Below are 69,051 nucleotides of genomic sequence, written 5' to 3' on the forward strand. Positions count from 1 at the left end.
GGCCTCGGCGGCGGCGGCGGCCTTGGCTTGCCGGTCGAAGTAACCGGGCGGCGGCGGCGGCGGCGGCTTAGGCGGCGGCGCCATAGGTCGGGATCGATTAGTCCGATACCATGTAAGATTGTATTATGTCTCACAATTGATACAAAACTGTTTGGGGTACAAGGGATATAAATAGTAGAGCCAACCGACTAAGCCTAAAACCCTAGCTTGCGTTACAAGTCTAACTTAACCGAAACATATAATCTAACATCGGCCTCCGCGAGTGGCTGGGTACCCCACGCGCGGACGGCACCGCGCCGGTCACCTGCTGCTTCCGCCGCCGTAGAGCGCGCGCGGTATTCTGCGGAGGTCAACCCTCAAATAATGGCGACGCGAGCCAAATCGGCTTCGCCCTTCCTCTCCAATGCAATTTGACGCCATCGAGTGTCTGTGTCTGCCCCATGAACGGAATCGGGGCTCATCTCCCATCTCTCATATCCCAGCAACATATGCATATCCCAAATCGAGTCAACTGCAGCCGACCAAAAGAAAAACAGTGGCCGGGAGCGGCGCTCTCCGCTAATTCCTCGATACGTTCGACCTCTCACCTGACCGCCCAATGAATCGCAACCGCCCAAGATCTTGAGGCGCTCGCCCAAGCGTCCACCACCGCGCATCTTCCGCCAGCTGGAGGGCACAAGATCTCGTCCGCCGACGAGACCTGGTTCGCGAGCGTTCTCATGTTCGTTCGTGCCATGCTGCTGTAGAGGAATCGGGGTGTCCGCTCCGATTCGTTTGATTGGGATGTGCAGGATGGACCATCCCGGCCAAATCGAGACGGGAGCTCATAATCAAATTGAGATTGGAATCCCACTGAATCTCGAATCTCCAGTATTTCTTCTTCCGAATCCTCGTGTCCCTCCCAAAATTCCTCAATTGGGAGGAGAACCACATCACGTTGCGCTGGCGCACGGCACCACGGCGAGGCGGTCGTGCCATCCACCTACTCAGCGTCAGGATTTAGACGTCCGCCGCCGGTGCGCGCATGGCGTGATGCTGTCCCCGTGGCCGTTCCTCCCAGAAAAAGCTGCTAAACGCGGGCCTCCGCTGCCTCCTCTGATGCTGCTCTCGGTTGGCGATGCCCAGCGTCCCCACTCCGCCGGCGCGGACACGAGCCTAGCCACGGCGTCGTCGATCCTGACGATGGCCTCGGCGCCTCCCCGCTTCGCGAGCGACGGCAGCGTGAGCTTCCCCACGTTCTCCCGCTCGGCAGACAGGCACAGCAGCGCGGCCAGTGAGTCCTTCTTTGTGCTCGACGGGCCGGTGCGCTCCGGCCGGCGGACGACGTGCAGCGGTGGACGGCGTCAAATCGATGGAGGCATGCCAGAAGCTTGGACACGGTCGAGTAGTCCAGGTCGTGTCATGCATTAAGACAAAATCAGGTTGAAAAAGGATGTTTCACGCCGTTTGGGCTCCGTTTGTGAGGCCAGCATCTTTAAGCGAATCCAACGGTGATGACCGCGTGCTCACGTATACACCCGGTCACCAAATCCACTCTCATATTAGTAACATGGGTAGAAGGGAGTAGCATTTTTCAAGTTAAGGCATCCTTTTCCATGCATCTACCTAGAAGTGAAAATACACCGAAACTGCTCCAAACTGCATTACTTGAACATTGTGTGATATAGTTTGCAAAGTTTGTAGAATCCAGTTATGGAATGTTATGAACTAGGGGCATATATATGGACAATGCCAAGCAGAGAATAAGAAGCAACGTAAATAACTTGAATTATATGCATGTAGCAAACACAGAAATAACAGGACATTTTTTTGAATTTCATGCAGTTTTTTCTCAAACAGATACCAATATACAGCCATGTCAAGACAGACTTGTCATTTACAACATTATACGCTCAAATTTGCCTTCCATCTAACTTTTAAACAACCAAATTAGAATTTAGAAGGTGCAAGGATAGTAGAACGTCAAAAGCATTCAGCGGTATAACCAAGGTACTTTCAGCATGAGCGATGCCAAAGTAAGGTTTATTAACACCATGTACTGTGGTAGTCCCTATCAAAAAATAACAAAGTTGCCTGGATGACAACAGCAGCGAGAGGGGTTGCAGGGTGGAGATCACCTTCAGCTTCTCACGGAAGTCCGCCTCTCTTACCACCACCAACGGCGTAAATTTTGGTCCTCGTCCGCATTCGCGGCATCCTCATCCTCTCCATCCAGCCCTCAGGTGCATGTTATTTAGTTGGAGTTTTGTCACAAACATTTTTTCCTTCACTTTATTATAGTAAAATAACATGAAGATCACTGTTAACAAATAAAAATGCATAGCAGTTACCTAAGATGGGAGGAAATAACAATTTCTAAACAAACACATGAGATGTAGGAATTTTTAACTCAACCGGAATAGCATAGAAAATATGTACATTCTAACTTGAAGACCACATTCTAGAGCGTCCATCTTGTCCCCCTCCCCCTGGCAACTTGATCATGCACAACATACGTTTTCGCTTATTATACCAACAACACTACGTACAAGTGAGATAAACAGTTTGCATCTGGCTTTGTCTTCAGCTTCACTACCCTCCCATCCACTCAAGGTGTCGACTACCATATCCGATTAAAAAGTAGTTCAACAAACATTTAATAATTTTAAGAATACTCTGGAAATGATTATTGTTAATCACCGATCTAATACTTCTGCAACCTTCTCTAACTCGAGAAACCTGTTGTGCCGCCCCAGCAAGCTCCCGTCTTTTTTTCCTTTCAGGAGAAAAAGGTCACACGAAGAATGAACAATTGTTCATTCTAATAACAATAGACACCGTTAATAGCAAACATCAGTCAGTTAGCGCTCAGTTGTTTTAAGTCCAAACATCTACACATGCAATGGTAAGGATGTTCATGATACATAAGTATTAGAGCATTTGGACTAAAAACCTGGGCAAGTCGAGAACTATAGCTACAAGCAAGAGTACAATGCAATCAAGACTGGACGAAACAATGGTTTTATCAATTAAATGAGGCATGAAAGAAAAGTGGACACTTTCCTCCTCATTGAAAGGAGCCCCGTGACAGTAAAATGGAAGGATTCAAAAGTCTTGTGATATTGATATGACAACTGGATAATAAATTATCTCATGTCCCTATTTTTTAAACAGTAGGCTCAAAGAGCCCGACTTTGAATTAACAAAGCCATCAACCGGCCAGGAAAACAACACAACTCCAACAACACACACCGACATCGCTGGGGTTACCAGCTTACAATACAAGCACAATTCCGAGCGAAAACGACACCCAAAAACAACAGCAAACGACTACCACCAACTAAGATAAACTTGAAAACTTGAGGTCTTCGTCTCGAGCAAATTAAGAATGAAGGGTGTCGCCGGCAGACCGTCACCGGAATCCCTACCAGCTGACTACACACGAGCAACCGCCGGGCGCAAGAGACCATGGAACGAGAAGCAAGAGAACGCCGAGGTCTCGAAAGCAACGCCTCCAAGAAGGGGAGCGACACCAAGGTGACGCCATTGCTCGACCCAACAAGGGCCAAGGTTTTCACCTAGAGACATCCGACCATGAAGGGGCAGCGTCGAGGCTCAACGAAGACGCCTCCAAGGAGGAGAATGGCGCCCAAGAGCGTCACCGTCATCGGCTCCGGACAAACCGGCCATGGCTTTCGCCCGAGCCGTCGACAACCACCCAACAACAACCACTCCACGAGTGGGGACTGCATCGACATTCGGGAGCACTCGCCGTGATACAACCACGACACCGGAGAAGCCCTGAGAGATCAGCAAGCAGGGACCTTTTCCTCGCAGGACCGGAGCGGTCGGGCAGGGCCAGGAAGAGGTTGGGGCAGCGATATCGCTCGGGTGGCGTCGGTGAGAATACTCATGGGAGAAAGAAGGGCGAGACCGTGGGAGCCCCTGCTCCCGTCCCGGCGGCGACGGGTCACCCTAGACAGCGCCGGCACAAACCCTTCTTCCCAATCCACCCAAACCGACACACATCGAAGACAACCGCGCTGCCAAACCTCGCTGGAATCCACCAGAACACCACCGCCGGTCCTCACCAGCCGGACCAACCTCCCATCAGCGCCAGGACGAACCTGCAGGCCTTGGTGGCCTCTCCAGCCACGGCCAAGCCACCCCGTCCAGATCCGAGGACAAAGGACCGCCTCCAGATCCGTCGACGAGGAGGCTCGAGCCACCGCCGGCGCCCACGGCCAGTCCGGCAAGCCGCCGCCCCCCTGGGCACACACATGTAGCACTGGCAAGGAGGCCCCTTTCCGCCTCGACCTCCCGGGTCGCCGGAGCCACGAGCACCTCCTCACCGCCGCCTCAACTTGCGACCGGCCGCCCCTGGCGCAGCTCGCCGGCCACCGCCACGCCAGGCCCCGCCGGCCGTCGCCGATCTGCACTGCCGCCAAAGGAGGACACCGTCCCGCGCCGGTCCTCCTCGCGCCAGGTAGTGGAAGGCCCGCCGCCGCCGGCGGCGGCGGCCGGGGGTGGGGAGAGGGAGAGGAGGTGGAGGCTGGGATCTAGGGTTTCCGCCCCCAGGTCGCGCGGGGCGACCAAGGAGCGGCTCTGTTTCGCTGGGGAAAAATTAGGAACCTTTCCCTCATGTCCCTATTGAAATTCATGTATCTGCAAATCAAACACCACTACAATCTGCATGACCAATTAGTGGTCATATCGAAGTAGAAAGTGTGCTCAAAAGAGTAGCAAATTTTTGCCTACTCAATGATTCAGATTTCACTAAATTTAGAATTTCCTTATCCAATTATCATACTTATACTGAATTATTATCGAGTGGCATTTCCTTCTCATGGAACATCACACTGTATGTTCACTAAATAAATTAAAATAGAGGACATTAAAAAAAATACTGTAAGTACATTCATGATCATGGAAGTCAACTTAATACGCAGAAGGAATCAACTATTTTGTAACTATTCTCATGCCCTCATGGTGAAAGTGATCCAATATTTAGCTTCTTCATGCATACAATTTATGAGATAGAGATAGAAACTTACTTCTTGAAGCAGGCAAGCAGCTAACAAAATCTGAATATTGAACTCTGCAACTTCCTCATTTGGTCTGATTAGATTGGATACTTCATCCCGCATCATGAGGAGCCCAAAATAGACAATATGTACTCTTCTTTTCTACATTTCTCCTTTCTGCTGCTCACGGTGCTCCGTCCTCTGTTCTTTCCCCTCAATTCACTTGGAGCATCACCACAGCAGGATGACCTGACCAAAGACCACATCACAAATTAATTCCCGGAATTGATGGACCCTATATCCAGTGCAGAATTCTGAAAAAAAGATGGATTACTGAGTGACTATATATGTTCGTCTGTTGCACGTGTGACAATAAAACTTACATACCAGCAGGTTGTAATCGTCAATTGAAATGGGCGGATGTAATTAGCAGCCAGTGCGTGCATCCAGTGTCGCGGAGCATGCAGAGGAACGTGAGGGCCTTGTCGTTGATGTCGGATGATGTAGCCGCCAGCAACGGAAGTGCAGGGCGGCACAGGCGACTCAACATCGGAGACCAGGGGCGCAGATGGCGGTGAGGCAAGTCGACGGAGGCTCGCGGCGGCACGGCTGATTTGTGGTCGGGAAGGCGCGGACGGTGTTGGGCGAATCAACTGAGTTTTCAGAGGAAAGTTGACCTCGTGGACAGACCTGGAATTTGAAGAATTCCTCCTTGGCGTATGCATGGCAGCCCTCACGTCCTCCAGGCCTGCGGAGGAGATTCGCGAGCATCCACAGCAAGGTGGGATCGCGCCCGCGCCCGAGAATTGTATGACGGCCTCGGGATTGCCCGTGCAAAAAATCGTAGGGAGTTGGGGGAGGGCGCGTGGGATGTTGGCCAGCCAGCCCTACGGCATCGACGGCGGCGTGGATTGGGACGAGGAGGAGGGTGCAGGGTATCGATTGAGTTTCACCGTCGCTTTTTTCACCGGGTGCAATATTTACCCACCAGGGATGCCACAGCTCAAACATAAAGCGGGGCCAAAACGTCAGTGAGTCCAGAGATATAACAGCGGTATGAGTAACTCGTTTCTATCTACCAAAATGGACGTTCCAGATAGATCATCGTCATGATCCTATGGCCCAAACCGCACGCGCGGAAGAGGCCCTCAGCAGGCTGGGTATGCAACAGGATTAACTCTTTAGAATAATACCTAGCTGGGGAAAAACATGTCTTCTCAACTTAGAACTTTATATACAGGATTTGCAAAGAACAAAGAAACGATACACATCTGATTAAATTAGCAAGTCCAAGATTTTTTTGTATGGTGTGGATATCGTGAATTAAAACGAAGGCAACTGATGAGGTATATATGACATCTATGGTGCAGTCAAAGAGAAAGTCTCCGAATTAGGTGCACAAAAGCGTCATGGCCACGAAGTTGGACACCATTTATCGAAAGGAGCATACCATCCTACTCAAGTTCACTGGGAAGCTAAGTTCTCAAGCACATACTGCAACCATAGACCTACGGTTTCAGTCGACATCCACTAGTGACATCGACTGCCGGACCTGAACAAAGGATATATATAGTTTTGTATGGGGTAATGACAAACAAATCGATGTAAGGTGTTGCACCGATATTAGTTTGTTCACATATAAAAATGAATTTCAAATCTCAATTAGACTAAGTGTTCATTAAGAGGTAGCACAATGTTAGATTTAGATGAGTTTTAAATATTGTGACGGATTCTACAAACGAAGGCAGAGTATATCGTTGTTTTGACAATGACCTAGGGTGTTTTAAGTCGAGAGTTCTTGGAGAACTTGGTGTAGTTTCAGTAGTGTCAGAACTTCGAAGCTATATTGTTTGTGATATTAGTGACGTATTTCAGACCACGGAATTAAGGTTCCACCAGAAGACTAAGCATATATGATTAATGCCGACTCATTTGGAAAATGAGTGATGCGTGGAGATGCAAATGAATTGCGAAATACATACGTTTCTTAGCGTGTCATATTCGTTGACTGAAACCTCTCCCGTGAGCAAAACATGATAAGCACCAGAAGGCCAAGGTATTATATCTTTATAAATGTAAACTAGATTATTGACTCTAGTGCAAGTGGGAGACTATTGGAGATATGCCCGAGAGGCAATAATAAAGTAGTTATTGTTATATCTTAGTGTTCATGATAAATGTTTACACACCATGCTCTAATTGTATTAACCGGAAATATTAATACATGTGAGTTGTGTAAACAACCAGAGTCCCTAGTAAGCCTCTCGTTTAACTAGTTTGTTGATTAATAGATGATCATAGTTTCCTGATCATGAACTTGGATGTTATTAATAACAAGATCATTTCATTAGGTGAATGATGTGATGGACACACCGATAGTAAGCATAGCATAAGATCAAGTCATTAAGTTAAACTTGCTATAAGCTTTCGATACATAGTAACCTAGTCCTTCGACCATGAGATCATGTAAATCACTTACACCGGATGGGCACTTTGATTACATCAAATGCCACTGCGTAAATGGGTGGTTATAAAGATGGGATTAAGTATTCGGAAAGTATGAGTTGAGGCATATGGATCAAGAGTGGGATTTGTCCATCCTGATGACGTATAGATATGCTCTGGGTCCTCTCGGTGGAATGTCATCTAATTAACTTGCAAGCATGTGACAAGCTCGTAAGATATGACATACCATGGTACGAGTAAAGATTACTTGTCGGTAACGAGGTTGAACTAGGTATAGAGATACCGATGATCAAACCTCTGACAAGTAAAGTATCGCGTAACAAAGGGAATCGGTATCGTATGTTAATGGTTCAACCGATCACTAAGTTATCGCTGAATATGTGGGAGCCATTATGGATCTCCAGATCCTGCTATCAGTTATTGATCGGAGAGGAGTCTCGATCATGTCTGCATAGTTCACGAACCGTAGGGTGACACACTTAAGGTTCGATGTCATACAGTAGATATGGAATATGATATGAAGACCGAATGTTGTTCGGAGCCTCGGATGGGATCCAAGACATCACGATGAGGTCTGGAATAGTCCGGAGAATAAGATTCATATATGGGAAGTCATTTTCAAGGTTACCGGAAAAGTTCAGGATTTTTTGGTATTGTACCGGAGGTTCTAGAAGGTTCCGGAGGGTACCATAGTGGGGCCCACCTATCCCGTACTACCAACATGGACTGGAGGGGGTTACATAGGCCCACGTGCACTACAAGAAAAGTTCTGATAGACAACGTCTCAAAATCGTCCGCTAAGGGGTATTTTTCGTCGCCTATGGGCCTAACCCGACGATATGGGTTCTGTTGTGGAAACTGCGTCAGGCAAAGTCCTACGACGATTTTTTCGGTCCGTCGCGCTTGGGCGCCCTTCCGCCACGGAAAATCGGACCGTTGCCCAAGTGTTTCCGGGAGCCCGTTGACTCGCCGACGTCATGCAAGCCGACACGTGGCGGACGCCGTTAACCGGCGAGCTAACGGCGTTAACCGGCCGAAACCCCGTGGTAGATGGTAGGCCCACACGAGGCTCCGCCACGTCTTAAGCGGGCCGGCCCATTAAGTTTGCGGGCCGGGCCAGCTGACTTAGTTTGACCGGTCAACTATATAGCCGGGCTGGTCCATTAGTTACGTGGGCCGGGCCTAACCTCTAAGGTTGACTCGGTCAAAACTTTAATGGGCCGGCCCACTAAGCATGTGGGCCGGGCCGAATGCACTCGTTTGACCGGTCAACGAGCAAAAGGGCCGGCCCACAAGACATGTGGGTCCCACTTTCTCGTTATCGGGCCGGCCCATTTACAAAGTGGGGTCCACATTAAAGCAACTGGGCCGGCCCAAGAAGTTAGTGGGCCGACCCAATTAGCATGTGGGTCCCACTTTCCTGTTAAAAGGCCAGCCCATTTAAAATGTGGGGTCCACCATATAGCAAGTGGGCCGGCCCAACAAGATAGTGGGCCGGGCCAAAAACACAGGTGGGTCCCACTTTCATGTTAAAAGGCCAGCCCATTTAGCATGTGGGGTCCACCATAGAGCGAGTGGGCCGGCCCAACAAGATAGTGGGCCGGGCCAAAAAACTCTGGTGGGTCCCACTTCCTGCTAAAGGGCCGGCCCATTTAGTATGTGGGGTCCACCATATAGCAAGTGGGCCGGCCCAACAAGATAGTGGGCCGGGCCAAAACGCTGGTGGGTCCCACTTTCCGGTTAAAGGGCCGGCCCATTTAGTATGTGGGGTCCACCGTACAGCAAGTGGGCCGGCCCAACACGCTAGTGGGCCGGCCAAAAACACGGTGGGTCCCACTTTCCTGTAAAAGGGCCGGCCCATTTAGTATGTGGGGTCCACCATAGAGCAAGTGGGCCGGCCCAACACGCTAGCGGGCCGGGCCAAAAACACAGGTGGGTCCCACATTCGTCTTAAAGGGCCGGCCCGTTTAGAACGTGGGGGCCACCACAAAAGCAATTGGGCTAGCCCAACTAGTTGGTGGGCCGGCCCAGTAGTGGGTGGGGTCCACCTTAAAGCAAGTGGGCCAGCCCAATAAAAGTGTGGGGTCCACAGTTAATCAAGTGGGCTGGCCCAATCAGTAAGTGGGCCAGCCCGTTTAGTTGCTGTTTATATGCCAGAAATTAGAGGTCAAAATAACTCCAAGAAAGGAAATGTTTATTGTTCATAGAGGCTGACATGTGGGACCCATGAGCCAGCAGAATCCTCAACGTTTCACAGGCGGCAGGGGATCAAAAGAAAAAGGAAGTAGCCAAAAATTAGGGGTAAAAAATAATTCCAAGAAAGGAAACTTTTATTGTTCGTAGATGATGACATGCGGGACCCATGAGCCAACAGCTTACTCAACGTTTCAAAGGCGGCATGAGATCGAAAGCAAAAGGCAAGTGACAAAATATCAGGAGCCAAAGATAATCCAAGAAAAGAAACTTTATTGTGCATAGAGGATGACATGCGGGTCCCATTTAGCAGCAGCGGTGTCAACGTTTCAAATGCGGCTTGAGATCAAAAGAAAAAAAAAAGTTGATTGTACATAGAGGATGACATGCGGGTCCCATGAGTCAGCAGCTTACTCAACGTTTCCAAGGCGGCAGGGGATCAAAAGAAAAAAGAAATAGCCAAAAATCGGAGGGTGAAAAAAATCCAAGAAAAGAAATTTTATAGTACATAGAGGATGACATGCGGGACCCATTTTGCAGCAGCTGTCCCAACGTTTCAAATGCGGCTTGAGATCAAAAGAAAAAGAAAGTAGCCAGAAATTAGGGGGTAAAAAAAACTCCAAGAAAGGAAAGCTTTATCGTTCATATGAGGCAGCAGAGTCCTCAACTTTCAAAGGCGGCAGGGGATCAAAAGAAATAGGAAATAGCCAAAAATCAGAGGGTGAAAAAAACCCAAGAAAATGAACTTTTTTAGTGCATAGAGGATGACATGCGGGTCCCATGAGCCAGCAGGTTCCTCAACGTTTCAAACGTGGCATGAGATCAAAAGAAATAGGCAAGTGACCAAATATCGGGATCCAAAAATAATTCAAGAAAAGAAATTTGATTGTACATAGAGAATGACATGCGGGTCCCATTTAAGGAGCAGCGGTATCACGGTTTGAGAGGCGGCAGGGGATCGAAAGAAAAAGGCAAGTGACCAAATATGAGGTGCCAAAAAAATCCAAGAAAAGAAAGTTTTATTGTACATAGAGGATGACATGCGGGTCTCATGAGCTCGCAGGTTCCTCAACGTTTCAAACGTGGCATGAGATCGCAAGAAAAAGGCAAGTGACCAAATATCAGAAGCCATGTGAGAATCTTTTAATGTTCATAGAGGATGACATGTGGGACCGACCTGCCAACAGCGTCCTCATCGTTTCAATGGGGGCGAGGAGATCAAAAGAAAAAGGGAAATAGCCGGAAATTAGGGGTCAAAAATAACTCCAAAAAAGAAAAACTTTTATTGTTCGTAGAGGATGACATGCGGGTCCCATGAGTCAGCAGCTTACCCAACGTTTCCAAGGCAGCGTGGGATCAAAAGAAAAAGGAAATAGCCAAAAATCAGAGGGTGAAAAAAAATAAGAAAAATAAACTTTAATAGCACATAGAGGATGACATGCGGGTCCCATGAGCCGAGCAGGTTCCTCAACGTTTCAAACGTGGCATGAGATCGAAACAAAAAGGCAAGTGACCAAATATCGGGATCCAAAAATAATTCAAGAAAAGAAACTTGATTGTACATAGAGGATGACATGCGGGTCCCATGAGTCGCAGCCTTACTCAACGTTTCCAAGGCGGCAGGGATCAAAAGAAAAGGAAATAGCCAAAAATCGAGAGGGTGAAAAAAAATCCAAGAAAATAAACTTTTATAGCACATAGAGGATGACATGCGGGTCCCATGAGCCAAGCAGGTTCCTCAACGTTTCAAACGTGGCATGAGATCGAAAGAAAAAGGCAAGTGACCAAATATCGGGAGCCAAAAATAATTCAAGAAAAGAAACTTGATTGTACATAGAGGATGACATGCGGGACCCATTTAGCAGCCGCGGTCTCACCGTTTGAGAGGCTGCACGGGATCGAAAGAAAAAGGCAAGTGACCAAATATCGGGAGCCAAAAATAATCCAAGAAAAGAAAGTTTTATAGTACATAGAGGATGACATGCGGGTCCCATTTTGCAGCAGCGGTCTCAACGTTTCCAAGGCGGCACAGGACCAAAAGAAAAATGAAGTAGCCAGAATCAGGGGGTGAAAAAAAATCCAAGAAGAAAGATTTCAATTGGGCTGCATCTGGACATCTGGGCCTTCGAACTATCCTGCTTGGCCTTTTGACTCGTACAATTTCAGCCCACTCCAAAACAGGAAAGTTCCGAATTTTCTAAAAAAACAGGAAAGTCCTATGCTTCGCAAAGACAAAAAAACAAGGAGATTCAACATACAAGTTTTTTTATGTAAAAATAAAGATTTAATTATCCGTTTGATATAGCTCAGAGCGCAATACACTGTTTATTGTCCGCAAAATAATCAAGATATCATATGTTTGTTGTACGGGGAGGCCGACATCGGGGACCCATGAGCCGACGAGCGTCGTCAACGTTTTAAAGGCGGCAGGGGATGGAAAGAAAAAATAAACCAAAAATATGTTGGTACAAAATCCAAGAAAAGAAACATTTTCGTTCGAAGAGGATGACATGCGGGACCCATGAGGCAGCGAGCATCCTCGGTGTTTATTGTTCATAGAGGCCGACATGTGGGACCCGTGAGCCGGCAGCGTCCTCAACGTTTTAAAGGCGGCAGGAGATCGAAAGAAAAAAATTAGCCAAAAATCATTTGGTAAACAAAATCCAAGAAAAGAAACATTTACCGTTACGAGAGGATGACATGCGGGACCCATGAGGCGAGCGAGCATCCTCAACGATTCCAATGCGGTAGGGGATCAAAGGAAAAAAAAAGGAAATATCCCGAAATTAAATAGGGGTTCAAAATAAATCCATCAAAGGAAACTTTTATTGTTCACGAGAGGATGACATGTGGGACCGACCCGCCAGCTGCGTCGTCATCGTTTCAAAGGGGGCAGGAGATCAAAAGAAAAAGGCAAATAGCCAGAAATTAGGGGTCAAAAATAACTCCAAGAAAGGAAACTTTTATTGTTCGTAGAGGATGACATGCGGGACCCATGAGCCAGCAGCTTACTCAACGTTTCAGAGGCGGCATGAGATCGAAAGAAAAAGGCAAGTGGCAAAATATCAGGAGCCAAAGGTTATCCAAGAAAAGAAACTTTATTGTACATAGAGGATGACATGCGGGTCCCAATTAGCAGCAGCAGTCTCAACGTTTCAAATGCGGCTTGAGATCAAAAGAAAAAGAAAGTTGATTGTACATAGAGGATGACATGCGGGTCCCATGAGTCAGCAGCTTACTCAACGTTTCCAAGGCGGCAGGGGATCAAAAGAAAAAGGAAATAGCCAAAAATCATAGGGTGAAATAAAACCCAAGAAAATAAACTTTTATAGCACATAGAGGATGACATGCGGGTCCCATGAGCCAGCAGGTCTCTCAACGTTTCAAACGTGGCATGAGATCGAAAGAAAAAGGCAAGTGAAAAAATATCAGGAGCCAAAAATAATTCAAGAAAAGAAAGTTTTATAGTACATAGAGGATGACATGCGGGTCCCATTTAGCAGACAGCGGTATCACCGTTTGAGAGGCGGCAGGGGATCGAAAGAAAAAGGCAAGTGAAAAAATATGAGCAGCCAAAAATAATTCAAGAAAAGAAAGTTTTATAGTACATAGAGGATGACATGCGGGTCCCATTTAGCAGCGAGCGGTATCACCGTTTGAGAGGCGGCAGGGGATCGAAAGAAAAAGGTAAGTGACCAAATATGAGGTGCCAAAAATAATTCAAGAAAAGAAAGTTTTATAGTACATAGAGGATGACATGCGGGTCCCGAGTTAGCAGCAGCGGTATCACCGTTTGAGAGGCGGCAGGGGATCGAAAGAAAAAGGCAAGTGACCAAATTTGAGGTGCCAAAAAAACTCCAAGAAAAGAAAGTTTTATAGTACATAGAGGATGACATGCGGGTCCCATTTAGCAGCAGCGGTATCACCGTTTGAGAGGCGGCAGGGGATCGAAAGAAAAAGGCAAGTGACCAAATATGAGGTGCCAAAAATAATTCAAGAAAAGAAATTTTTATAGTGCATAGAGGATGACATGCGGGTCCCAGTTAGCAGCAGCGGTATCACCGTTTGAGAGGCGGCAGGGGATCGAAAGAAAAAGGCAAGTGACCAAATTTGAGGTGCCAAAAAAAACTCCAAGAAAAGAAAGTTTTATAGTACATAGAGGATGACATGCGGGTCCCATTTAGCAGCAGCGGTATCACCGTTTGAGAGGCGGCAGGGGATCGAAAGAAAAAGGCAAGTGACCAAATTTGAGGTGCCAAAAAAAACTCCAAGAAAAGAAAGTTTTATAGTACATAGAGGATGACATGCGGGTCCCATTTAGCAGCAGCGGTATCACCGTTTGAGAGGCGGCAGGGGATCGAAAGAAAAAGGCAAGTGACCAAATATGAGGTGCCAAAAATAATTCAAGAAAAGAAAGTTTTATAGTGCATAGAGGATGACATGCGGGTCCCGAGTTAGCAGCAGCGGTATCACCGTTTGAGAGGCGGCAGGGGATCGAAAGAAAAAGGCAAGTGACCAAATTTGAGGTGCCAAAAAAAACTCCAAGAAAAGAAAGTTGATTGCACATAGAGGATGACATGCGGGTCCCATTTAGCAGCAGCGGTCTCAACGTTTCCAAGGCGGCAAGGGATCAAAAGAAAAAGGAAGTAGCCAGAAATCAGGTAGAAAGAATTTTGGTTCATAGAGGATGACATGCGGGACCCATGATCCTGCATCGTAAACGGCTCGATCGGAGAACGTTGAACGAGATGGCGCGATCGAGAAAAAAAAATGCCAGAGAGGCTGCCATCTGGGCCCTACATCCCTCGGCGGTGCGGATTTGCGTTGACTCGGCCGGCGAACCCGAGAATTCGCGATGCACCACGTCCCGGGCCACCATACGCGACGTTTTGGCCGCTTTCGTCGGGCTAGGTGGCCTCAAAAACGAGAAAAAAAAAGTTTTGACATGCACCACGGAGGGACCAAAATCGTCGGCCATGGTACACCAGCAACCACGGCGCGACTTCAACTTCGTCGGCCATGGCAACTTTTCTTGTAGTGGTGGTCCAAGCACACCACCCCCCCCCCCCCAAGGCCCATGCGGCTGGATCAAGTGGATAAGATCAAATCCCTTGAAAATAGGGACTTAACTTTGGGGAAAAGTTGCCCCCCTTTTTTGGCCGACCCTAGGGCTTCGAGGAGGGGCCAAGGCAGCCCCCTACGCCTATATAAGAGGGAGGAGAGGGTTGGGGCGCAGCAAATCATCCCGCCAAACCCTAGCCACCACCTCTCTCCCTCCTACTTCTTCCTGCGCAAGCTTGGCGAAGCCCTGCAGGAATTTCTCCTCCTCCACCACCACCACCACGCCGTCGTGCTACTAGGATTCCGAGGGGATCTACTACCTCGTTGCCTGCTGGAACGGGGAGAGGAAGGACGTCATCGACACCGTACATGTGACCGAGTACGGAAGTGCTGCCGGATTGCAGCACTGGAAGGATCGTCTACATCAACCACGAGATCTGATCTCGTTAAGGAATTGGATCTTCGAGGGTTAGTCTCTCTTCTCTCTCGTTGCTCCGATCTCATAGATTAGATCTTGGCTTTTCCATAGATTGGATCTTGGATTTATTCATTTTGCGGTAGAAATTTTTTGTTTTCCATGCAAAGAACCCATCATCTTCTTGACCTTGTGTGCCTGAAACCTGGCGAATCTGCTATTACCGGGGAGTATTGCCCGACCCTTGTTCGTCAGTTCCACTGCACAATTTTCTTCCATGATGATCGTGCTCGCACTATGACATGGATGTCCAGGATAGAGCAATATTCCTGCAACTACAATGACTTCTGTGAAGCAATGGGATTTGGTGCTGGCCGTGCTCGAGGCTTTAAGGTTCACACGGAGGATCCATTCGATCATGGTGATATTGCATTCTGTTATCCTCCAGAGCCTGCACATGCTCCTCCACTGATCTCAGGGATGTTCTATTCTTACAGTTCTAGCCAAGATGTTCCGTGAGAGTCTGATCAGCAAGTCTGGAGATGCTACTGACTGTCGTGTTTATCATCGCAACCTCATTTTCTACCGCCACCCTCAAAACATTAAGAGAATTGATGGTTGTGACTTCCTCTATAATGAACTGAGGCGTTCTGTTTGCAATCGCATGACTCCGAACTTTGCTCAGTACATTCAACAACTTATTGATATTGTTGTGCCTGCTCCTTTCAATACGAAAGACAAAGTGACAAAGATAGAGACTTTCAAGTTTCCACTCCGTAGACACAAACCTGAGATTCCTGAGTTGATGCCTTTGGAGCGCAAGACCAATGAAAGGCATGATCCGGCTGCTAGTTCTAGTTCCTCTATGCGCCCCAAGCGGGGTGCAGCTCGCTTCTTTGCAAATATTTGGTAGATGTGCAAGAATACCAATGATGTGGCTCATCAAAGTCTGGCTATGAATCAAGAGACTAGGAGGCGCTAGAATGCATACATGGCTGAAAGAAACCACCTTGTTCCTCCAGATGGTCCTGAATTGGAGGCAGTGACTGCACCACACTGTGAAATGCCTCCCATTGAAGATGCAATGTTCCAGAACTTTGACCTCTCCCTGTTTGCTCCCAGTGGTTCTTCCCATGCTACTCCTCCCAGGACTCGCTTTAGGACTGCTCCTGCTCGTGATGCTTCTGGGTCTGGTTCTGATGGGTCTGGTGCTGATGAAGTTGAAGATGACGAAGTGGATGATGACGAGGGCTCCCAGGTACTGGGGATGAGTTCTATTGATAAGGAACGCTAACATCCATGCTCTATCCTGCCTTTTTGGTGTTCCGATGCCAAAGGGGGGGGGAAGAGAGTAGAGTCTACGATTACGGGCTTCGGGTGAGTGTTGATGTTTTGCACAAGCCATTGCTACTTTATTTGCTTCTTATTTTGGCTTGTGTTATTTGCTTGCTTTCATTTCTAGAACCATTTGCTATTTTAATAACTCGTGTGTGGACAAGTTATTGTATGCTTAATCTCTATGTTGGATGATTATGCTTGATGTTTATGTATTGTTATACACTTGTCTATACCATGCTTTCTTCCTAAAGATATTGGGGGAGCTTCTCATATTTTACAAATGGTGCACTTCGCATTCAAACACAAATTATCCAAATGCATACATTATGGTGGAGCTGTCTTAATATCTTAGATAGAATCAAGGTTTTTAAGCTTATCATAATATCTATGTGTGACTCTAGCTCGGTTTGTCATCGTATACCAAAAAGGGGGAGATTGTAAGGGTATTTTACCCTTATCCATTATTTTGGTAACAATGACACCGTAGCTAGAGTATTGGACTAAGGCCCAGTTCTTTTTAGCTTCAGCTTGTGCCGAAGCTGCTCCACCATGAGCTGCCCAAATAAACGGCCGTGAAAAGAAGCTGTTGAGAAAACTTCATCCAGTTCTTTTCGGCTGGTGACGTCTCAGCTTATTCTATGAGTGGTGTGATGAAAAATCCAAAATACCCCTGGATGTAGAATGGATCTTGTAGCCAGCCGATTGATAGAAGCGTGCGCGGCAATCAGCTAGCCCATAATCACCATGTACGGAGGAGGGTCGCAGCAGATCGAGCCGCGGCCGGCCGTCGGCGAGCTCAAGCTCGCCTCGATCTGGGCCCTTGTTCCCTGCAAGTCCCAGGATTGAACCAGGAGGACGAGCTAGGGGCAGGCTGCGGGCTACCCCTCCGCCATGGATTAGAAACGGAGGCGGGCGGCGGCCGGAGCGTCAGGGGCGGCGTCGGGGGATGGGAGGCGGGCAGGCGGCTGGCGGCGGCCGGACCATCGGGGGCGGCGTCGGTGAATGGGAGGCGGGTGGCTGGCGGCGGTCGGAGCGTCGAGGGTGGCGTCCAGGGATGGGAGGCGGGCGGGCGGCTGGCGGCGGCCGGAGCGTCGTGGTCGGCTGCAGTGGAGGAACTCTAACGCCTTCTTTTTCTATCGCGAGAGGAACAAAACGATTGGATTTCTACAGGTCACAAGGGGAAAACGTTTCTAGCTTCGCGGTGGCATTTGAACATAAATAAGACAAATTATAGGGGCAAAACAACATACCGTTTCGCTTGGGTGCGGGAAGCTGCGGGAAGCTGGGGGTACCCAGCTTTTCCCCACTACACACAAATGGTCAAAGCCGGCTGCCCCCCACTATGGCTTAAAATCCAGTTCTTTTGGGCTTAGGCTGCCCCTCACCTCTAAGTTGTCTAGAAGCTCCAAAAGAACTGGGCCTAATGCTTGCCTACAAGTTTATTCCCAGGTTTTAGTCAAGCATATTGGTGTATCAATCTAATTGGAAGGTGAAGGGAGACCCCCCCCCCCACTTCGATGAAAAGAGGGGAGACATTATTTTCAGTTCACCTGACACATAGCCCGGAGGCACCGGCTCTGGCACCGGACGGCCCAGCGCGGGCCGGCTCCCACACCGGTGCATATCGGGCACATTCCAGTAAGCCCCCGAAGCTTGCTTGGTGCCTAGCCCAGTGTGGCTGCCGGCTGGCCCGGTCTGCGGCCCGGCAGGACCGGATGTCCCACCGGACGGTCTGGCACACGCCGGTCCCCATGCCGATGCACACCGGACAGATTCTAGGGAGCAGAGTGCTCCCGCCCGGTGCTGGCCCGACAGCTGCCGACCGGCCCGACCTGTGACCTGGCGGCCCCGGGTGTACCACCGACTTGTCCGGCGCCTTGTCAGGCAGACCGGCCACCTCGACCAAATGCTGAGTTGGACCTTCTCCAACGGCTAGATTTCGACTTGAACTATAAGTACCCCTTCACCTACCTCAGAACAGTTAGTCACCACACTATACTCTGTTCTTCAGCTCTCTCTTTCATACTCCATTGTTGCAAGCACCAAAAGCTTTAGATCTCCCTCTCCTCCACCCAAACTCAAATCCCTCCGGGGAAAAGTTAGAGGAAGTCTCGATCTATAGTCTCACCGAGCCAAATCTTGTTCCCCTTGTATTCTTCAAGATACCTGCTCTCTAGGGTTTCTTTGAAACCCGAGGTGGTTAGAATCGTCTGGAAGCATCCGGGCTGTGGATTTGCTCCGACAAGGATTGTGAAGGTTTGGAGGTTGCCTCAAAGTCTACCACAAGTGAAAGGGCTATTCCTTCGTGGGATAAGCTCGGAGAAGAAGGTGAGCCTTTGTGGCGCTTGGGAAATCCTTCGTGGGATCCCACACCTCTCCAAACGTGACGTACCTTCTTGCAAAGGAAGGGAACACGGGAATACATCTTCGTCTCCGCGTGCCTTTGGTTATCTCTAACCGAACTCTTTACTTGTGTTATATATCCTGTGAGATCCTTCATGCTTGAGTTACTTGCATTATCCTAGGTTGCCTCACCTAGTTTGTATTAGGCTCACATTTATATGCCCCTGCACCCCAAGACATATTCAAGAGGTACAAGCGTCAAAGCTTGGGGATGCCCAAGGCATCCCCTCTTCATCAACAAAGCAACAAGTCATCTCTCTATACGCTATATTTTTATTGCTTCATACGCTATGTGTTGTTCTTGGAGCGTCTTTGTCTTTATTTTTAGTTTTGTTTTATTTTGTTTGTTGTAGCATATGTTGGATCCCGGCACATTTGTTTTGGAGAAATACCCGCTCCTTTTTAATTGCATAGAACGCTCTAGTTTCCGCTGTTATTATTCTGCGAGTGTTCTAGTTTTCTGGTACTGCGTTTAGCTCTTGTTCTAGTTTTCTGGTACTGCGTTTAGCTCTTGTTATTTCAATTGAATTTTGTTCAGAGCATGTTAGTATTCTTTATTTATATGATTAGCTCTCTGGTCCATATTGTATTTCATCTCTGAGAGTTATTTCAAATAAGTTGATTGGTGTTGGATACGAGTAAAATATGTCATGACTGTAGTGATGCAAATGGAAGCTTGTCTAGAGTGTGGCATAGACTTTGGCATGTCATGTTGGATATTATTCTTGTCATATGCTTAGTATTTATTGTTTTAGCATGACTTGTTTCAAATGGCTGAGAGTGCATAATATGTCATTAAAATAAGCATGCGTTGTTTATATCATAAAAGCATAGTATTGTGGAATTCTCCTTTGGTGCTTTATTGGATTGACTTGGCGCATGCTTACACCATGTCGTGACTATAACCAGTCAACTAAAGCCTCTATGATCATTTAGTTTTTGATTTGTAATATCACTTTATGCTTTTATTGATACTGTTTTGTCGCTATGCATGATTATGGTCATTATTGCTCTCTTAGTTGGTCGCTTCCAGTCTTTTTACTATCCTTCACCTGTACTGAGTATGAGCTCTAGTCGTGCATCCAACCACCAAAAACCAAAGTCTCCAATTGTGTCCACCATATCTACCTATATGTGGTATTTTACCGCCACTCCAAAGTAAATTGCTTGTGTGCTACCATTAAAACCTTCAAAAATAATCACATGTTTTGTGTAAATTATAGCTCATGAAAAAGTAGTCTAATATTGTGGCAAGTACTATGTTTTATGCATTTTTAGTTCTTATAAGTTTCTTGTTGTGTGATAACCATGATGTCATGGGGAACACCATCAATATGCTTTTATTGAATATCATGTGAATTACTATGCATGCTCATCTTGTTTGACGTACGGGAGATTTACCATGAGTTCCAAACATTTGAGTATGCATATTGTTAGAGAGGAACATTGGGCCGCCAACTAAAGCCATGTTCACATGGTGGAAGTTTCAGCTGGGCAAAAGTCCAAATATCTGTCGTCCTTGCTTTCCCGATATGGATGTCCAAAAAAGTTGAAATTCATCAAAATTGAGAAATCAAATGTGATCCATCTCCTAAGGACCTTTGTACAGGAGGCAAGGAGGTACCCCTTTGTGACACTTGGTTAAAACATATGTATGCGATGAAAATCCATGGAAGTCCAAGCTAATTAGGACCAGGTGTGAGCACTATTGGTATATTATGCATGAGGCAAGCAAACTTATAGGAAGTAATTAGGCATAAGCCATACTATTTATCACTACCGTTGACATAAGTAGCACCTCTCAAAATAAATATTTTCAACACTCTTATTGCTTTCAAAATAAAAAAGTTCTAGCAAATGGGTAATCCCTGCTTCCCTCTGCGAATGCCCTTTCTTTTACTTTCATGTTGAGTCTTCATCTTCTACTTTATGCACCGATTAAAAGAGCATAGTTGTCATTCTTAGTGCAATGTGCATAGTCCCAAAATTATTATTGATTGATTTATGATTGTGCTATTACTTGCTCTCAAATTATTTGTATCTAGTCACCCTCTGAACTTTGAAGGTGTCCTTGCATTTATGTTTTGCTATTCCATAAGGATATGTTGAGTACTACTTTATTATGTTTATTCTATGATCATAAACACAGTTGCTTTCAATGCACTATTATTCATCATCCTTTGTTTGAGTTACTCTTCATGTTATAACATAGTTGCTAAGCTCAATTGAATCATATATGTCTTGCCTATGTTAGAGTACTTAGATCCTAACTCACAATGCTTTACATGCTTGATCAAGATTGTGTTGGCTTCATGTCACCTCAAAAATTATTTTGTTATCACTTACCTACTCGAGGACGAGCAGGAGTTAAGCTTGAGGATGCTGATACGTCTCAAACGTATCTATAATTTTTGATGCTCCATGCTTGTTTTACACCAATTCATATGTGTTTTGTTTACACTTCGTTGCACTTTTACATGATTTCCGACACTAACCTATTAACAAGATGACACAGTGCCAGTCCCCTATTTTCTGTTGTTTTTGTATTTCAGAAAAGTTGTACATGAAATATTCTCGAAATTGGATGAATCAAAAGTCGAAGTCAATATTTTACCGAAACGAAGACGAAGTCTGGAGGGGGGACAAAGAGGCGCCACAGGGCAGCCACACCGTAAAGTAATCCTCTATGTTTGGTTTGCTGGGATCCGATGAATATTGTGTACTATGTTAAGATTGATTATATAGTCATGTCATATGTTATTTGTGATCTTGCATTATCTCCGTTGCTCGTAGAAACTCTGGCCAAGTGGATACCTGTGACTCCAAGAGGTTGTATTTATGCTCGATAGTAGGTTCATGCCTCTAGTAATTCGGGAGAGTGACTTTCTAACTTCTAAGGTTGTAGATGTGCTGTTGCTACTAGGGATAACCCAACAATGTTTTATCCGAGGGTAACTCTATTGTTTACTTTACACACATTGCTTAATGCGATAGTCGGTTGCTTGCAACTTTATACTGGAAGGGGTGCTAACCAGAAGCTAGGTGGATTATTACTTATGGACGTAGTTGGATTACGGTCTATGTATTATGTTGTAATACCCAATACCAAATTATCATAGTAATCATCTTGTCATGAATCGATCGATATTCTGTCAATTGCCCAGCTGTAATTTATTCACCCAACATGCTATTTCTTTATGGAGAGACACATCTAGTGACCTGTGGACCCCGGTCCTATTTCCTTTACTGATAAATTCTACTGCAATTCTGTTATGTTTACTTTCTGGAAACATCTCCTTCCATTCGATACGTCTAATCCTTTGTGTTCAACAAACCGGTGAGATTGACAACCTCACTATAAGTTGGGGCAAAGTATTTGGGTTGTGTTGTGTGCAGGTTCCACATTGTTGCTGATGCCGGTAGTGCGCCCTGCCACTAGTCAGCTAGCAACACCTTCAGCAGTCACGCCTTTCTCCTACTGGTCGATTAAACCGTGGTTTCTTACTGAGGGAAAACTTGCTACTATGTTCATCATACCTTCCTCTTGGGATTTCCCAACAGTGTGAAGTCGGTGTTTGTAAGGGTATTTTACCCTTATCCATTATTTTGGTAACAATGACACCGTGCTAGTGTATTTGGACTAATACATGACTACTAGATGATTCCCAGGTATTAGCCAAAGAGGTATAAAGGTGTATCAATGGAACAAGAAGGCTAAAGGTGACCCCCATTTCAACAACAATCAAAAAGGGGTTACGGGAGAAATCCGGTCACCTGCCCGGTCCAACCGGGCCAGCAACCGCCGGTCCGGCGTACAGAGCCGGTCGACCGGTCGGAAACCGGGCTCCACAGGAGGACCAGCAGGTCCGGTCTGTGGCCCGGTCGACCGGGCTCCCGACCGGCGGGTCCGGCGCTCCGTCCGGTCGACCGCTCGGAAACCGGGCAGCAACCGGGCACCAACCGGACAAGCTCCGGGACGACGCAAAGGTGCTCCGGTCACCGGTCCGGTCCGACCGGCCTCACGACCGGGCTGTCCGGTCGTGGTCCGGTCCGACCGGGTTTGTCGGGAAGAATGCTTGAGGTGGCAAGTGACAACGGCCAGATTTTGAAGAACACTATATATACCCCTTCTTCTACCTTGGAAGGGTCAGGCAACATACTATAAACTGTTCTTGAGCTCTCTCTCTTACTCCATTGCTAGAAACACCAAAAGCCTCAGATCTCCCTCCTCCTCCACCCAAACTCAAATCCCTCCGGGGAATCACTAGAGGAGGACCCGATCTACCGTTCTACCAAGCCAAATCTCATTCCCCCTTGTATTCATTGAGAAGCTTGCTTCCTAGGGTTCCTTGGAAACCCTAGGTGGGCAAGAGGAGTCCGGAAGCATCCGGGCCGTGGATTTGCTCCGGGCAAGATTGTGAAGGTTTGGAGGCTACCTCAAAGTCTACCACAAGTGAGTGAGCTATTCCTTCGTGGGATAGGCTCCGGAGAATAGGGTGAGCCTTCGTGGCGCGGGGAATCCTTCGTGGGACCTCCACTCCTCCAAACGTGACGTACCTTGTTGCAAAGCAAGGGAACACGGGAATACATCCTCGTCTCCGCGTGCTATCGGTTATCTCTAACCGAACTCCTTACTTGTGATTTAACTGCCTGTGAGAGCCTTCGTGCTTGAGTTAGTTGTATCCTCATATAGGTTGCTTCACCTAGTTTGCATTAGGCTCATCTTTATATTCCGCAAAGCCTAATATTGCAAAGAAAGAATTAAAATTTGTAGAAACCTATTCACCCCCCCTCTAGGTTTACCATCTCTATACTTTCAATTGGTATCAGAGCCTGGACTCTTATTAAGGGCTTCACCGCCTTAAGAGTGAGATGGATAAACTCTTCGAGGGTCTAGATGACGACTCTAACCTTTCGGTTAAAGAGATGAAATCTAGATTCTTGGCATATGATGCCGAGAAGAAGAAAAAGGAGGATGAGCTACAAAACCAAATGACAGAAATGACTGCCATGCTTAAGAACCTAACTGAAGGTGGAACTCTTAGTGGGGCTTCGGCTTCTAAAGAATCCTTCCATGAGGTTGACCATAGCTATCCCAGAAACACTTCACCCATGCCTCATATAAACCATAGTGGGACCGTTCCCCATTATGATGGAACTCACTTTCCTCATTGGAAATCTGCTATGGAATCTCATATTCGCAGCTGCAGGTGTGGAGCTATGGGAACTCATTGTTCATGGACATCGGGAGCCACAAGATCCTACTCGGTTGACCTCCACCGAGTTCTACAACCGTCAACTCAATGCATCCGCACGTGACAAGATTAGAAGTGGCATCAACCGCAAGCTTCTAGATCAAGTTGATGGCATTGTCTCCGCTAAAGAGTTGTGGGATCGGATCGTAGTACTCCAAGAGGGAACCGATTTGATCCAATCATCTCTCTATGAGACTCGCAAAGCAAGAGGCCTACCGAGTTCATGATTCGAGATGGAGAATCCGTATTCGATGCCTATGCTAGGCTTGGTGCTTTGAAAGTAAGGGTCAAGGGTCTTGGTGCTGAGAAGTACAATGACGGATTCGAGATGAACGAAGCCTTCATAAAATCCAAGGTCATTGCTATGATTGCCGTCAAACAAGAAGACACCAACCTTGGACTCAACTTGCAAATCATGACCAAGAGTGCCGATCTCAACTCCGATGATCTAGTCTCCTATGTGGCCGCCAATGAAAACATGGCCAAAGACGGAAAGAGGCTCAAGGCAATGAACCGTGTTGATGAAGCCTCACACAACCATGAAGCGTCACACAACCTTGCTCTCAAGGCTAGATCTGACCATGGAGGAGAAGAAGAATATGAAATTGAAGAAGATGAGGAGATGACTTCAACTAGTGACATCGTCACTGACTTTGCCTTCTTTGCCAAGAAGTACAAGGGAAAGTTGCCTACGCTCCTCAATGACAAGAAGAAGAAGAGAACCTGCTACAATTGTGATGAAGATAGCCACTTTGCAAACGAGTGCCCTTATGAGAAAAGGGTAGACAAGCCAAGATTCATCAAAGGGGTCAAGCCAAGATTGAAGCCAAACCCAATCAACGATCGATTCAAGAAGAACAAGGGAAGAGCTTTTGTTGGAGCCGAGTACTTGTCCGATGATGAAGAAGAAGATGAGGAGAAGATGGCCGGGGTGGCCGGTTTGGCTTACTCCGAGCCCGGGTCACTCTTCACATATGACTACTCCAAGGACTACTCCACGGAGAATGATGTTGGTTCCTCCTTCATGGCAAAAATCACTCAAGAGGATGACTCCGATGACTCTTCCCCCTCTTCAATCGTTGGCTCTTGTCTTATGGCAAGGGAAACCAAGGTAATGGAACCCCCACCTTCCCTATCTAGTGTTCTTGATGATGAAAATGAAAATCAAGATGAACTAAGTGTGCTTAAGGAACTTTACAATGTTAGATGCACCCTTCGTGGTAAAGCTCTTGTCAAGTTTGATTTCTTGATGGACTCTCTCAAAGAAAAGGATGAGTCCATTGAGGAATTAGAATATCAATTGGATGAAAAGGAACGGAGATTCAATCTCCTAAGACAAGAGCTAAAAACCGAAAGGTGCATATCTCAAGGCCTTAAGCAACAAATTGAAACCTATGAACTTGATAAAGTTAAGGATCTAGAAACTATTGATAGGGCTCAATCTTTGACTCAAGTGCTCCATACCTCAAAGGAGGAACTTGAAGTTGCTCATGCTTTTCTCACTAGGGATCTTGACCACCTTGAAAGAGCTAACAAGCTTGTAAAGGATGAGCTCAAGAAACTTGGAGAGAACCATGACCTACTCCAAGAAACATACATGAAAGCACTTGAATCAATGAAGGATCCCATTGTTGTTGAAAAGCATGCTAGTTCCCCTACATCTTTTACTAATGAGCATGCTAAGCTTGTTGAGGAACATGTTCGTTTACAAGAGGAACTCTCTTTGCATGTTGAGACCAATGCATATCTTGAATCCTTGGTGACTAAATATGGTCTCGACTACCATCCTAATGAATCCTCTTGTGAGCATGCATCTATTCTTGAGGAAAATGTTAGGTTAACAAAGGAACTTGCAAAGTTCACCACCGCCAAGAACAAGATGGGATTGGATGACCTCTTGAGTAAGCAAAGGTCAAACAATCAAAAGTATGGACTTGGATATGTTCCCAAGTCTCACAAGAAGAACAACTACAAGAAGGAGAAACCCGCTCAAGATAAGAACAAGAAGGTCACTAATAATGGCAAAGCCTCAAGGGGCAAAGCCACTAGTGGTGACCGCACGGGGCCAAACGATCACTATGCATTATTTGTTGATTATTATGGTGATGTTTATGCTAACTATGTTGGCCCTCCTAATGGCTATGCTTATAGAGGGTACTCAATTTGGGTACCAAAAGATATTGTTGCCATTGCAAAGGAACCCATTAATCGATGGGTTCCTAAATCCTCTACTTGATTTTGTAGGGGTATTCCTCCGGTGGTCCAAAATGGGTGTTTGATAGTGGATGCACCAATCATATGACCGGAGGAAAAGGTGTGCTTGATCAATTTATTGAAGATATCAACAAGAAGTCAAGCATTACCTTTGGTGACAACTCAAAGGGAAAGGTACTTGGGTATGGCAAGGTAGCAATCTCTAAGGACTTGTGCCTTGAGACGGTTATGCTTGTTGAACACCTTGGCTATAACTTACTTTCTATATATCATCTTGCCGATGCCGGTTACAATTCATATTTCACTAAATATTATGTGCAAGTCTTTAGGAGTGACAATCTCAAATTGGTCCTTGTTGGATATGTGGAGAACAACCTTTACGTGGTTGACCTCTCGAAAGAGAGCCCCTCCTTCTCCACATGTCTAATGGCGGCCAAGCATGACGAAGGTTGGTTGTGGCATCGCCGCCTTGGTCATGTTAACATGAGAAATCTTAAACAACTCCTAAAGGGTGAGCATATTGTGGGACTAACCGGCGTTTCTTTTGAGAAAGATCGTGTTTGTAGTGCATGTGTAGCCGGAAAGCAACTCAAGAAGAAGCATCCCATCAAGAGTATTGTTTCCACATCTAGGCCTTTGGAGCTCCTTCATTTGGATCTCTTTGGGCCATCACATTATGATACTCTTGGTGGGAGCAAGTATGGACTTGTCATTGTTGATGATTACTCAAGATACTCTTGGGTCTTTCTCCTCAAGACTAAGGACGAGACCCATAGAGAGTTCATCACCTTCGCCAAGAAAGCTCAACGTATGTATGAATCTGAGATCAAGGCAATTAGGACCGACAATGGCACCGAGTTCAAGAACTACACTATGCAAGAGTTTGTTGATGATGAGGGCATCAAGCATGAGTTTTCGGCGCCATACACCCCTCAACAAAACGGTGTTGTTGAAAGGAAGAACCGGACTATCATTGAGATGGCAAGAACCATGTTGAGTGAATTCAACTCACCCCACAACTTTTGGGGAGAAGCCATCTCTACGGCCGTCCACTACTCCAACCGGCTCTTCCTCCGTCCCCTCCACAACAAAACCCCATACGAGCTCCTTACCGGTAACAAGCCTAATGTCACATATATTCGTGTCTTTGGATGCACATGCCTTGTTAAGAACAACAAAGGGAAGCTCGGTAAATTTGAAACTAGAACTATAGAGGGTATATTTGTTGGATATGCGGAGAACTCTCACGCCTATAGATACTACAACCGATCCTCCGGGACCATTGAAGTATCTTGTGATGTGGTGTTCTTGGAGGATAATGGCTCCCAAGTGGAGCAAGTTGTTCCATGTGTTGCGGGTAATGATGATGATCCATCTAGTGCCATCAAGCATATGGGCATTGGACACATCCGGCCCATGGAGGTTCATAATGATGATCAAGATGATGGAGTAGATGTTTCAAGCACGCCACAAGTGGAGCCTAGCTCAACTCAAGCCGAACCATCATGTGCAACTCAAGAACCATCCTCTACTCAAGATGAGTCACAATCCGAAGAACAAGAAGAAGATCCTCATTCCATGGAGCAAGATCATGATGACGATCAAGAAACATCCTCAACTCATGATCAAGCTCAAATGGTCCCTCATGATCAAGTACTAGCAAGAGATGAATTCATTGATCATGAAGGAACCGTTCGGAAGATCAAGGCCGCTACAAGGGCAAGCGACATGAAAGTGGATCAAGTCCTTGGTAGCATCTCAAGAGGAGTGGTAACTCGTAGACACCATGCATTACTTATCACTTATTGTCAACATCATGCTTTTGTGTCTAGTTTTGAACCACTCAAGGTACATGAAGCCTTGGTTGATCCGGATTGGGTAATTGCCATGCAAGAAGAATTGGAGTGTTTCACTCGTAATGAAGTATGGTCTCTAGTTGAGAGACCCAAGGATCATCGCATCAATGTCATTGGGACCAAATGGGTATTCAAGAACAAGCAAGATGAGAATGGCATTGTTATACGAAACAAAGCAAGGTTAGTGGCGCAAGGGTTTGCCCAAATAGAAGGTATGGACTTTGAGGATACCTTTGCGCCGGTAGCCCGTCTTGAAGCTATTCGTCTTTTGCTTGCATTTGCATCTTTCCACAATTTCAAATTATATCAAATGGATGTGAAAAGTGCATTTTTGAATGGTCCCCTAAAAGAAACCGCATATGTGGCACAACCCCGGGTTTCGAAGACCCATGCCGACCCAACCACGTGTATTTACTCCATAAGGCACTCTACGGTCTCAAGCAAGCTCCACGTGCTTGGTATGAGTTCCTTAGGGATTTCTTACTACATGATGGGTTTTGCATGGGTACGTGTCGATTCCACCCTTTTCACCAAGCGGGTTAAAGGGGGTGGCCTCTTTATATGTCAAATATATGTTGATGATATTATCTTTGGTGGAACTAACCCCAATCATAACAAAGCTTTTGAGCTATTGATGACTAGGAAATTTGAGATGTCCATGATGGGAGAGTTGAAGTTCTTTCTAGGCTTCCAAGTGAGGCAACTTGCAAAAGGCACCTTCATCTCTCAAGAAAAATATGTGAAGGACATGCTCAAGAAATTCAACATGACCAATGCGAGTCCAATGAAGACACCCATGCCCGTAAAGGGGCAACTTGGTTCATGTGACGGTGAGAAGGATGTGGACATAAAGGTAGTTGGAGTGGTGAGCCACCACGTGGCAGTGTTCCCAAGAGAGGAAGGATTGATCCTCCTCGCCGCTCTAGTAGCCGCGTTCCTCCTCAAGCTCAGCAGGATACTGACATTGGCAGCTCAGCTCGGGGTCGAACCAAGTCTGTTGCTACCAAGCACAAGGATAAGCAAGTTGTCCACGAGGATGATGAGGTAGTGCCAACCATGAATGTTGGGCTTGCAAACCGTCTTGAGTGGCGAGGAATGGAGGACAGTGAATCCGTATCGCTTCAAGGAGCCAACTTACACTCGTTCGGACAAGGCCTTCTGGACCAACACACAAGCAGCCCTCTGGGAGGGTTTCTATGATTCTCATGAGTTCATGAAGCATGGTAATATTGTATCACCCAAGGCCATCAATCCTGACGAGCTTAGACTGCATGAAGCCACAAAGTACCGTTTTGTGGTTCAAACTTTGAAGGGTCTGGGATTGTTTGACCTCGTGTGCCTCAAGCCGGATGATACTCAAGATGATCCCATCTTTTGTCCTCTCCTTGTCCGCCGCTTCACTGCACTGTCTTCTTTCATGATGATGAGGACCGCACTCTCACCTGGATGACCGGCAAGACGAAGTACTCATGCTCCTACTCTCAGTTCCGTGCAGCCATGGGTTGTGGTGATGACAGTAATCCCGGATACAGCATTCATTCACGGTCCAGGCTTACAAAGGGTGACATCTCTTTCTGCTATCCTGCGAACCCTACACCTGGACCTCCCACTATCTCTGGGATGTACTACTCCTATCTGGTCCTTGCCAAGCTGTTCCGTGAGAACCTCATCAGCAAGTCTGGCGACCACAGTGAAGTCCGGAACTATCACCTCAACTTGATGTACTATTGTCATCCGGACAGGGTGAGGAAGATTGATGGCTGTGATCTAATCTACTGTGAACTGAAGAGAGCCATTATGGACCGCATGACTCCTAACTACGCCCAGTATGTTCAGCAGCTCATCAACTACGTTGTTCCCGCTCCTCGGAACGTTCGTGGTGAAAGAGTCATCATGGACCTCTTCAGGTTTCCCATTCAGGAGGCCACTCGTCCAGACGTTCCCTCCATGATGCCCACCTCTGAGCGCCGCTCCAAGGCACACCATGATCATGAGGCTAGCTCCAGTCAGTCTCGGCGCTCCCAGCATGGGGATGCTCGTTTCTTCACATGCATGTTCCAAATGTGCAAGAACAGTAATGATGTTGCACATCAGACTCTTTCTATGACTCAGGAGACACGGAGGCGCCGGAATGAATTCATGGCCTCAAGGAACCACCCTGTTCCTCCTCCCGGACCCGAGATGGAGCCCGTGGTAGCTCCTCGGTGGGAGATGCCTCTTCTTACGGATGAGATGCTTCGGAACTTCGACTACTCCGTGTACGCTCATGGTGCTCTTCCTACTAGGATGGCTCGTGCTCCCTCTCCCGCTGCCGAGGATGCTGATGATAATGCGGGTGATGATGATGATGCGGCTGATGATGATGCACGCGAGAGCTCCTCCTCGCTTGGCTTTGGACACTACCGATGGGTGCGATAGCATCTCTCCTCTTTTCTTCGCCTTTTTGGTGTTCCGATGCCAAAGGGGGAGAAGAGAGTAGAGTCTAGGACCACGGGGTTCTTTGTGTGCCACAAGCCATGGGAGTTGCCTTATTTGGATTTTATATGGCTTGTGCTTGCTTACTTTGAGTTTTTCAAGAACTATTTGCTATTTCCAATAACTCATGTATGGATGTGTATGGACGACTATTATGTGTGCTACTCTATGTTAGGATGTTTATGTGTGCTATGCTCATATATCTTGATATGCACATCTCCATACCATGCTTGTTTCCTAAAGATATTGGGGGAGCTTCTCATGTTTCACAAGTGGTGCACTTTGCATTCAAACGCAAATTCTCCAAGTGCACACACTATGGGGGAGCTTTCGTAATATCTTATATGGAATCAAGGTTTAGAGCTTATCATAATATCTATTTGTGACTCTAGCTCGGTTTGTCATCGTATACCAAAAAGGGGAGATTGTAAGGGTATTTTACCCTTATCCATTATTTTGGTAACAATGACACCGTGCTAGTGTATTTGGACTAATACATGACTACTAGATGATTCCTGGTATTAGCCAAAGAGGTATAAAGGTGTATCAATGGAACAAGAAGGCTAAAGGTGACCCCCATTTCAACAACAATCAAAAAGGGGTTACAGGAGAAATCCGGTCACCTGCCCGGTCCAACCGGGCCAGCAACCGGCCAGTCCGGCGTACAGGCCGGTCGACCGGTCGGAAACCGGGCTCCACAGGAGGACCAGCAGGTCCGGTCTGTGGCCCGGTCGACCGGGCTCCCGACCGGCGGGTCCGGCGCTCCGTCCGGTCGACCGCTCGGAAACCGGGCAGCAACCGGGCACCAACCGGACAAGCTCCAGGACGACGCAAAGGTGCTCCGGTCACCAGTCCGGTCTGACCGGCCTCACGACCGGGCTGTCCGGTCTGTGGTCCGGTCTGACCGGGTTTGTCGGGAAGAATGCTGAGGTGGCAAGTGACAACGGCCATATTTTGAAGAACACTATATATACCCCTTCTTCTACCTTGGAAGGGTCAGGCAACATACTATAAACTGTTCTTGAGCTCTCTCTCTCTTACTCCATTGCTAGAAACACCAAAAGCCTCAGATCTCCCTCCTCCTCCACCCAAACTCAAATCCCTCCGGGGAATCACTAGAGGAGGACCCGATCTACCGTTCTACCAAGCCAAATCTCATTCCCCCTTGTATTCATTGAGAAGCTTGCTTCCTAGGGTTCCTTGGAAACCCTAGGTGGGCAAGAGGAGTCCGGAAGCATCCGGGCTGTGGATTTGCTCCGGGCAAGATTGTGAAGGTTTGGAGGCTACCTCAAAGTCTACCACAAGTGAGTGAGCTATTCCTTCGTGGGATAGGCTCCGGAGAATAGGGTGAGCCTTCGTGGCGCGGGGAATCCTTCGTGGGACCTCCACTCCTCCAAACGTGACGTACCTTGTTGCAAAGCAAGGGAACACGGGAATACATCCTCGTCTCCGCGTGCTATCGGTTATCTCTAACCGAACTCCTTACTTGTGATTTAACCGCTCGTGAGAGCCTTCGTGCTTGAGTTAGTTGTATCCTCATATAGGTTGCTTCACCTAGTTTGCATTAGGCTCATCTTTATATTCCGCAAAGCCTAATATTGCAAAGAAAGAATTAAAATTTGTAGAAACCTATTCACCCCCCCTCTAGGTTTACCATCTCTATACTTTCAGTGTTACGATAAGCACCATCAATTCTCTACGCCCCCTTCACCGGTGTTATACAGCCTTGTCGGCGGCAGCCTCTAGGGGCGACGAGAGCGGGAGGTTGGTGGGAGAAGGTGGTAACGGAATCTAAGGTTTTCTCCCCCGGTCGCCTGGAGGGGCCAAGCGAGTGAGCACGGGAGTAGGAAAGAAACTCTGAACACCTCGCTTTTGTAGTAGCTTGTTGATACGTGCATTTTGCATCATCATTATTGCTACTTATATGATTAGTTTTCATTGTTATTTGCCATCATACATCATTATCTATGCATTTTTAGTTGATTTCCAATACTTTCCTACAAAGTCCCCTTCATTGGTATTTAATTCGTGGGAGGCAGAAAACCTCCTTTCGCTTTCATTTATTTCAGGACTTTCTAGATTGCTAAAAATCGAGGAAAAAAATACCTGATCAGTTTTTCACCCAGAGAAGGACCGTGAGCGAAAAAACCACGCGAGGGGAGCCACGAGGGCCAAACGGACCTAGGTGGCGCACCCTACATGTTTGGGCACGCCACCCAAGGCCGTTTGCGCCTCGGGCATCGTCTCGCCCCCCCTTTATACCAAAAGCTCTATTCACCTAAAAACCTAAGCCATATTTTTCCCGAGATTTATTGAGGCGGTGGCGGAGGCGAAAGTCCTCTCCTACTCCGGCAGAGGGCAGATCCTGCTGCACCGTGCCTCCAGTGAAGGGGAAATCGACGCCAACGGCATCCCCACTCCTCCTTGGCTTGGGAGGAGGCATCTCCATCAACATCTCCATCAGCACTATCATCATCACCATCTCCATCTACGAGATCGACGTCACCCCCTCATAGTTTGTGTTGAATTGAACCCCGGGTATTGTTTTTAGTGCTATTGCATGTTTGTGATTGGTACTTTGTCATTATTTGGTGGGGAGATTATATATTCAGATTGTGTTGTAATCATTATGCCTCTGGTCCATATCATGTTTGACACTTGTGAGTTGTCCCCCATGTTTCTGAGGGCATATGATGATCTGGCTATGATTCTATATGATGTGCAATGAGTATTTGGTCAAGTTTTCTATCGTTTATGTTGTTCTATGATGGTTTTATGCGAACATCGACTGCATATTACTTCACCTATATGGGATCATAGTTCTGCACTTTAATGTAATGCATTAGTGTTAGAAGGGACGGATTGACAGAAACTATTTTCCAATACGATGGGTTGCATTAGATGGGGTCATGTCGGGGAGCAATGAATCTTATTGCAATGGTGGGACATTTATCTCTTAATGATTCCTATACTTTCTCATGAAAATGGCTCTAGGACCCATCATAAGGGGTGTGTTGGCACATAGCTATGGCTGCATCTAACTTAGGCTCCGCCCCTAATTGAATTAAGCTTGACAAAATATTCACCATGTTGTTTAGAACTCAGATGCTAGTAAATCGATGCCGCCATCGGGAACTTTAGTCTCATATAAGCACATACACTTGAGCTTGTCCTCTTGCTGCATAGAGGATTGGGCTTTTCTCTCATCGAGAGTATTTACTTATTTGCTATTTACTTTCTGCACTTTATGTTTATTGCAAATTATACACCCAAAAACACCAAAACTGCTACTTTATTATTACTGCTTTCTTGTCGATTCTGCTAACCAATACCTTCAGCTCCTCGTGGGTTCGACAACCTTTCTTATTTAAAAGTACTACAATTGATCTCCTGCACTTGGGATCCATCAAGACACTTTTCTAGCGCCGTTGCCGGGGAGCGTAGCGCTATTGATAAGTGAATGGTAAGGAAGCTTTTACCGTTTTTTATTATTTGCTATTTGTCTCGTCATGGTTATGTCTAGCCATGATGAGATTGGTTTGATCTTATACAATTATGCTTATGTTAAATCTCTAAAGAAAATGAAGAGAAAACACCGAAGGTTAAGGTGGTGTTTCAAATTCCTATTGATATTGCCAAACGAGCTATGGAACTAACCTTCACATGTGCTAAAAGTAAGACTGCTATGGGACATATACATGATATTGAAGATCTATGATCTTTATTTAAATTGGTTGATGTTCCTCATGATCATGTGAAGAGGAACCTTTTATACCTATCTCTTTCTAGTAATTCTCGCATATAGTTTAGATCTCTGGATATTAAATGTCGTTTTGACTGGGAATTATTGAGGAAGGCCTTCTATACCAAGTTTTATACTCCTAAAGAAGCTTATGATGATCACTGCCATATTTATAATTTTTGGCCTCATCTTGGAGAAAGTATTGTCCAATCTTGTGGGAGCATTAATGAACTCATCCGTAAGAATCCTTGTCATGGTATTCCTTATAGTCTTATATTAATAAACTTCTATGTGAGGCTGCCCCAACATCATAGGGATTTTCTGGACAATTCATCTGAAGGGAGTTTTACTAATAGAACTCAACAAGAAGCAAGAAATTTATTTGATACTATTGCTAATAATTCAGCTGCATGGGATCTTGATAAAGGTAATGAGCCTCGTTTTGATTTTGAATATGCATGTGTAGATAATTTCTCTACTACTATATTGTTTGAAGAACTAAAGAATAAGTTCGGTCTTGATCCTCATATTTTAGTAGAAGTTTCTAAATATTTTGCTAACCATTTAAATGTTTCTAAGAAAGGATTTAAGGTCTTTAGTGAACCTCTTAAAATTCACCATATATTGCTAAAGTTGACAAACAGGTTCAGTGATAACTGCAAGAACACATATCAATTGTAGCTAGTTTCAAAATAAGAGTATCAAACCACGAGGAGCTACTTAGTTAGCTAGGGTCTTAATGCCCCTTGCTACCTTCTACTAAAGATTAATTATAAATTGTTTTCTAATCTCAAATTGTTTAAAGGGGGTGTTGTAAAAGGTTAAATATAAAGTAAATAACGTAGTATAAGCGTTATATATAGGAAAAGGGTTAAAACTTAATAAGACAAAGTGTTCTCAGGGATTATTGGGTCCACCTCTAGCATTAGGATTCATGTGAATAAAGATAAAGTATGCTTTTAAGCATATTGTGTGTGGGAGAGCTCCGTAATAAGATGCGCCCAGAAAGCCATCGATCATCGCATCTCTAAATAACCACAGCAGCTAGTCTTCTGCAAACCACATATTGACTATTGCTATTAAGGGTTTTACCCGTGGTTATCGATATGAGCTTAGTGAATCCCTCTTATCCCGCTCATTCATGTGTTAAAGTGCCAATACGGTAATGTCACTTCTCGCCGTTCACCTTACCACACTTCAAAGGGTAGTTCCCTCTCGAGACCATAAGGCAAATATTACATGGTGCACAACACATAATATCAAGAGAGGGAACTAACACACACTAATACTTAAAACCATAAATCATCTTATATTCATCTCATATTTATGATAGGATTTCTCCATCTCCCCAAGAACTAATAGGACTACCACACATGGAAACAACAAGAACATCATCATAATCTTATGGAGGGGATTAAAGGAATGGAATGAATTCGAATACAAATCCACGATAGCAGTCAAGATTACAACTATGGTTGGAGGTAGATGATGATGATGATGGTGCAGCGGTTGATGATGATGAAGGGGATGATGTTTTGTCCTCCGAGGATCCACGTAGCAGCCCGGATGTTGTATTCTCCAAAGTTCCTTCTTGAGATCTTATCTGGGACGGTGTTGCTCTATTTTTGCGGAGTTGTGTGTCTCGGATCTCTGCGCCGTCTGCGCCTGGTAATAGTATGTGACGAGGTGATGCTTCTGGCGAATGGTACGGGCAAGCCTTGCCCGTACCGATGCCTGTTACAGTTGCTGGAAGTTGTCCTCGCATTGTCCTTTCACCCAGGTGCATAATTAAGTGCTAAAATGATTTCTATCACGTCAAAATGCCAGAAAATGACAGTTTTCATTGATATCATCATTGACTTATTATTTCAAGATCCTGTGTAGACAAGCGTAAAAGGGCGCGGTAGCGCGATGGAATAAAAAATCCTACTACTACTCAAGGATAAATTAATGAAATAACGATGTAAAAAACATGATAAAAATGCACTCATCATTCAGCAAGCTTCATCGGTTATTATAGAAGAATATGTGGAATCTCCTCCATATCCGAACAGGGTGAAGGAAAATTTGCTCAACATTGTTGCAAAGACGAGTGCTAGAAGATGTCATGAACCTTATGAACAAATTTCTATGAAACCTCAAATTTCTACCATTAAAGAATTAAATGAAGAGACTCTTTGTGATGTCTATTTATGTGAAGATTCCACTAAGGTAATTCAAGGTAAGACTACTAGAGCTGATAAACCTATTATATCTTGTGCTATTGGAACTTGATGTTATCGTGGTCTTTGTGATATTGGAGCAAACATAAGTGTGATACCATATTCTCTATATCTCGTAATCAAGCCCGATATTGATCCCATATACATGGAGGAAACAAGTATAACTATTCAACTTGCTAACAAAGAAGTTCTTAGTCCTCTTGGTATGGTAAGAGATGTTGAAGTATTAGTAGGAAAGATTAAAAATCCCGCTGATTTCATTGTGCTTGGTTGCTCCCAAGATGCATTTTGTCCTATTATATTTGGTAGACATTTTTTACATTTTGTTGGTGCTGAAATTAATTTGCCAAAATAGAGTGTTTATTAAATGTGCTAGAAAAAAGTTAGAATTTAATTTTCCAAGTTTACTGATAAGCATTTAAAAAAATAAAAGTTTCAAAAAGATATTATGGAAACTCTTGCTTCTGTTGCAGTTGCTTCATCGGACGCGGTAAAACTATGTACTTAATCAAGAGAAACCATATAGTAATAAAGAAAAGAGAAGCTTTAGAACAAATTTTATCTCAACAACCACCACATTTACAATTGCATATTCCACTGGATAATCTTGGAGTGTTAGTGTGTTACCATCACCCAAAAAAGATCCTAGTTTTGAACTAAAACATTTGGCCGATGATATAAAATATGCATACCTTATGAAAAAAAAATCCTATTATTATTATTGCTAATCTTTCTGAAGAAGAAGAAACAAAATTACTTGAAGTATTGCGTGCTCATAGGCCAGCTATCCAGGGTATAAAGCACTGCATGATAAAGGACTCTAAAACTAGAAGTTTAGCTGGTAGCTGCGATTTCCCGTGTGAGGCATTGTTTGTTCTCTTTCATTTACTGTGTTGGACATTGTGGAACATTGAAACTGCAAGATGTCAGAGGTGTATCTTCTGCCACGTATTGATGTACGGTGCAGAGCAGACCTTGAGCTAGCTGTGGAACCTAACTCCATTTTCTTAGGAAAAAGTTCATCGCATAGGCAAGGATTTACTCGCCAATGGCCACAGGTTTTAACTTCTGAACACAGGGGGAGCTTCTAATACTATTGTTGGGCATGTCATTTCTAGTAAATAGTTAATCACTGTGTCTGGTATACACATAAGGTTCAACCGTTCAAGTCAGATGCCACCACGTAGAGCAATAGTTTCATGAAACGAGAGCATGTTTAGTCTATAATTCAAAAATGTAACCAGTCTAAAGTCCGAGACACATAAAGGCCCAACCATTCAAAACACGTACGACAGCATAGCTCAAACGTGTCTAGAAATGATAAAATGTTTAGTCTACAGTTCAGTATATAGAGCTAGCAGAATAACAGGGGCAGAAACATGAAAAAATGATTCCCCGAAATAGAATATGGATGGGTGCGCCATAGAAGAGAACCACAACCTCACGTACGGAACATATTATGGTTTCACTTCAAGGTGCTTCTGCTGTAGATATAACATTCCATTCCACTTCGCTATACATGGTGTGTATACTGCATATGTGTGAGGCGCATCCTGTCATCCTGTAGATAAAGGTGAAAATGAGTTCAGAGAAACATTTCAACAGATCAACCATAAATTCCAAAAACTTGCAGAACATCACAATAGGTTTCGTTTTGCCTGTACCAAATGTTATACCGTAGACATCTTATAATCTGATAAATAGACATAAACACAAAATGTAATGGCAAACAGTGTAACATTTGTAAATGTGCAATGGTATGGTTCAGGAAATAATCAAGACTTGACCTCAACAGTAACAAAATAACATATCACATAAACAAAGAGTTACATACAAGAAATTTGATTGGAGAAAAGCATTGTTGATCACATCGCAAAAAGTCAAATCTTCATCTTTTAGTGCACAAGAAGTGGTAAGAAAATGCAAAATTGTCTGAAATGCTTTCTTCCATCCATGAAGCATCCAATGCCCAAAATGTATCCTTTGAGTTTAGACTGAATCTTATTAAAAAATTCTAGAGAATTATATTCTCTTCAGAGTCTGGCATCAATCGAACAAAAGCTTTCTCCATTTTGATTACTAGGAAAAACAATTCTGCGTGCTGAATCAAACATAAATTTGTCAACTGTTCTCCATTCTAGTCAAAAGTCATTACGGACAGTCAAACAGGGAGACACTTATTGTAGGTTTCTAAACTGATAACACATATGCCACCACTAAGCTTGGTCAAAATGCGGCCTGCCACAAAATGTGGCAAATAAAAAGTGAGCAATACATGAGGAAAAACGTGGAAAAGTAGAGTCTGTGACACATAAAGCCATATTATTAACTGCGGCAAACCATAATTGCAGTGCAAATAAAATAGATACCTAGAAATCTCTGGTGCGCTTCATCAGGTTAACAAGTGGCAAATAGTCCCCGTAGTCTTTGACAAGATAACGAGACTGAGCGCATTATTTCTGACCCATACAATTAGAACATGCCTCCTAAACCTTGGAGTTTATTCATGGCCCAGTAACCACCAGTTTAATACTTCGAAACTGCGTCATTTAACAAATGACTAGCATGATGCATGTGTTGCAATGAAGCCAGAAATAAACGAAGAATTCTTGTTGGTACAAAGCCACAAAAAGAACGAGCAGTTAGGCAGCCAATTTGAGAGATAGTCGGAAGATATTGGTGCCCTCTGACTGCTGCAGATTAGCGATAAAAAAGTGCGCAAAAAGATGAGGAGAGGGTTGCATGCAGCCAGGTGCTGAAGAGTATGAAGCAACCATGTAAGGTCCATTGCGAGATCTGAAGTGAGAACATTTAGAATTTGGAAACGCAAAAAGAATGTGTATTAGGAAGGAGAGACTAGGAGGATGGCGATCAGGTAGGAGTATGAGGTCTTTTATCGTGTTAGACTAGGTAGTATCATTCACTCATTTCTGCTATACAAAACTGGCTGGGCAGAGTGTCGGGGGGAAGACCCCGGGTAGGGCAATGGACGCGGAGCAGCCGGCTGGCCACTGGCCGGCTCGCGGCAAAGGCCGGCTGAGGAGCAGCCGGCTGGCGCCGTGGCCGGCTGGTCCGGAAGCCGGCTGGCTCTAGGTCCTAGTCGGCCTAGCTACGGCCGCCAATGCTGTAGTTGGGCCGGCTTCTACAAGCCATATCCGACTGGGGGTCCGTACCTCAGACCGACTCGAGGCTGGCGAGTCTTGCACAGGAAGGAACCGGGTTGGTGATCCGGGTTCCCAAAGTCCACGCTGACTTCATCTTCCGTAAAGCGCGGGGCACTGTGGAGCAATAGTGCCACGCGCCGGACAGGCCATCATGGCTTACGACGCGCCGTACAGGCTACAGTGGCTGACGGCGACAGAGACACTTCCTCTCCATACCGCTGACCTGAGCAGCCGGATGGGACAGGCCACGACGCCTCAACGGCTCCTGACGTCACCGCCTCGGGAAGGAGCGGAAGCCGAAGCCGGCCAAGCCGGCCAGTAGACTATAGGGTCTTATATGTAAAGTGCCGGAGCCTATATAAGCCGCACTACCCCTCTCGTGCAGGGGACGATCGAACACTTATTGCTTTCACCTACCTACAGCGCTGCCCTGTGAGAGAGACCATCGTCTCCCTTAGCCTCTCAGGGCCAGCCGGATACAGCTCTAGGAGCACCATTGTACTGTGTGGTCACCTTATACACTCATAGCAGGAGTAGAGGTTTTACCTCCACCGGAGGGCCTCGAACCTGGGTACGTCGCCGTGTCGCTCGTGCCCAAACCCGCTTCCGGATACCGCCGTGAGATCTCTCAGGAGCCCCTTCGATTAGCCACCCTATGGCATATGCCGTGACGATACCACGACAGTCGGCGCCCACCGTGGGGCCTTCAGCATCCTCGGCCGGTGTCTTCATCCGGACGGGCCTCACCATCACCACCGGCGAGCGAGTCGCTTCAGGCTTGATCTGGAGATTCGGCTCCCTCGACCGCGTCGGCGACAACGCCGGCTGCTTCGCCGACCGGCCCTTCCCAGCCGGCGGCAACGTCATCTCCTTCGGCGGCCACGACGTCTACGTCGCCACCGTCGCACCGCCGCGCTACCCGCGGCAGGTGCTGCGCTGCGTCAGCCCTCCTCCGCGAGCCGGCTGCAGCGTTCCCGCCAGCCCCGCCGTCGTGCAAGTCATGATGGCTGGCGAAGAAGTCACCAAGAACCCGCGTACCCGCGGCCCCAACCTGGAGCGCCACGTTGACCCCAACGCCTCCGGCTCGGGCCCAAAGGCGCCACCACCACCGTCCCGGCCGGAGCAAGTCCGGGCAAAGCCGAGCACCCCGCTCACCACCGGCGCCGGCACCGACGCCGCCGCCGTCGAGGCGGACCCGGAGGCGCACCGCGTGCTCCTCCTCAAGCGGACCGAGGAGCTGGCTGCCGCTAAGCGCCGGTGGGACATCACCCGGCGCGAGTACAACCGCGCCCACGGACTCACCCCAGGCGGCGACAACCCCGGCCGAGCCGGCGAGATCCGCCGCAGAGGCCGCGACCTAGGCGCCGAGATCGACCGCGACGGCGCGGACGAGCCGGCTCCATCCATGGAGCTGCCCATCTACAACACCCCCGACAAGAACATGCTCGCGGCCGAAGCCGCCGCAGAAGAGCTGCACCGCCTCGAAGGCGAAGAGTTACGCCGCCAGACTGCGCGGGTGGCTGATTTGGTGAAGGCTGCCAACAGGCAGTCGAAAGACCCCAGGTACGCCCGAGATCCTAGAGCTTCTCACGCTCGTGGTGCCGCGAGCAACGCCGGGGACACGGCCGAGTCCGCCTCCCCGAGCACCAAGCCGGCGCAGCGACTCCGCGCCACGCGCGCAACCCCGAGCCGGCCGAGCCACCGGCCGGCGGCGGCAGCAGCCGCAGCCGGGCTCCGCCAAGCCGGAACCGGGAGCAAGACTCCGAGCCGCGACGCCCTCACCGGCCGGCTCCCGAAGCGGCGGCGCTCGCCGGCCGGCCCACTCCCGGCTGGGCCCGCGCATCGAGCCCGCCGACGCCAGAGACCGCCTCGACCGGCTGATCGAATCCCGCATCGCGGAAGAGGAGGCGCCGGCTTGCCCCAAGTGCTTCGGGCCCCGCATCGCCAACGAGCCCGTGCTCGACGGTTTCCAGCTCCCCCGCGACACGCCCAAGTATGACGGCACCGCCAAGCCGGAGGACTGGCTGCAGGACTACTCCACCGCAGTCGGCATCTCCCGGGGCAACAAGCGCCGGGCTGTGCGCTACTCCCCTCATGCTGCTCGGCTCCGCCCGCACATGGCTCAACAACCTGCCGGCCGGCGGCATAAACGGCTGGCCGGACTTCGAGGCCGCCTTCATCGGCAACTTCACCGGCACCTATCGCCGGCCGGGTCGCCCTCAACAGCTTGAGATGTGCAAGCGGGGCCCGGACGAGACGGATCGCGCGTACCGACGCGTTGGTGCGAGATGCGCAACTCTTGCGAGGGCGTGCACGAGATGCAAGCCATCGGCTTCTTCATGGGAGGCTGCCGGCCCAACACCATGCGGTGGCACAAGCTACGCCGCAGCGAGCCCAAGACAATGGCCGCCTTGATGGCCATCGCCGACAAGTACGCGCTGGCTGAGGAAGCCGGCAAGGCGCCGGCTGACGTTTCACCAGCCCCAGCAAGACGGGACAACCACAAGCCGGCCGAGCACAAGCCGGCCGAAGGCGGCTCGCATGGCAGCCGGCGGGACAACTACCGCGGCAAGCGTCACAGCGACCAGCCGGACCGCCGGTACGGTTCCGCCCACGTGGCAGCCGTGTCGGACAACGCGGCAGGCGGCAGCCGCCGCCAGAAGCAAACAGACCGGCAATGGAAGCCGAAGTACACCTTCGAGCAGATGCTCGACTCGCCGTGCAAGTACCACAGCCGGCAAGAACCCCTCCAACCACACCACCCGCGACCGCCACTTCATGAAGCGGCCGACAAGCGGCGAACCCCTCCCCCTCCACCCCCGCCCCTCCGGCCGGCGGGCCGGGTGGTCAAGGCGGCGCAGAGAACGCCAACCTCGAGCACCACGAGGCTAACCAAGTGCACCATGGCGGCCGATATCCGGCCGAAGATGCTACCTACATCATCTTCACCTCCGAGCCCGAGGACAAGACGAGCCAGCAGAGCCGTTCCTCGAGGTCAACGCGGTCATACCGCCGGTTCCCCGAGCACCTAAACCGGTCGAGCAGGCCATCACATTTGATCGCCGCGACACACCGGCTGTCCTGCCGAAGCCGGGCAGCTACGCCATGGTCCTCGACCCCACCATCGGCACGACCCGGCGCAGCGTGCGATTTTCGCGCGTCCTCATCGACGGCGGCAGCGAGCATCAACATCCTCTACCGCGACACCGCCCGCAAGCCGGGCATCCAGGAGGCCGAGTTGCGCCCCACCCCCACCGTCTTCCACGGCATCGTGCTCGGCCACCGCTGCCGGCCGATAGGCCGGATCACGCCGGAGGTGATGTTCGGGAAGCCGGACCACTTCCGCACCGAGAGAATCGAGTTCGAGGTGGTGGACCTCGTGAGTCCCTACCACGCGCTCTCGGGCAGGCCGGCCCCGACCAAGTTCATGGCGGTGCCCCACTATGGGTACCGAAGATGAAGCTGCCCGGCCCAAAGGGGGTCATCACCATAGCCGGCGACTATCGCCGCTCCATGGACCGCGCCACGCGAGCTCCAAGATGGCCCGGACGCTGGTCATCGCCACCGAGAAGCAGCTCATCCACGACGCCGTTGCCCTCGCCAAAGCCGCGCAGACGGACATGCCGGCCGGCGGCAACCCGGCCGGGACGACTCACTTCCAGCCGGCCGACAGCACCAAGAAGATCCTGCTGGACCCGGCGCAGCCGGACAAGTACGTCACCATCGGTGCCGGCTTGAACAAGAAATAGGAAAGCGAGCTCACCAGCTTCCTCCGTGAGAATCGGGACATCTTCGCATGGACTCCAAGAGACATGCCGGGTGTGCCGAGGGAGTTGGCCGAGCACCACCTCCACGTCCGGCCCGAAGCCAAGCCGGTGAAGCAGCCTCTCGGGCGCTTCGCCGAAGAACGACGGAAGGCCATCGGTGAAGAAATCGCCCGGCTCCTAGCTGCCGGCTTCATCATGGAAGTACCGCACCCGGACTGGTTGGCAAACCCGGTCTCGGTTTTGAAGAAGAACGGCTCCCGGCGCATGTGTATCGACTACACCAGCCTGAACAAGGCGTGCCCGAAGGACCCCTTCCCCTCGCCGCGCATAGATCAAGTCATAGACTCGATCGCCGGCTGTGAACTCGTTGTCTTTTCTAGATGCCTATTCAGGCTACCACCGCATTCCTTTGAATCCGGCTGATCAAATAAAGACTTCGTTCATTACCCCGTACGGAGCTTATCGCTACACGACTATGCCATTCGGCTTGAAAAATGCGAGCGCCACCTACCAAAGGTGCATGCAAAAGTGTTTGCAGGATCAAATCGGCGTAAATGTTCACGCATATGTGGATGATGTCGTTGTAAAAACCAAGGAGATGCCTACCCTCCTTGATGACCCGAGAGAAACCTTCACCAATCTGCGAAGATTCCGGATGAAGCTCAACCCGGCCAAGTGCACTTTCGGTGTGCCGGCCGGCCAACTCTGGGCTACCTCGTCTCTCGGCGAGGAATCGAAGCCAACCCGGAGAAGATCGGTGCCATTGAGAAGATGGAGCTGCCGCAGGTGCCTCAAGGACGTCCGTAGTTCGCCGGCTGTCCGGCTTCCTTGAGCCGCTTCGTCGGCCGGCCGGGGAGAAGGCACCGCCCTGTATCGCTTGATGAGGAAGGCGGACAAGTTCGTCCGGTCACCACAGGCGGATGAAGCCTTCCGTGATTTAAAGCGCGTGCTCTCAACCGCGCCAATCCTCGCAACGCCGGGTTCAATGGAGCCGATGTCGTTGTACATCGCAGCCACCAACCGAGTGGTTAGCGTTGTCCCGGTGGTGGAGCGCAAAGAAGCCGAAAACGAGAGCAGCTGGTCCGAGCGCCCGGCCTACTACCTCGGCGAAGTGCTCTCCCGGTCGAAGCAGAACTACCCCCACTACCGTAAGGTCACCTACGGTGTCTACATGGCAGCCAAGAAGCTCAAGCATTACTTCCAAGAACATCCTATCCGGGTGGTTGCCACAGCACCTCTGGCGGAAATCATCGGCAGCAAGGATGCCAACGGCCGAGTTGCCAAGTGGGCCCGGGAGCTAGCCGCCCACACCATCCTCTACGAGCCACGCACAGCCATCAAGTCGCGGATCCTCGCGGACTTCTTCGTCGACCGGGCTGAGATGCAATACCGCCGCCCGTGCCGGATTCCACACATTGGAAGATGCACTTCGACGGCTCGAAGATGCGCAACGGCCCGGGAGCCGGCATCGTCATCACCTCTCCCAAGGGAGACCGGCCGGACTACGTCCCTGCAGATCCACTTCGCCGCATCCAACAATGTGGCGGAGTATGAAGCGCTCATACATGGGCTGAAGCTGGCCAAGGAGATTGGCGTGCGTCGCATACTTTGCTTCGGCGACTCCGACTTGGTCATACAGCAAGCATCTGGCGACTGGGACGCGAAGGACGCCAACATGGCCTCATACCGCTTCCATGTCCAGCAGCTATCCGGCTTCTTCGACGGCTGCGAGTTCCACCATGTGCCACGAGCAAACAATGAGGCGGCCGATGCCTTGTCCAAGATTGGCTCAACCCGGCAAGCCATTCCGCCGGGCATCGCCTTGGCGGTTATCAAGAAGCCGTCCATCATACCGTCACCGGATTCGGATTCAATATTCGTGCCGGCCGACCCGGGCTGCTCGGCCAAACCCGGGGCTTCATCGCCCAAGTCGGGGGCTAACAAGCCGAACCCGCCGGCTACCATGCCGAACCCGGGGACTTCTCGGTCCAACCCGGGGCTTCATCGCCACACTCGGGGGCTAGCAAGCCGAACCCGCCGGCTAGCAAGCCGAACCCGGCGACCACGCGGTCGAAGCCGGAAGCTCCCACGCGGGAGACCCCGTTGGTCGGCGTATTCGAGATAAGATGCGTACCTTCATGGGCACAAGAATTCCTCTCCTACCTCACCGACGGTGTGCTGCCCGATGACGGAGTCCGGGCCGGGCAGATTGAGAGAAGGGCCAAGGCCTATACAATCATCAACCACGAGCCGTACAAACACAGCGTAAGTGGGGTGTTCCGACGGTGCGTCGAGCCGGCTGAAGGGATTGAACTCCTACGGGAAATCCATCGGGCGAGTGCGGCCATCACGCCTCCTCCCGAGCCATAGTGGCCAAAGCCTTCCGGCACGGTTTTTACCGGCCGACTGCGCTCGGAGACGCGAAGAACTGGTGAAGAAGTGCAACGGCTGCCAACGCTTTGCCAAGCAAAGGAACACGCCGGCTTCCGCCTTGAAGACCATCCCCATTACCTGGCCGTTTGCCGTATGGGGCTTGGATATGGTGGGCCCATTCAAAACAGCCCGAGGCGGCATGACTCATCTCTTGGTGATGATTGACAAGTTCACTAAGTGGATCGAAGCCAAGCCAATCAAGAAGGCTGGACGGCTCCACGGCCGTCACATTCCTCAAAGAAATAATCGTGAGATATGGCTACCCGCATAGCATCATCACCGACAACGGCAGCAACTTCGCCGAAGGCATCTTCAAACGCTATCGCGGAGAGATGGGGATCCGGATGGACCTATCGTCCGTGGCGCACCCGGAGACCAACGGCCAAGTGGAGAAAGCCAACGGCTTGATCCTAGCCGGCATCCGGCCCGAGCCGGTGGAGCCGCTTGAGCGCTCGGCCGGCTGCCGGATTGAAGAGCTGCCCGGCGTGCTGTGGAGCTCGCGCACGACGCCAAACCGCTCGGTCGGGTTCACGCCCTTCTTCCTCGTATACGGGGCCGAAGCCGTCCCGCCGACCGATATCGAGCACGACGCGCCAAGAATCAAGCTCTACACGAAGCCGAAGCCAAAGAAGCTCGCGAAGATGGAGTCGACCTGGTTGAAGAGGTCCGGCCGATGGCCGAGTCCGAGTCAACCGTATATCGAGCAAAGCCTCCGTCGCTACCACGGCCGGAAGGTCAAGACCTTAGTATTCCGAGAAGGAGACCTAGTGCTCCGGCTGATCCAACGGACAGCCGGACAGACATAAACTAGCATCCCCATGGGAGGGTCCCTTCATCGTGAGCAAGGCGATAGGCAATGATTCCTACTATCTCATAGATGCCCAAGAGGCTAAGAAAAACAAGCCGGACAAGGCCGACGAGGAGACTAAACGTCCCCGGAATGTCGGGTTACTCCGCCCATTTTACACATGAGAGCAGGAATGTATGTATCCCTTGTATCCCTTTTGTAAGCTATGAAAAGCACGCGCCAAGAGCGCCGTTCCCGACAAGTTTTTCGCGTACTTTACCTTGTTTCGCCAATTGGCTTGAACCCTCTCACTCGGTCGGCTCAGTAACGTGATCCGGTTTCCGACAGCCGGCTTCCGAACCAGCCTACGGACCGCAACCCGGCTGTCCGGCTGGCGGGAGTAAGGCCTAGGGAGCCGGCACGCGAAAAACGACTAAGGGAAAGAGTAAAAGCGAGTTGACTTGCAAACTTTCATAAAGTGTCGGATTGCCGAATTCAGCTCGTTCGACCGAAGTATCGTCGGCCTCCTCGCCGGCCCGCTCTTGATCCGGCGACGGATCGCAAGTCGGACGTACGACCGGCAAGAGCACGGCCAAAGAGTGGGGCGGATAGGAAAAAGCGAACAAGTCGAAAGAAAGCAAGCCGGCACACAAATGATTAACAAACACATTAAAGTGTGCCTTAATAAAAGGATAATTATATTGTCTTACATATGCACCCGCATCCGGGGATTTAATAAATTGTCTTGGCAAAAGCAACAATCAAAAGACAGGTAAAACTAAGCGCCAGCTGGAGGAGCATCGGTGGAGCCGGCTGCCGGGTCGGCCTCAGGCACGTCCTCCGCCTCCTCATCATCCATGTACTCTCCATCGGACAGAGGAGGGTTCGGGTCCGCGACGAAGAGGGCCTTGTCGACGAACTCGGCGATGGCGCTGGCTCGAGCAAGGCGGGCGGCCTTGAGATCGGCCGGGAGCTTGTCCTCCACGCCGGCTCGCCGGAACTCAAGCTGCCCCGAGTCCACCTCGTTGTACCAAGAGAGGACGAAGGACGGCGCCATGTCGGCACCGGCGCGCGTGGCCGACTCCTTCCGGCCGAGGAAACGGTCCGGTGCCCGCTCCATCGCAGCGACGAGGCCAGAGATATCTTGCGGCGCCGCCTCGTCAGGCCACAGCATGGGCACCAGCTCTTCGGCCGCCTTCCGAAGCTCCCAGCCAAGCTTGGTGATGGGCTCGACGCGGGCACTCATAGACGCCAGGTGATCCTCCATGGAGAAATACTCCGAGCTGCCCTCGCCAGTCGCCTGCCTCCGGGACTCACGCTCAAGACCAACGGCTGCCAAGGCCGCATCTTGCGTCTCTGGGAAGGCCGCTGCGGGAAGAAGCACGTCAGAAACAAGCAAGACTAAGCAAGCCGAAATAAGCTGAAAAAGGCAAATTTTCGAAGTCCTAAAGAAAGAGCGCGGCAGCCGGCACGAGCCGACTGCCCCCAGCCCGAAGATGGAAATTCCGAAGCTCTAAAGTAAGACGGGCGGCAGCCGGCACGAACCGACTGCCCCCAGCCCGAAGATGGAGATTTCGAAGGAACAAAGCAAAAGCCTGGCGGCAGCCGGCACGAACCGACTGCCCCCAGCCCGAAGATGGAGATAGCGAAAGAAGATAAGTTTCAGCTGCCGGCTACCAACCAAGCTGGCAGCCGACAGCCGAAAGCCGGCAAAGGGAAGGAAACACAGAGGCACTCACCCGACAAGCCGCGATCAAGCGCGCCAATCCCCTCCGTCCAGCGCTTGGCGGTGGCAGTCAGCTCCATGGACTTGGTGGAGACCTCCTCCTGAAGCGCAAGCCGTTGCCTCTCCACCTCGTCCAGCCCGCCCGCTCGGCTCCGCCGGCTTGTCCTCCCCGTCCTTCTTGAGGGCGGCGAGCTCCTTAAGGTGGTTCCGCTCCAGCCGGCGCAGCCGCGTCGCCTCCGATCGGCCAGCTTAAGCTTGCGGGCGGCGGATCGGCCCGCCTCCTCGCTCACGGCGCACTGGTCGCGAGCGGCTCGGAGATCCGACTCCAGCTGCGGGACCTTGGCGGCTTCAACTACAAGTCGGCCAGAAAGAGATGTCAGCCAACCAAGACTAGAAAGAAAACAAGGCATCAAGTCGAAAGAAGCGAAGAGCTCACCCTTGGCGGCTTCTAGCTCGCGGGCCAAGACGGCCTTGTCCAGCTTGGCCTTGTGGTAGTGGGTCACGGCACGGTTGTACAGAGTGGTGCGCCGATCAGCCACAGCCTAAGGAAAAAAGAAAAAGTTAGTCAATCAAGCGAAACCCGTGCCGGCTCCAAGCAGCCGGCCCATGCCTCGGAGGGCTACCAGGATAATAATCAGACCAAAAACAGTCGAAGCTTACCTTGCTGGCTTCCTCCACCTTGGCGACGTCAGCCGCGGCCCCGGCTGCCATAGCCTTGAGGTTGGCTCGCAGGCCGGAGAAGAACATCTCCACCGACGCTTGGCCGGGATTCCCTCCCGGCTGGTCACCTCGTAGGAGTCGGCGCGGAGCCACGCTCGCTCCATGGTGGCAGCCGAGCCGAGGCCGGAGTCGGAGGCGGACGGCACTCGAAGAAGAAGTGCGCCCTTGGCCACGTGCGAGCCTTGCGGTGACGCCGTTGGAGTCCCCATCCTCACCGGCGCGCGCGAGTCGGCGCCCTCCGTGCGCACCGGCTCGTCGCTTGCCGGCTCCCGTCGAGCCGGCTCCTCCGTCGTCGTGCTGCGGTGGCGGCATCGCTCCGGCGCAGCGGATGGCCCGGCCGGCCCGGTCGCCTCCGGCGCCCGAGGTGCCTCCTCCGGACTTTCGTCCAGCACCACCACGCTCGGCCCGGCTCCGGCTCCGATCGTGGGCGGCGCAGCCCTCCCGGCTCCGGTTCCGGTCGCGAGCGGTGCGGAGCTGCCGGCTCCGGCTCCGGTCGATGGCGGCATTCCCGGACCAGCCCCGGCAGAGCTCGGGCCAAGAGGACGAGTCCGGCCCGGGAACATGTCGTCCGAGCCGTCACCCGGCGAGCCGGCTCAGCCCGCGTGCCGCGATCGGCGCCGAGGCCGGCGGCACGGCGAAGGAAGGCGCCCTGCGGCAGGCGGCGGCGGTGTAGATGCGCGCGAGGAAGGCTGCGGCGTTCGCTCCCTCTCGCCGGCGGGGAAGCGGCGACACAACGCGCGGAGCTCGCCGGGAGCCGCCGCCCTGGGCAAACTTGATAGGGGCCCTAGCCGGATAAACAGAGAGATAATAAGCACAAAAGTAAGGAAAGAAAAGGAATCAAACAAGAAAAAGAGAGAAAGAACTCACCCGGCCTTCTCCGGGACCATCTTCGGCCGCAGCCGCGCTGCTTCTTCGCCTTCGCCTCCAAGGCGGCGGTGGAGCCGGCTCGCTTCGTGCCCTTGGGCGCCGAAGTCGCCGTGGTGCTTGGCGGCCTCGCACGCAGAGGCACGGCGGCTATGGGCCCCGTGCCAGACGTCGCCGGCTCCACCTCCTCCTCCTGCTGCTCTGGTGAAGGGGGCGGATTGTGCTCCCCCGGCCGCCTAGATCGGGCGCCGCGGCAGGTCGTCGTCGCCGGCATGCTCGCCGGCTTGGTCGGCCGGATCGACGAGATCCGGCGTCCACCTCTTCGTCGCCGAGTCGCCGTCCTCGGCGTTCCGGCGCTCAAAAGCTAGAAAGACGAAAAAATATGAACATATGACAAGCCGGAAGTCGGCGAAGAAAAAGGAAGTCGGCCTCGCAGCCGCAAGCCGGAAAATGGCAGAGACATGAGACTTACCCGCGCCGGCGGATGCTCCCTGTCGCGAGGCGCCAGCCCGTAGCTCCAGCCTCTCCGTCATGTTCGCCTTGGTGATGTGGTTCACCCGGCTGGCCACCCGGGCCTTGTTGAGCGGCGCTTGGACGTCCGGTTCGGGTCGAACCGGCCGGACATGTGCCCGATCTTGTGGGAGCGCATCTGGAGCGGCAGCACGCGGCGCTCGGCGATGGTGCAGAGGAGATCCTCGGCAGTCAGCCCGCCTTTAGTGGCTGTCGCCAGGAAATCCCACAGCAGGCTCACCTCGGCGTTTGGATCCGACGAGCGGGCGTTGTGGCTCCAGTTGATCCGGCCGACTGGAGGAGCCGGGTTGAACTCCGGCAGGTTGATCCGGTCGACGAGCGCCCCGTCGTTGCGCACGTAGAAGAACGACATCTGCCAATTCTTCACCGAGTCGACGGTGGGGATTTTGGGGAAAGGCGTACCGGGCCGGGTGTAGATCGAGGCGGCGCCACAGGCCCGCAGGTGGCCGTCAGTGGTTTGGGCCTTCAAGTAGAAGAGCCGGCTCCGAAGTCGATGTCGGGCCACGGGCCGGCGTAAGCCTCCATGAACGCGACGTAGCAGCTCGGGAGGACGCACGCGTTGGCCGGAAGGTGGTGCGGCCGAAGGCCGAAATGGTCGAGGAACCGCCGGAAGAAGGTTGAAGCCGGCAGGCCCAGCCCGCGGTCGAGATGCGCGCCGAAAACGACGCGCTCGCCGGGCTCCGGCTTGGGCTCCGTCTCCTTGCCAGGCTCCCGCGTGATCACCCCCCGCGGGATCCGCCGGAGGCGCACCAGGCGCTCGATGTCGTCCTCCCGCATGTAGGAGCCCCTCCAAGATCCGCTGGGGGACGCCATTGACGAGGCCGAAGAAGAAGAAGACGACCACGAAAGGTGGAACGGCGAGGAGGAACCTTGCGACCGCGGCGGCGACGGCGGCGGCCGCGGACGCTCCGTCGAGACGCGCGGCCCCGTGACGCCGGATTGAGGGAGCGGCGGCGGCGGAACGGTGGAGTTTTGGTCGCCGGAGTTCGCCGGCGGAAGACGTTCGCCGGAGCAGCCGAAGAGCTTGGGCGCGCGGAGAACGACGGAGGCAGGGGCGCGAGAAGAAGAAGAAGAGAGCAAGTGCCGCCTCGGTGCCCTCCCCGCGGCATTTATAGCCGACCGCGGCGGGCAAGTGGGCCTCCACGTGGCGATCGTGGGCCACGTCTCCGGATTTCCTGCGCGAGTAACTCCCCCACGATCGCTACGGTTATCGAAACGGCCACACCACGTCGCCCACGACCACACCGGATCCGGAGGGACATTGATGTGACCAGACGAACCGACGGCCAGGCCAGGCGTCAGACCAGTCAAGTCGGGCGCAGGACCCGAGGCGGCGGAGACTCCGGCGCGCAGCAAGCCGGAGCCGGACGAAAAGTTCCACTCAAACTAAAACTCTTCGGCAAGGCGGAGGCGCCATCAAATCTTGCGAGAAAGCAAAAATTATACAAGTGTAAAAAGCGGCCGGCTAGAAGCAGCCGGCAGGAACGAGCCGGATGAGGGCGCAGCCGGCTAAAAGGAAATCCTCAGCCGGCCCCTCCAAGTGCCGTCAAATATATTCATGAAGCCAGGAAAACCTGCCTAGGTCCTTCTAAACGCAGGACCTTGCCAGCTTCGGGGGCTAATGTCGGGGGAAGACCCCGGGTAGGGCAATGGACGCGGAGCAGCCGGCTGGCCACCGGCCGGCTCGCGGCAAAGGCCGGCCGAGGAGCAGCCGGCCGGCGCCGTGGCCGGCTGGTCCGAAGCCGGCCGGCTCTAGGTCCTAGTCGGCCTAGCTACGGCCGCCAATGCCGTAGTTGGGCCGGCTTCTACAAGCCATATCCGACCGGGGTCCGTACCTCGGACCGACTCGAGGCCGGCGAGTCTTGCACAGGAAGGAACCGGGTTGGTGATCCGGGTTCCCAAAGTCCACGCCGACTTCATCTTCCGTAAAGCGCGGGGCACCGTGGAGCAATAGTGCCACGCGCCGGACAGGCCATCATGGCTTACGACGCGCCGTACGAGCTACGGTGGCCGACGGCGACAGAGACACTTCCTCTCCATACCGCTGACCCGAGCAGCCGGATGGGACAGAGCCACGACGCCTCAACGGCTCCCGACGTCACCGCCTCGGGAAGGAGCGGAGCCGAAGCCGGCCAAGCCGGCCGCAGACTATAGGGTCTTATATGTAAAGTGCCGGAGCCTATATAAGCCGCACTACCCCTCTCGTGCAGGGGACGATCGAACACTTATTGCTTTCACCTACCTACGGCGCCGCCTCGTGAGAGAGACCATCGTCTCCCTTAGCCTCTCGGGGCCAGCCGGATACGGCTCTAGGAGCACCATTGTACTCGTGTGGTCACCTTATACACTCATAGCAGGAGTAGAGGTTTTACCTCCACCGGAGGGCCTCGAACCTGGGTACGTCGCCGTGTCGCTCGTGCCCAAACCCGCTTCCGGATACCGCCGTGAGATCTCTCAGGAGCCCCTTCGATTAGCCACCCTATGGCATATGCCGTGACGATACCACGACACAGAGAAACTATAACCAAGGGCATGGTTTTTTAGTTGGAGTCTCATTTTTTATTTGTTTATTCATCTATTTTACAAGAGAGTTGGTCCCACATTAAAGTAAAAGTGCATTTGTTTATTTGTGTCAGGTCCCACATATGAGTAAGGGTGCATTTATTCATTTATCGCTTTTGTAGGGTTGATGGTGCCACAAGTAAGTAATAGTGAAGGGAGAGGGAGAGGAGTGAACTCAGCAACAACTACAATCTTTGCAAGTAAAAAGAAAATGCTAAGAGCATGGGTTTTCAGTTCGAGTCTTATTTTATATTTGTTTATTCATCCATTTTACATGAGTGTTGGTCTCACATGAAAGTAAAAGTGCATTTGTTTGTTTGTGTCAGGTACTCAGGTCCCACATGCGAGTAAGGGAGCGTTTTGTTTATTCGTGGCTTTTACAAGGTTGTGTGTGGCCCCATAAGTGAGTTTAAAAAGAGAGAAGGAGAGGAGTGCACGCACCACCAGCTCCTATCTTTACAAGTAAGAAAGAAAAGATATAGGAAGGAACTAAAAAAGTCACATAAAAATAGCTGGAGTGGAGAGCACTTGAACAATTCTGAACTTTGAAAAGAGCTCATACTAAGCCAAAAGGGGAACACAATGTGCCAGCTCAGTGCTAGTCTAGAAAAGCCAACAGCATGGCAGTAGAAGTGACTAACCTAAATAAGTAAATACTTTCTGTTTACTAATATAACCTAGATACATAGAAAATCTTGAGCTATAAGCCATAGCCATAAGGCTGATCGCCAACAAAATTCAAAGCTTTGTTCACCATAAAGCAATCTATGTTTGGCAATAGTTATGGTTTGGCCAAATAGTCCTTATTGATCTTGTAGAATTGGGGTCTAGGTCTCTTATAAGATTCTGAATCGTGAAGAACTGAAACCTTGGCTTCGTTCTGTGTAACACTTAGGGATAGAGGATATTAGCAAGGTTATAAATTGTGGCTTCGCCGCAAGGTCCGAGCAAAAGCTACGGTAGATATTGCAGAAGCTATTTGCAATAGCATTTTAGTATTAAATATGATGTAAGATATAAATGTAAAATCCCGCAATAATATTTTAAGAAACCATAGTAATATAGATTTACTGATACATTTCCATTGCACCAATTTATCAATTCTGGAAAGTCTGAATTAATCAAAGTAGCATTGCAACCAATAAGAGAACCATCCATTACATCAAGATTTTGGACTTTCAGATTTTTTTTTCAATAGATTTGCTCATATGCTTATATGCATAGTCATTATGCTCTTAGTTTATAGCTACAGTTGAAAATGAACTGTTGTTTTTGCTAATTTCTACTTACCTGTAAGGCTGGAAAAGCGCCAGCTATAACTGCTTTCGCACTAAGGCAAATAGCGCTGCTATTTGGTACTATGGTGGTTTTAGCTAGAATAGTGGTACAAGGTGCCATAGCTTAGCTTTCAGACTCTAGAAAAGCTATACGACAGCTATAGCGTGTCATGCATGGCAAGCAATACAGCCGTATCTAAAGCTTCCTATCTTAGGATTAGTTAGCTTTATTTATTTCCAAGTAATGGCCGTTGTCAGGAGTCCTAGTTGGTTTACATTTCTATCTCTAGTTGGCTGGCTCTTATACAAAGGCAGGCAGTACTGTGTAAAAGGTATCAAAGAAATAAACAGAGAAAAGGGGAGCCTACATTGTTCCATTGGCCAGAGACTGTTCACCTTGGAGACCTGATGCGCTTATGAGTACGGCCGGGCTTGGACGGTAATCGGTCATCCGGATTTTCATGGGCCGCCGAGGGCGCACCGGACACCGCACGACATGTGGTGCTCTTCCGACCACTTCACCCTACCTCCAGCTGAACCGATTCCAGGGTTGGCAGGTTTTCCTCCAGAGCCGATCTATCACTAGGGCATCACGGCGCCCAAAACTAAACCCCCTCACCCCAGACCTCTAACGACTAGGCCCTCCGTAATCTGGGTCGTGAGATAGATAGCAATAGCTAGCTATTTGAAGCCTTGGATATTAGTATTACTAAGAGCATCACGAATGATGCGAAACTGTCTGGTGTTAGATTCACTAACTCAGTGCAAAGCCTTTAGAACTGGGGCCCATGCCGCCCATCAAAACGAGAGGATGACAAATTTTCTCCAAAATTTGGCACAGAAAAGAGTGGAGCAGAAACCAAATAGTGTTGTTTGGTAATTCCAAGAATTAAAAGAAAAGACAATGGAGCCAAAATCACAAAGTTGGCTTGTAATAATATAAAACAACAATCATATATTGCTGAATAAGTCAGAATGGCATATACATTTTCAGACCCAAGTTCTGAAATTATATATAATGATTAAAAATATACGCAAATCTAGGTTTGACTCTATCACTTTGAAAATGAATTTGGCAATAAACAAATAAAATAGTTATCCAGATTAGAAAACTGGCAATTGCTTCCACATACTGCAATGCTATTGGATATATCACCATATATCTACTATGTATACTTTGACAGTTATTGTGTGCAAGAATCATACAAAGCGATAAATTACCTGCTAGAAGGTCAAACTGGGTGAAGGTCAGAAGGAGTTCATCTCAAGGCTGTATGTCCTGCGCTTGAAAAGCGCCTTTGCGGCCGTCCGATACGGCTCCTCAAAGGCATCCGAGATCCAGGGCGCACCGGCCGGACCAGCGGCCTCAGCCCCTCCCCCCTCCTTGAGCACATCGTCGCTAGGCCTGATGGCCACGAGCGTGGCGCCCTTGAGCAGCACTCCCCCGGGAAGCTCGATGTGCGGAGCGTACCAGAGGCGCATGATGAGGGACGGCATGAGCGTGCGGTGCGAGGTCCCGGACACCGAGAGGGGCCGCGCCCGCAGCTCCTGCAGCTGCGTCCTGTCCATGGTGAGCACGCCCTGGCCGTCGGCGTCCGTGAGGTCGAGGCTGTCGAGCGTGCCGTGGTCCGTGATGATGGGCTGCAGCAGGTAGTGCCGCGCCGAGGCGGCGATGAGCGAGCTGATCGTCCAGACGACCCGCAGCTTGAGGCCCCCGTTCGTGTGCAGGGACTCCGGGATGCTGGCCAGCTCCTCGGGCTCTCTGGGGGAGGATGGTGGCGGTTTGGGGGACACGGAGGAGGCGCCGAGGATGACGCAGCTGCGGAGGGTGGAGCCGAAGTCGGCCTTCCAGCGGAGGAGCACGCCGTCGTCGACGCCCAGCTCGCCGGCCGGCAGCTCGATGCGGAGGCGGCGGAGCTCCTTGAAGGCGCGGAGCACCTCGGCGGGCGAGTGGTGGGATATGTCTCCCGCGGGTGGGGGAGCGGTTGCGGCGGTGGTGGGAGGTGGGGCGAGGGAGCGGCGGGAGACGAGCGCCAGGGTCGGGGAGAGGATCTGGCCGAGCGCCTGGATGGGCCGGACGATGCCGCCGAGCAGGAACCGCGCGATGTGGGCCAGCGCGCCCCGCCCCCGCGCGGGGGCTGGTGGTGGGGAGGAGGAGGAGGCGGAGGGCGGCGGGTCGTCGGGTATGACGCAGTCGACGCGCACGAGGACGGAGTCGACGAGCGGGACGAGCGCGTGGAAGCGGCGCGAGACCAGCGCGCAGCGGCCCAGCGCCTTGACGTCGCCGATGTGGTTGAAGACGTCCAGGAGCACGGCGTCCGGCAGCCGGTCGAAGTGGTCCTCGTCGTCCTCTCCGGCCGCGGCCGCGCCGGCGTCCGCACGCGGCCGGCCCTCGCGTCCTTCCTCTTCCATCGCCCCCGCAGCCAAAGGAAGAGAGCAAGGGCAGCGCAGATCGGGATCCGGAGGCGTCGGCGCCGGCGCGGGGAGGGGCGGGGGGGCGAGAGTGAGTCAGTGGCGAGTTGGGGGATTTCTGTTTGGAAGCGGGCGAGAAGTCGGCACGCACGCCGCACGGGCAGGGGCGCGGCACGGCACGGCGGCTGCGCGTGAGGTTGAGGTTGGCCTTTGGTGGTGGGTACGGGCGACGTGTCACGCCCAAGCGCTGATCGCGGAGGTGATGCCGTCCGTGGTGGGGATCCAGATCAAGGCCACCCAACCCCACCGTCACCGTGGTGACTTTGTGCCGCAGGCGCGTTGAGGGGCTGGAAGAAGGATACGGGACGGCGGTGTCGGGCTCTTGTTCCACCGGGACGATGCCCGGAGCTAGCTAGTGGCTGAGAGCATCTCCACTCGTCCCCCGACGAGGCCCCCGGCGAGCGTTTTTTCCATCCGAACGGCGTAATTCGGCCCAGTCGCGCCCCCGGTTCCTCGTTTTCGTCCGGATTTGGGCCTAAATTCATCCGGCGATCCCACGCCATCCCCGGCCCCCGGGAGCGCTCGGGGACTCCGGACGAAACGAAAGCGCGCGTGGCCCCAACTTGTCGGCGACAATGGCCTCCGATCTACGGCAAAACCCTCGTCTTCCCGATCTACGGCAAAACCCTCGTCTTCCCGATCTACGGCAATACCCTCGTCGAACGAAAGCTTTGAACTCTCAAGTGGTGCAACATAGATAGATTATATATATATTTCGAATATAATTCGAATAAACATAAAAATTACATATAAAAACTTTAAAACTAAACTACTTCTTCTTCTTCTTAGAAGGCCCCGCCTCATCGTCGTCGCGGCGACGGTTCCGGCTCGTCACCTCCTCGTCGGAGGAAGTTGAGTCCTCCTCGTCGTCGTTCTCATCAGCCTCTTCGTCCTCCTCCTCCTGCTCCTCCTCCTCGCTCCTCGCTCCTCCTCCTCTTCCTCGGCCTCTTCCTCGGCCTCGCTCCTCGGCCTCGCTCCACGGCCTCTTTGTCCTCCTCCTCGTCGTCCCACTCGTCCTCGGCCGGCCGGCGGGGGGAATCGTCGCTCGCCGGACGATGCGACTGGATCCCACCAATGGCGCCATCCAGGCGGCTTCCCTCGCTTGTCGGTGTCCGATGGCCAAGAGATATCGCTCATGGTTGACGGAGGATGGTGACGAGAGAACGGATGAATGGCGTCGGCCGTCGGAAACCGTATATGTAGGTCTCTCGACGAAAGAGAGCGCCGGTTGCTCTTCCGCGGAGTTCGTGCTCCATTACGGCGGTTCTCGCATCGAGGCCACTTCGACCGTTCCCGACGAGTCGTTTCGGCTCTCCAGTCCACTTCGCGACGGTTCAATGCGGCGAGGGAACTCCGACGATTGCCCTTCCCGGTGATCGCGCCGTCGCTATGCACGCAGTGGGTGCGCGTCCATGGGCTCGCGGCTGGAAAAATGGGCCTCCCCAGGCCAAAAACTACATCCATCCGGCGCTAAATTTCGCCGGATTTGGGCGTGGGGAGCCCAAACGAGTGGGCATGCTCTGAGCACGTCGCGCTCCGACCAAGACTCCGACGGTGACCCACCCGATGGAGAGCGTTCCATTGGTACTTGACCTGGCACCGCCCGCGTCGGTGTGAGGCGGTGGCATGCAAGGAACAAACGCGCAACTGACACAGACCCACGGAACGTTCCTAGATCCCTCCCGAATCGTCCGATCCCGATACCGACCGATCGGATCGGATCGGAAGTAGTACGATCCTTGCATCTGCCATGTCTAATTCTCAGGTGTTCAGAGCGATCCACGAGAACGGGATCTGTCCGACAGGGATTCAGTGACATTCAAACACCATGGCACAACGTGCCTTCATCTCTCATCCACCCTACACTCTTCATCTAACGGCTGCAATCAACCGATCTGAAAATTTTGTCAATTTTTTTTTTTTTTTGCTGCGTCCAAAATACAAAGTATTTTTGATTGAAATTTTCTGTAATTACAACATGATTCGTTGGCAACATGTAAATTTTTTATTTTGAATTTTTTGATGATTTATTTTGAAAATCATCAAAAAATTCAAAATAAAAAATTTACATGTTGCCAACGAATCATGTTGTAATTACGGAAAATTTCAATCAAAAATACTTTGTATTTTGGGCGCAGCAAAAAAAACAAATTTAGTAAAATTTTCAGATCGGTTGATTGCAGCCGTTAGATGAAGAATGTAGGGTGGATGGGAGGTCATGGCACAGCGTGCCATGGTGCTTGAATGTCACTGAATCCCTGTCCGGATCTGTCATACCTAGCGCTGATTTTAAATAATAATAAAGGGAAACTGACAGATGCGCTGTGCTGCTACTCGTGGGTGGCCTCGTGCTGCACCGGGCACGCCAAGAATCTGGCCGCCCAAACTGCACCTGCACCTCACGAGCTTCTCCTCCTCCCTGCCCCGGGCCCCGCCATCGGCTTCTCATATGCGCCATCACCAGCAGCAGCACCTTCTCCTCTACCTCACCAATAGTAGCAGCATCAGCATCTTCTCCTCTGCACAGAAAATAAACCTGTCAAAATCTATGGTTTCTACCAGACCTCAGTTGTACAACTCCGAAAATGAAAATGATCCTCTTGAACAAAACAATATATAGGAAGATACTGGGTAACCGTGGCAGCGCGGGAAACTTCCGGGCTTGGATTATAAACTAGCAACACCAACGGCTGTGTACAACAGCACGAGCCAGGAGTCGGAATACGGAGTCATCTGCAGTGTGGCGACGTGTTAGATTTGAATGCAGTAATTCTGGGATCAATAACGTGTTATACATGCGTGAATGACTGAATTTTGTATGGGAGCGACTACACAGTGGTCAACCAATTGGGCTTACCGGGTGGTCAGTTTCGACAACCCATATTTGGGAAATGCCTTTTCTCCCTTTCGATCCTGAAGAGGCAATCCCGGGTTGGAATGGACGCAAAAGCCACGCTGAGACGCCAGCTACAACAAGAGATCCTACCTAACCAGAAATCCCAAGATCGGGGTTCCTTCTTCCTCCCCTAGCTTCTCCACCGCCGCCAGCGACGATGGAAAGGGAGGGGAACCCTAATACCCCCACGATTTAAGTGAGGGAAGTAACACATCCATCTGGGGCACCTCCCAGTACCTGCAAAAAGTAACACAACAGCAACATCTTCATCTGGACGTGGCCAGCGAGCGAAGTAACACATGTAAAGATGACTAAATCTACTGCCAGATTAACCCAGATCTTCCTCTTGTTGATATCTTGCTTTTATCACATATGTTATGATCTATTGTACTAGGATGAAACTCATATGTTCTTGCAAGAATTACATCCAGGATCTATATGAAAAAAGTAACACACAAACACAACAAATGTCCATGTTTTGTCCATCTTGTGCCAAGAATGATGGAACTAGAACCATGTACCCTCATCAGTAGCCCTCGAGAGAAAACTGAATACCTAGTGTGTTGAACTTGTAGACAACAAGAAGTAATCTCTTTTTAAAACTTGTGAATTTTCGAATCTGGAAAATTGATGTTGACGACAACAAGAACAAGATGGAACATTTAACATACATGGCCTGAACAAAAAGTAGATTAGAAGAACAGTTAAAGAGTGTGTTCTCAAATACATCTAAAAAGTAACAATTGTTGCCGCGTAGGGAGTAAATTGTTCAAAACATTTAGTCTGTAGGAAGTAATCTGTTGTTTTAACTTGTTGTGAAACATGGAGAAAGTAATCTAAAATGGTTAACTTGTTGCTTCATTGCAGATTATGGATTGGTTTAACTTGCATCGGCATTGACCTGAACAATCCACTTGGAGAGGGTGACTTCATGCAACATATGTACCTAAAACTCCAGTAGAAGACATGCCAGCCAGAGTTAAACCTAATTTTTGTTCTAACACTAGATGCATGTGAGTAGATGATACTATAGACGGTGCACCTATAGGTCACACGATCTCTAGCGGAGACAGTGGTAGTGATGGCTAGGCACGGTGAAGCCCAAAAGGGTTTGCACCATGGAAAACATATATAGGGATGAAATTCTACACATGGGAGGACGCTAAAATGCACTACAACAGGGTATGCCAAACATGTTGGCTTCTCAATGAAGACGAGCTCTTCAAGACTTCAAGAAATTTTGTATTGGACAAAAATAAGGATAAATAATTTTTGCGCGCAACAAGTCAGGTAAGAATTTAGAGAAAGAAGAAACTCATCATGTAAAGATGAGTAACTGAACTATCATAGTACGGACTAACTATCAAGCAAAGATACATGTAAAAAAGAAAGGGTGTAACCTGAAAAGTAACATAGTTCATTGAAGAGTACACACATGAATCGATCAAGAAGTTTCCTCTTAAAAAAAATACCTACGGTCACACAAGAAAATACCAAAGGAAGAAAGGAAGTTCATTGATCTACTATACATGTAGGGTTCCATAGAGAAAGTAAAAAAAATATCCTACGATGGAATAACATAGCCAAGATCTATTCTACGGATATGCAAAGTAACGGAGGAATTTGGTGTTCATACCCTTGAAGACCAGAAGCGTTACGTTCAAGATGAATGTTGTCGATGAAGATGTACGTCGATGCCGATCTCAATATCAAGTAGAAGTATGAGCGTTGAAGCGCTCCAAGTGTTGCACCTCCGTAGTTCTACACACGTATGGTGTATAGACATCCCCGAGCTCCGGTCCAATGAAGCAGCAGCAGAAGAAGATCCAGACCGATATACCAGCAACACGAGGGCATGCGTATGGTGTGGAGATCTCCCAAATGCGCGTTCCTAACTCGAGAACACACACATGAGGGAGAGAGATGACAAAGTCCAAGGGGATACATGAGGAACATCCAAGGAGGGGCTCTTTATATAGGGGTAGAGTAGGTGGTGGGGGCACTGATACGTCTCCGACGTATCGATAATTTCTTATGTTCCATGTCACATTATTGATGATATCTACATGTTTTGTACACATTATATGTCATATTTATGCGTTTTCCGGAACTAACCTATTGACGAGATGCCGAAGGGCCGGTTCTCGTTTTCTGCTGTTTTTGGTTCCAGAAATCCTAGTAAGGAAATATTCTCGGAATCGGACGAAATCAAGGCCCAGCATCCTATTTTTCCACGAAGCTTCCAGAACACCCGAGAGTCGCCAGAGGGGGGCCACAGGGGCCCCAGATGACAGGGTGGCGCGGCCAGGGCCTAGCCCGCGCCCCCCTAGTGTGTCACCGCCTCGTCGCCCCTCCGACTCCGCCTCTTCTCCTATAAAAAGGTCCCTGACCTAAAACTTCGAGACGAAAAAGCCACGGTACGAGAAACCTTCCAGAGCCGCCGCCATCGCGAAGCCAAGATCTGGGGGACAGGAGTCTCTGTTCCGGCACTCCGCCAGGACGGGGAAGTGCCCCGGAAGGCTCCTCCATCGACACCACCGCCATCTCCATCAACGCTGCTCGTCTCCCATGAGGAGGGAGTAGTTCTCCATCGAGGCTCGGGGCTGTACCGGTAGCTATGTGGTTAATCTCTCTCCTATGTGCTTCAATACAATAATCTCATGAGCTGCCTTACATGATTGAGATTCATATGATGATGCTTGTAATCTAGATGTCATTATGCTAGTCAAGTGGGTTTTACCTATGTGATCTCCGGAGACCCCTTGTCCCACGTGTGTAAAGGTGACAGTGTGTGCACCGTGTGGGTCTCTTAGGCTATATTTCACAGAATACTTATTCGCTGTCGGTCTCTTAGGCTATATTTCACAGAATACTTATTCGCTGTTATGAATGGCATAGTGAAGTGCTTATTTATATCTCTTTATGATTGCAATGTGTTTTGTATCACAATTTATCCATGTGCTACTCTAGTGATGTTATTAAAGTAGTTTATTCCTCCTGCACGGTGTAATGGTGACGAGTGTGTGCATCCGTGTTAGTACTTGGCGTAGGCTATGATTATGATCTCTTGTAGATTATGAAGTTAACTATTGCTATGATGGTATTGATGTGATCTATTCCTCCTACATAGTGTGAAGGTGACGAGTGTGCATGCTATGTTAGTACTTGGTTTAGTTGTGTTGATCTGTCATGCACTCTAAGGTTATTTAAATATGAACATTGAATATTGTGGAGCTTGTTAACTCCGGCATTGAGGGTTCGTGTAATCCTACGCAATTAGTGGTGTTCATCATCCAACAAGAGAGTGTAGAGTATGCATTTATCTATTCTGTTATGTGATCAAAGTTGAGAGTGTCCACTAGTGAAAGTCTAATCCCTAGGCCTTGTTCCTAAATACTGCTATCGCTGCTTGTTTACTGTTTTACTGCGTTACTACTGCCGCGTTACTACTGCTTGTTTACTGTCCTGGGCAAAGCACTTTTCTGGTGCCGTTACCACTGCTCATACTTATTTATACCACCTGTATTTCACTATCTCTTCGCCGAACTAGTGCACCTATTAGGTGTGTTGGGGACACAAGAGACTTCTTGCTTTGTGGTTGCAGGGTTGCATGAGAGGGATATCTTTGTCCTCTTCCTCCCTGAGTTCAATAAACCTTGGGTGATCCACTTAAGGGAAACTTGCTGCTGTTCTACAAACCTCTGCTCTTGGAGGCCCAACAGTGTCTACAAGAATAGAAGCTCCCGTAGACATCAAGCTATTTTCTGGCGCCGTTGCCGGGGAGGAAAGGTAAAAGGTACTCACACTCCGGATCTCGGCTACTAAGCTATTTTCGTCGTTGTAAGTGTTCGAAGCTATTTCCTTTAGATCCTGCAATTGCATCTTTTTGTTTCTTGTTTACACTAGTTAGGCATAATGGACAACAATGAGCTTCTTATTCTATTTCCTGATTTAAGACATGGATGGTTTGATGCGAAAATTAAAAAACCCATGGAACATATTAGTATGAAGGCTTTGAACACCATTGTTGCTAATGATATGGAAAATTCTAAGCTTGGGGAAGCTGGCTTTGATGAGCATGATATTTTTAGTCCCCCAAGCATTGAGGAGAAAATTTTCTTTGATGATACTTTGCCTCCTATTTATGATGATTATAATGATAGTAGTCTTTTAGTACCACTTGTTATGGAGGACAAATTTGATTATGATTACAATATGCCTCCTATATTTGATGATGAGAATAATAATGATAGCTACTTTGTTGAATTTTCTCCCACTATTACTAATAAAATTGATTATGCTTATGTGGAGAGTAATAATTTTATGCATGAGACTCATGATAAGAATGCTTTATGTGATAGTTATATAGTTGAGTTTGCTCATGATGCTACTGAAAGTTATTATGAGAGAGGAAAATATGGTTGTAGAAATTTTCATGTTACTAAAATGCCTCTCTATGTGCTGAAATTTTTGAAGCTACACTTGTTCTATCTTCCTATACTTGTTACTTTGCTCCTCATGAACTTGTTTATTTACATGATTCCTATGCATAGGAAGCATGTTAGACTTAAATGTGTTTTGAATTTGCCTCTTGATGCTCTCTTTTGCTTCAAATACTATTTCTTGCGAGTGCATCATTAAAACTGCTGAGCCCATCTTAATGGCTATAAAGAAAGAACTTTTTGGGAGATAACCCATGTGTTTATTTTGCTACAGTACTTTTATTTTGTATTTGTGTCTTGGAAGTTGTTACTACTGTAGCAACCTCTCCTTATCTTAGTTTTATTGCATTGTTGTGCCAAGTAAAGTCTTTGATAGTAAGGTTCATACTAGATTTGGATTACTGCGCAGAAACAGATTTCTTGCTGTCACGAATCTGGGCCTAATTCTTTGTAGGTAACTCAGAAAATTATGCCAATTTACTTGAGTGATCCTCAGATATGTACGCAACTTTCATTCAACTTGAGTGATCCACCATACCTACCTACTACATGGTATTTCTCCGCCATTCCAAAGTAAATTGCTTGAGTGCTACCTTTAAATAATTCAAAATTTATCACCTCTGATTTGTGTCAATGTTTTATAGCTCATGAGGAAGTATGTGGTGTTTTATCTTTCGATCTTGTCATTTACTTCTGACAGACTTTCACAATGGACTAGTGGCTTCATCCGCTTATCCAATAATTTTGCAAAAAGAGCTGGCAATGGGATTCCCAGTCCCAAATTAATCAACCTTCATTAATAATTCTCTTCACATGTTTTGCTCTGATTCATCAGTAAGCAACTTAATTTTGCAAATAGACACTCCTTCATGGTATGTGAATGTTGGAAGGCACCCGAGGATTCGGTTAGCCATGGCTTGTGTAAGCAAAAGATTGGGAGGAGTGTCATCCATAAATAATGAAACTAAAATATATGTGTAAACAAAAGAGAAGAGGGATGATCTACCTTGCTGGTAGAGATAACGTCCTTCATGGGAGCCGCTCTTGAAAGTCTGGTTGATAAGGTAGTTAGAGTGCCCACTACCATTTGTTGACAACAACAAACACCTCTCAAAACTTTACTTTTATGCTCTCTTTATGTTTTCAAAAACCAAAGCTCTAGCACAAATATAGCAATCAATGCTTCCCTCTGCGAAGGGCCATTCTTCTACTTTTATGTTGAGTCAGTTCACCTATTTCTCTCCACCTCAAGAAGCAAACACTTGTGTGAACTGTGTATTGATTCCTACATACTTGCATATTGCACTTGTTATATTACTCTATGTTGACAATATCCATGAGATATACATGTTACAAGTTGAAAGCAACCGCTGAAACTTAATCTTCCTTTGTGTTGCTTCAATACCTTTACTTTGATTTATTGCTTTATGAGTTAACTCTTATGCAAGACTTATTGATGCTTGTCTTGAAAGTACTATTCATGAAAAGTCTTTGCTTTATGATTCATTTGTTTACTCATGTCATTACCATTGTTTTGATCGCTGCATTCATTACATATGTTTACAATAGTATGATCAAGGTTATGATGGCATGTCACTCCAGAAATTATCTTTGTTATCGTTTACCTGCTCGGGACGAGCAGGAACTAAGCTTGGGGATGATGATACGTCTCCGACGTATCGATAATTTCTTATGTTCCACGCCACATTATTGATGATATCTACATGTTTTGTACACATTATATGTCATATTTATGCGTTTTCCGGAACTAACCTATTGACGAGATGCCGAAGGGCCGGTTCTCGTTTTCTCGCTGTTTTTGGTTCCGTAAATCCTAGTAAGGAAATATTCTCGGAATCGGACGAAATCAAGGCCCAGCATCCTATTTTTCCACGAAGCTTCCAGAACACCCGAGAGTCGCCAGAGGGGGGCCACAGGGGCCCCAGATGACAGGGTGGCGGGCCAGGGCCTGGCCCGCGCCCCCTAGTGTGTCACCGCCTCGTCGCCCCTCCGACTCCGCCTCTTCGCCTATAAAAAGGTCCCTGACATAAAACTTCGAGACGAAAAAGCCACGGTACGAGAAACCTTCCAGAGCCGCCGCCATCGCGAAGCCAAGACCTGGGGGACAGGAGTCTCTGTTCCGGCACTCCGCCGGGACGGGGAAGTGCCCCCGGAAGGCTCCTCCATCGACACCACCGCCATCTCCATCAACGCTGCTTGTCTCCCATGAGGAGGGAGTAGTTCTCCATCGAGGCTCGGGGCCGTACCGGTAGCTATGTGGTTAATCTCTCTCCTATGTGCTTCAATACAATAATCTCATGAGCTGCCTTACATGATTGAGATTCATATGATGATGCTTGTAATCTAGATGTCATTATGCTAGTCAAGTGGGTTTTACCTATGTGATCTCCGGAGACCCCTTGTCCCACGTGTGTAAAGGTGACAGTGTGTGCACCGTGTGGGTCTCTTAGGCTATATTTCACAGAATACTTATTCGCTGTTATGAATGGCATAGTGAAGTGCTTATTTATATCTCTTTATGATTGCAATGTGTTTTGTATCACAATTTATCCATGTGCTACTCTAGTGATGTTATTAAAGTAGTTTATTCCTCCCGCACGGTGTAATGGTGACAGTGTGTGCATCCGTGTTAGTACTTGGCGTAGGCTATGATTATGATCTCTTGTAGATTATGAAGTTAACTATTGCTATGATGGTATTGATGTGATCTATTCCTCCTACATAGTGTGAAGGTGACAGTGTGCATGCTATGTTAGTACTTGATTTAGTTGTGTTGATCTGTCATGCACTCTAAGGTTATTTAAATATGAACATTGAATATTGTGGAGCTTGTTAACTCCGGCATTGAGGGTTCGTGTAATCCTACGCAATTAGTGGTGTTCATCATCCAACAAGAGAGTGTAGAGTATGCATTTATCTATTACGTTATGTGATCAAAGTTGAGAGTGTCCACTAGTGAAAGTCTAATCCCTAGGCCTTGTTCCTAAATATCGCTATCGCTGCTTGTTTACTCGTTTTACTCGCGCTACTACTGCTGCGTTACTACCGCTTGTTTACTCGTCCCGGGCAAAGCACTTTTCCGGTGCCGTTGCCACTGCTCATACTTATTTATACCACCTGTATTTCACTATCTCTTCGCCGAACTAGTGCACCTATTAGGTGTGTTGGGGACACAAGAGACTTCTTGCTTTGTGGTTGCAGGGTTGCATGAGAGGGATATCTTTGTCCTCTTCCTCCCTGAGTTCGATAAACCTTGGGTGATCCACTTAAGGGAAACTTGCTGCTGTTCTACAAACCTCTGCTCTTGGAGGCCCAACACTGTCTACAAGAATAGAAGCTCCCGTAGACATTAGGCACCATGGCCGCCGCCCGGGTTTCGGACGCCCCCTTTGTTGGGCTGCCATATGGTGGCCCAATTAGGGGGTATCCCTACTTTTTCTGTATCTTAATATTTAATTCAACTAATTAAATAATAAACATATTACTAAGTCTCCGAACAATTCATTGACCCTGTAACTTATTCTGATACCTCTCCGGAACAATTCCGGTGTTCTCTCTATTTTCTCCAACGATTTTGTATATATCTCAAAGTGTCGTATACTCTTAAGTGTGCCACCCTACGGGATGAGTGCATGAAGGGATGGTCACCAGGTAGCGTGCAACGACATGAGTGACTCTGCGGGGCATGGTTTTGGTTACCGGTAACCGTTCTCAGCCCTCATGGGTAAATCAGTTTATCAGCCCCAAAAACCAGTCCATTTGAATTTAGTTTAATTTGTATCTGGGCTGGTTGGTTAGTCCAACCAAAATTGTATGTGTTTCCTCTCGACTATAACTCATGCTCAAACACATTTTTAAGTTTGGAATTCAATTATTTTTTGAGAATCTGGTCTAGTATTTAACCGGATATCTCCGGAAACCATTTACCGGAAATCCCCGTCCCCTCCGAGATTTTTTAAAACCGGTATCCAACCTTGCTCTGCAGGCAGGTAGCCGTGCAATGACATCAGTGACTCCGTAGTCATGGTGCCACATTAGTCCAATGATCTTAAGTCTGAGATGTCGATGTTGACAGACTTGAGTGTGTGGCAGCAACGGAGGGCGAACCTGCGAAAGCATTTGTCGAGGATGGATACTCTGGTGAAGAGGATGGATAGTCACTAGTCAGGTGAGGCGGTTGATGTCTGATACGTCTCCGACGTATCGATAATTTCTTATGTTCCATGCCATATTATTGATGATACCTACATGTTTTATGCACACTTTATGTCATATTCCTGCATTTTCTGGAACTAACCTATTAACAAGATGCCGAAGAGCCAGTTCCTGTTTTCTGCTGTTTTTGGTTTCATAAATCCTAGTAACGAAATATTCTCGGAATTGGACGAAATCAAGACCCAGGGTCCTATTTTTCCCGGAGCCTTCCGAACACCCGAGAGCCGCCGTAGGGAAGCCCCGGGGGCCCCACACCACACCCCGGCGCGGCCGGAGGGGGCCGCGCCGCCCTATGGTGTGGGCCCCCCGAGCCCCCTCCGAGGCTGCCCTTCCGCCTATTTAAAGCCTCCGTCGCGAAAACCCCGATACGAAGAACCACGATACGGAAAACCTTCCGGAGCCGCCGCCATCGCGAAGCCAAGATCCGGGGGACAGGAGTCTCCGTTCCGGCACCCTGCCGGAGCAGGGAAGTGCCCCGGAAGGCTTCTCCATCGACACCGCTGCCATCTCCACCGCCATCTTCATCACCGC

The 69,051-nt window shown here is 49.3% G+C and overlaps 1 protein-coding gene across 1 annotated transcript; it reads right to left on the minus strand.

Moving 5' to 3' along the window:
• Positions 1 to 37,838: 37,838 nt before the first annotated feature.
• On the minus strand, positions 37,839 to 56,886 carry LOC124662842 (F-box protein At5g46170-like). The gene is made up of 2 exons (XM_047200630.1): positions 55,696 to 56,886; positions 37,839 to 38,204 (listed from the first exon to the last, which is right to left on the minus strand). The coding sequence occupies exon 1, from the start codon at positions 56,884 to 56,886 to the stop codon at positions 55,723 to 55,725; it is 1,164 nt and encodes a 387-aa protein (XP_047056586.1). The 3' UTR covers positions 37,839 to 38,204; positions 55,696 to 55,722.
• Positions 56,887 to 69,051: the final 12,165 nt, after the last annotated feature.

The sequence above is a fragment of the Lolium rigidum genome, chromosome 6, assembly GCF_022539505.1.
Source record: "Lolium rigidum isolate FL_2022 chromosome 6, APGP_CSIRO_Lrig_0.1, whole genome shotgun sequence".
Lineage (NCBI taxonomy): Eukaryota > Viridiplantae > Streptophyta > Magnoliopsida > Poales > Poaceae > Lolium > Lolium rigidum.

Excerpts from the sequence above, each read along its gene's own strand:
- LOC124662842 (XM_047200630.1), bottom strand. The coding sequence starts at position 56,886 with ATGGAAGAGGAAGGACGCGAGGGCCGGCCGCGTGCGGACGCCGGCGCG.